A 72,089-nucleotide genomic window follows, 5' to 3' on the forward strand; every position below is an offset into this window, starting at 1 on the left:
GATCCTTATCCATTTTATATGGTTCTAATAATGAAGCGAACTCTCCAATGGCTAATAAGTTGTATTCCTTAATGTACGATTGACTCGAGAACTAGCCAAATCAAATGTCCAGGTCAAGTCTCTCCTAAAGGAGGCCAAAGCCCTTAAGGAGAAAACTGGCCTAAGGGTTTCAACTGAGCAAGTTCAAATTGGAACTTTAACTCAAGCCCAACAACTTGAGAAAGAAAATTTCAATTTGAAAACCTTAAAGGATCATTGGAACGATTCACCTCGGGTTTTAAGTACCTCGATATGATACTTGAAACTCAAAGAAATGTATACAATCGACTAGACTTGGATATAAGGTTAAAGCATGATTCAAATCGTACTTATCATTAGTGAATTAAATCAATAGACAATGAGTCCAAGCATGGGTTCCTAAGTTCAACTTGACTAATCAACTTTGACTGAATCAATATTAGATCCCCAAGGATTAAATCCACTAGCTAATTAGACCTTATAAGGGTCATGATCCAAGGGGAGCCAATAGAAAAATCATCATAGCTAGATAAATTGATTTGCTTTTTTTTCTTTTGCTTTCTAAACTTAGACTAAACCTAGGCCTAATAAGGACAAAGACTTGATTAACACTTGCCCAACCTAGTACTAAGATGGGACGAGATGATAGTACATTAAGAAAACTTAGTTTAGGTAGTCAATTGGATAAGGAGTACCCTACTTAGTCTGCTTAGATAAATGAAACTAATTAAAGTTACCTCGCTACACCCTAGACTAATTAGACTAAAATTTTTTAATAGGTTAACTAAGTATATAATTTCATGAATTAACTTTATCTTAGAAAATAGTCATTGCTCCGATACCAAGAAGACCTCTATGTCTCGCAATGGTTTGGAAGCTAAAATCTAAAATGTATACTTAATTGATCAACGATCAAACTTGAATCTAACTCAAGATCAATCAAGTCTTAGAATTAAAAATTAAATTAATAAAAAAATGATAAACCATCTCACAATTAAATCTTTTTGACTAACATGTTTGATAATTTAGAATTAGGTGAGATGAAACTAGAAGTTATCAAATTAATCCTTCAATCTAAAGTTTGATCAAATAATATCTAATTAATCTCTTAACATTTGTCCCAATTCAATTTAAACCTTACTTAATTAATTTAAAGTAAACTCATATAATCTTAACTTAAATTAATCAAAACTTAACTTAATAAATCCTAATTAATTAATTCAATAAAAATTAATTTAAATAATTAAACCTTAATCAAATAATGCTAAACCTTAAAATTTCACTAAATTTAGTGTAATAATTAATTATAATTAATTCTTACCTTAAATAAGTTTAACTTATATTTTAATTAATCCAAACTAAATAAAATTAATCCAATTAAGTTAATCTAACCTAATACCTAATATTTAATGAAATTAACTAAGATTTAATTAATCTAATTGATCCAATAAAATTAATATAATTAATCCAATTAACTTAATATCAATTAATTAATCCAATCTAACCTAATATCCAATTAATTTAAATAAGATTTAATTAATCTAATTGATCCAATTAATCTAATTAAAATAATATCATTTAATTTTCCAATTATATTAATATAATAAGTCTAGTCAAGTTAATCCAACCTAATATCCAAATAATTTAACTCGATTTTAATAAAAAAAATAAAATTAACAAAATCACACAACCCACCCAAAATTAATTAATAAATAAACCTTAATTAAATAACTCTAATCTTAAACTTAATTATTAATTTAATCCTAATAATTTTAAACTAATTATTAAGTTAATCTTAATTAACTAATTTAACTTAATAATTAAAGATTTTAATTTAAACGTAATTTATTTAACAAGCAAACTTAAATAAAATTTATTAACTACAACTTAATAATTCCAACTTAATAAATTCATAATTACAATATTTAATAATTTAATAATAATCTAAATTCAATTTAAATTAAAACATAACTTAATCAAATTAACTTAATCTAATAATTTAAATTCTATTAAAATCCTAATTAATTAATTTAACTAATTAAACCATAGATAATTAAAACTCTTATGAAATAATTAACATTTAATTTAAACTTAATAAACTTTAAATAATAATAAATGTTAAACACTTAACTTAAATTTAAATTTAATTCAATAAATCTTAAAATTTAATAAACCTTAATTTAAACTTAAATTGATTAATTTAACATAATATATCTATTTAATTTAACTAATCTAATTAACCTAGTTAATTTAAACATTAATCAAACAATTCTAATTCTAACATAACTTTAATAATAATTCACACTTAATTTTTTAAAAATAAATAAATTTAAATTTAAATAAAATTATAATAATTCAAACTCAAATATGACTATCAACAATTTGAATCCAATTAACAAATTCAATATCATCTATCAAACTATAATATCAATTACTTAGTTCTCACTCAAGAAGCTAAAATTATAAGAAAAATGAAATTAGTCTAAAATATAGTCTAACTGTATACTTTAATAATCTGACTCATAAAGGACCTAAACAATTAGGGGAAATTAGACTTGAATGTGAAGAGGGGTCTTCATCTAACATAAATCAAAGTCTTAATCTTGAATGGCCCGACTCTAGATGACAAAGAATCAATTACAACATTAGTCAGAATCCAAAACCCTAAACTCAATCTAACTCTAATACCATCATACATGCTTGGACTCTAGGATTTTTAAAGTTCTTTATTGTCAATATCACTTTAATTTGACTCATTATTGTTTGTTTGTTTTCACACATTCTTAACAAGTGTTGCATTTCAAAAAGTTTCCTTTCAAATCTTTGTGCAAATTTTCTATCTCCCATTTTTGAACCTTAAACACCTATTTCAAACCCTCTCCCTACTAAACTTGCTTATTTTTTATTATGTCAAAGGGGGAGAGTTTAGAATAATTACCAAGTTAAGTTAAGTGTTTTTAAAGTGTTTTTCAAACTACTAAGTTTTCTTACATTAAAACTAAGACTCAGTGTTTTTAAAGTGTTTTTCAAACTACTAAGTTTTCTTACATTAAGACTAAGACTTAGTGTTTTTAATGTCTCCTCCTTTTCTTTCAAAAGTTAAGTGATTTTCAAAAATTAAGATGAAAAGACCACATTAATTTCAAGGGGTGAATATCTAGTTTCAAAAATTAGAAAAATTACCTTTGAAAACTAGATTTTGTAAATTTAGGAACTCATGACATATCTACTTGAAAAAAACATAACAATTCTTTAAGGAGCTCTCGATTTTTTATGTGTGTCAAAGAGGAAGAAAATAAGAAGGTTTAAAGTTAGTGTTTTCAAACACTTGAGGGGGTTCAAATTAAGGTGGAGTGTAAATTCAAAGGGAGATTTAAAATGCCTTCTTTTTTTCAATGTTTAAACTTAACTTTAATCTAGATTGTCAAACATAAAAAAGGAAGAGATTATTAGTATAGGGAACACCAAACTCGAACCTATATTTTGATGTTGGCAAAAGTTAAGGTTAAGTCTTGTTTGTTATCTAATGAGCTTGATAAGGTGTGCAGGTAGCACATCAAGGCAAGTCCTAGCTAGAGGTTAGGCAAGACAAGTCCTAACTGGAGACTAGGCAAAGAAGTCTTGATCAATGGGACCGGGCAAGAAGACCTGGCAGATCGATGACACCAAGTGGAGAGTCTAGGCTAGTCAGTGAATCAGATATCTAACAGGTCGATGGATCAATGAGGATCGGACATCGAAAGACAAGTCTTGGAGTCAAAAGATCGAATGCTGAGCAGGAAGTTCAAACAGGTCTAGAGGACTGAATATTTGACAAACGGGTAAAATCTCCAGAAAGGAGTGGGTGAGAACATATTCCCTTGAAAGAAATAGTAGGCATCGGTCTAACTTAGGATTTCACTAGAAATCTAAAAGTCAAAACTAGACAGTTGTAAAATTGTCTAAAACTTAATTTTCTGCACTATGTTTGTGCTCTTCTAACTCTGTGATATAGGAAATTAAACTTAAAGGAAAACTGACAAAGACCAAAAAAGTGGATTTCGAGCACCCAATTGGATCTGGGACACCCAAATGGTCTGGGTGCCCTTATGGTCTTTAGATGCTAAGACACTGCTTTAGGCCAGCAAAACAGATAAGGTGACAAATCCTGATTGATTAGGACACGTTAGCCTCCAGATATCTAGAATGGTCCAGGTGTCCAAAATGGTCCAAACGCTTGGAGAAGGATAAGACGTAGTGAAACAAAGTCTAATCCTGTAATTGCCACATCAGCATTCCAAGCCTCAGAAGGGATCTAAGCATCCAAAGACAGTTGATTCAGCAATTAGAATGGATCGGATAATACCATAGTGGAGGTGCTTGGAAGGAGACCTAAGCACCCAGATTGGTCCATATAAGCACCCTCTAACAGAAGAGTTAACACAACTTTAACGGTTATTCTACAATTCCTGTTCAATGCTTCACACTCCGAAAACACTATTGCGACGCCAAGACACTACATCGACACCATGCTCAAGTTCTGAATCATTATTGATAAAATTATAATGTTGTTTTTATTGTCTTTGTGCTTCTATACGCTAGGAATGGTAAACCTATTATCTTTCTTTATTTTTGTAAAAGACGAGACTCTTTCTTATTGTGAAAAAAAGTCTACTAGTTGATTCTCTATCGAAAGCAGTCAAGGATTGCGAGCTTTGAAGTAGCAGTCAGAGGTTGTGAACCAAGCAACAATAAACTTGCCCCTTATTTTGAATCCTTGGTCTTACTTTCCACTACATATTTAAAAGATTCAAAATAAGTTTTTGAAAATGAGTGAAAAGTGAAGCGCACTATTCACCCCCCTCTAGCACTCTACACAATCTTACACAATCGGCTTCTTCAACCATCAACCAACTCACTTAGATAATTTACTTGGTCTTTTGATGACTATGTCTTCAATTGACTCCTTTGACCATCCTTGAGTTGCTTGGATAAACCTTTAACTATTTCACCATTGACGCAATTTCAATTGACTACAAGTGCCTTCAGCCCACTCATATCCATGAACTTTATCTTGCATAGGAAAAGTCAAATGACCATTTGGGTCAATTTTAATCCAAACCACACAAATAATTGACTAGTCAATTGGCTCAAGTAATTTCAGTCAATTATTTTTTCATTCAGTCTATTCAAGTAGTAACAAAAATATTCTATTCATGAGTAGCACGTCAACAGTTGATTGCATAATTGACTCGGCTATTTAGTCAACTCATAAATGATTTAGTATACTGAATTTATTTGATGACCTTGAGTTATTCCATTGACTTCAACCTAGAACAATTGGTCTATGGTCAAGTACATGCCTATGTAAAAAACTTCCACCCAAAATGCCCCAAATGGCATTCTCTTGTATCTCTCATCTCACAAGTCTTCATGTTGATTAAGCCCCATCCCTTAAGTCCTCCTCAACAAGCATCAAGCACTTGAATCTCTTCTTTTTGAGTCTTGGTCAATCAGAGATACTTGAGTCATCCATCCAAATACCTTTTTAGAAATGTGAATCACCTTCGACATTCATTGAATCTTGCTAATTAAGAGTTCCTCCTCCTAAACTTCTCACCTATCAAGATCTACTTAGACTTTCACTTACTAGGAATTCACTCTTTCAGAATTTCTCATTTACAAAAAAAACACTTGAACTTTCACCTGTTAAAGTTTATGACTTCAAGATTTCTCATATATTAAGAACCACATGGAATTATGCTTACTTAGAGTTGACTTCTCTTTTGCTAAGAATCATTTGGAATTTTGTTAATTTATTCTGTTAAACTTTTCCTAATCTACCTTAAATTTATTTTTCTAAGACTTTTTTGTCAACACATATTAGTCTTTTCTTTACCTAGCCTCAACTTACATGGACTTTTCCTTAACTACAACCGTAGTTCCCGTCAAGGTCTTGCTTTTACATACTTGATATATCAATAATACTTAAACTTTTTTCATAAATCAATTTGTGAACCATATTACAATCATCTATGACTCAAGTAGTCAAGTATAAATCAGTCTCACCCTTTAACCAAACCTCTTAGGGACTAATCACACCAACAAATTGATGCATACTAAAATTTCCACAAGGTATATATAATATTGCTTTTATTTGAATTGCATTAATTGGCAAATATATGACTATATTATATACTATGGACCGTTGAACAATAGTAAAGAAAGCATGCATTCAAACATGCAAAGGACTAAAAGCTTAATACTTGTTTAAAGAAGGGTAGATCATATAAAGGTGATTGGATAATCAGGTTCATATTTTGTTAGATTAAACAAGAAGGGTAGATATTATATAGGTGATTGGATACTCAGGTTCATACTTTGTTAGATTCCTTGATGACATGAGCTTTACTTCTAGTTTCATCTTTAGGTTAGTTGGATGGCTTTGTTTCTTGGAGAAGTTTAAAGCGAGAACAGACGACTCCTTTCCCAATGCAAATTAAATTGGTGTCATGTTATGAAGCGAACTGTTCAAGCTACATGGCTTAAAATTTGATTTCGTCGTCACTAAGTCCCTGTGGGTCAAACATAATAAGGTTAAATACCTTACCAAACAAAAAGAAAGGGGACATTCTTGTAGACTAATACAGTATTGGCAATATGGAAGATTAATAATTATGTTTATGAATAGGAACTTCTCTATCCTAAATGTAAATGGCCCCTCGTATCTGCAGCTGCATGCACCTTCACCATGGTGTAGATATCGTCGATCAATCATGACATTAACACTGCTGATGGGACCTGTTCTTGTACATAGCCAAATTCACTCTCTTTTTTTAAATATAAATATAAACAAGCGTCAGTCAGCTCCTCATCTTCCTTCTGTGATATATCCAAATCCAATTGAATAAATACAGTAGACGACCACCATGGCCCTCGAGTCATGGCTTACCAAGGTCAAGTCGGCAATCTCCGCCGGCCTCGACTCCACAGCTGTCGTCTCTCGCAGGAAGCAGACACACCTCGTCGGCATCCTCGCCTTCGAGGTTGCCTCCTTCATGTCCAAGCTTCTCCTCCTCTGTCGCTACCTCTCCGACGCCCACCTCTCGCACCTTCGAAACCACACCATCGCCCTGCCCGGTGTCCGCAAGCTCATCTCCGACGACGACTCTTTCCTCCTCTTCCTCGCCCGCGCCGAGCTTACTGACTCTCTCCGGCAAGTCGCCGACTCCGTCGCGGCCCTTGCCCACCGCTGCGCCGACCCTGCCCTCCGCCACTTCGGTCTCAGTTTCCACGAGTTCGCCGATTCCGGCCAAGACTCTAACCGCTGGGTGATGGGGTGGAAGGACATGGAGACCAAGCTGGCCAAGAAGATGGATCGACAAGTGTCGACGACTGCGGCACTCTTTAGGGAAATGGATGAGCTGTCAGAGGCGGAACAATCTTTGAAAAAGTTAGTGCATGGCGGCGGCGGATCGCGGCTGGCCATGGTGGCAGAGTTGCAGCAGAGGATCTTCTGGAAGAAGCAGCAGGTGAAGTACTTGAGGCAAACCTCGCTTTGGAGCTCCACCTTCGACGCTGCCGTCGCGCCCCTGGCGAGAGCCGCGTTCACGGTTCTCGCCCGGATGAAGTACGCCTTTTGCGACGGCGAACCGTGTCCCTGGCCTCGAGCTCTTTCTTCCGGCTTCGCTGCCGTCTTCCCCTCCGACGACACGGCTTCGACACAAAAGCCGAACTGCGGGTTCCTGGAGCTTTGCTCGGAGACCCTGAATCCGGCGCCGTCGACGCTGGGCGCGGCGGCGCTGTCGCTTCACTACGCGAACCTGATCACGGTACTGGAGAAGATGGCGCGGGCGCCGCGGGCGGTGGGGGCGGAGGCGAGGGAGGAGGTGTACGCGATGCTGCCGGCTAGAGTGCGGGCGCAGCTGCGTGCGAGGCTGAGGGGTGTGGGGTGGGAAGCGTGCCGGGACGTACGATTGGCTGCGGAGTGGCGCGCCGCGTTAGGACGGATCGCGGAGTGGCTGGGGCCGGTGGCTCAGGATACGATCCGGTGGCAGGGGGAACGAAGCTTTGAGGGGCGGCGGAGGACCGCATCGACGCCGAGGGCGAACGTGCTTCTATTGCAAACGCTTCATTTTGCGGACCTGGAGAAGGTGGAGGCGGCGGTGACGGAGCTCCTCGTCGGGCTCAACTACCTGTGGCGGTTCCAGAGGGAGATGGCAACGGCGCTTGGCAGTACCGCTGGCCTCCAACAATAAGGTTCGGTTCGGTTTACTTTGATTTGGTTTGTACTCATCATCTCATTTGATCGTAAACATGGAAAAAGCTTTTGTGTAAAAACATATAAATATTCTACTTGTATTTTTGAGTTAATTGACCTTACGAAATTCCAAAAGATGTACTAAATGAGTTAGTGAGTGATGTAGTAAGTCTTGCCCGGTCTGACGTGGTAAGGTAGGTCAACAGATCGTCCAACCTGATCGGTCTTGGGGTCCACGGTCAAGGTGATCTTGCCCGGCCCGACGTGACAAGGTAGGTCAACAGGTCGTCCGACCTGGCCGATCTCGGGGTCCATGGTCAATGTAGCCTTAGGAATTCAGACCTAGTCGTCCGAGAGCGGTCCACCTGGTCCGTTCACATAAACCTTCTTACCCGGCCCATGGGGTCCAGCGCTCCATTCACCCGGCTGAACGTGGCCGAGGCTAAACCTGGGTGGACGGATCAATACAATAGACCCTTGACCAATCAGCCTACCTGGCTTACCCATACTCATCATCTTGCCCGGCCTGCACGGGCCTTTACTCTGCGTACCCGGGATAGCATGACTACAGTCAATCCCGGGTATGTGCCGCACCGCTAGATCATTTCCCGGGCTACCCGTCGCTTAGCCCATCCTGGCTTGATCAGTCTGCTCAGTTTATCTTGGCTGTTCTTCTTACCCGACCATCCCGCTAGGACACGTAGTTTACCCGGCCAGTACTTATCATGGTTGTTCCCGGGAAACCCGCCTAGCCTTGCCGTCAACGATCAGCTCATTCAGACTGCTCAGTCTACCTGGTCTGCTCAACCATCCACTCCGCCCATCTTACCCGGATAAACCCGGCCATCGCTGGTCCCGGGCACCCTTATCCCACTCCGACATCAATCCTTGGCTCAAGTCCTCCTAACATACAATTGTAATACAGACAATCAAGCGTGTGAACTGCCGTGCAGGGGAAAGGCTACCTTCATGTCTCCACGTCTCACCTCGTCATTGCTGCCATTTTCCTACTTACAGCTAAACGACAAAGGTGACGTACAGCACCACGCCGCAGAGCAGTTATAGGCGTATCGCTCCTGTTTCCTAGATGCCACCCTACTGGCACAGGTGTCAGACACGTCCAGGTTCTGTCCCCCCGGATACCACCATAGCCTGCTCCCCTGACAGATGGAATGTTCGCTTCGTAGGTATATCAGTTCCCACGCAGGTATCAGCTCTCTCTCCGAACTCTCGCATTCTCACTACTACTACTACTGCTGCTTTCTCTTCTTCGATCTTGATCTGAAGACTGACTTGAGCGTCGGAGTGGCCTGCCGGGACTTCCCGGCACCAGCTAATCCGTTCGTTCGTGGTGATCTCGCAGGTCCCCCTCCTACCAGGGCCCGCACAGGTTGAGGTGACATCTTCTTGACCGGTGGGTTGACTGTCGTCGATTTTTGGCCGGAACAAATTGGCGTCGTCTGTGGGAAAACTGAGCTGAACGTCACGATGGTCACCACTAGACGCACCATCGACAACCGCGAGCCTGAGGAGGAACAGAACCCTGTGGCTCCTGACCCCGGGGTCCCTCTCACGATGTCACGCGAAGATCTCCGGTTTGTCATCCAAGATCTGTTGGATGTGATGCCGGGACGCGCTCAGCCGCCGCTTCTTCCTGCACCCGTTGCTAACGCCCCCTTTGGGGCTCAAAGGTCTTCCCAGTGGAGGAGGTCTTGCTCCCAATGGGTTCCACTAACCGAGGTGGAGCCTCTATAGAAGCGGATTCGCAGGGATCCCATGCTGGAGGGGATTGACGCGAAGACCGTAAAGGCCAATCCCTCATGGCTTCCCCAGTGACTCCCCCCATGCAGTTGCACAAGAACCCCTTTTCCAAGGAGATCTTGGATCAGAGGATTGCCCCCGCGTTTTAAAACAACGCCAGTGGGGGAATACAATGGGTCTACGGACCCTGAGGACCACCTCTGCCGGTTCGAGAATGCATCCCCTGCTCCATCAGTACCCCGATGGAGTTAAGTGCCACATTTTTCTCAATATCCTCTCCGGATCAATGGTGGCAGTTTTGAGGGCATTTGGTGATAGAGATCGAAAAGGGAAGCCACATCCAAGACATCGAAGAAGCCAAGAGATTTCAAACATCGAAGAACACATGGAGATCTTCTAGAGATATTGATAAATATCTACAATCGAGTTTTCTCTATTCCTAGTCCTTAATTTCCAATTGTAGAATGCTATATTTGATTTCAATGGATTGTATCTTCAACATTATAGAGTAATTTCTTTATTCTAGGATAAGGGAGTAGCCCGATGACATATTGACTATATAGTTTGATTTCCTTCTTTTAATTGATGTTATGTTTGTCTTGATTCAATTTTAGTGTGCTTTATAGTTGCCTGACTCAGAAATTAAGAGATGAACTGAGAGGTGAATCTTATTTTCATAACTATACAATTGAACTTGAGTTTTTGATCACGAAAATAGTTCGAATGCTCTCAAGGATAACATTGATTATCAAAGAGCTTAAAGTGTTTAGTTTGATTCAATTACCATGAGAATAGGAGTTGTGTCAGGGTAAACACATCATTGTATTTTGAGAGGAAACATCGATTATCTAAGAATAATTCATCTTCAAGATTAATTTGACACCTTAAGGTAGGAGTTCATAATAGAATTATTGATACTCATCGTGGTAAAACTGAAATTCTAGAATTTATCTCAAGATTTAATTAGTTCTCAATTAGTTCTCTATTTAGTTTTCTTAGTTCAATTTAGTTTCTCATTACAACTATATATTTCCTCATCTTTGATTTCGTCTAGATAGCTGACTTTGTGCGTAGCTAGTATTCAACAATGTAGTCCAAGAGGATGATATTTTTAATATTTGATGACGATCATACACTTGCGGTTTCACATGAACAACGGACTCATAATTTCATGTAGGAAGCTCGAAACTAGGGTTGTACACCATATTTACCTTCTCTACACTCCCTTCTTCAACTTCATATTTAAGTTTCAGAATTCTCAATCCTTTAGGTCCATCAATGAGTTTTGAGCAAAACTCATTGACTGTCTTAGATAACTCTGATGAGATCCAATCTAAATCTTGTAGGTTTCTACAAAGCTCCTTAAGGCTTTTGTAGTCATGCATAGTTTATTTTCAAAAATTCATACAGGTGGATTTAAAGAAATTAGTACCAAGATGGTGATGATTTTAATAAATCAATACCAGGGGCGGCTCGAGCCTCCAAGAGGCCCTAGGTGATTTATTTTTTAAATAATTGTTATTATTTTAAAAAATTTTCTCTCATCCTTTTTTATTCGGACTTGAGACCGATATTGGTGGGTTTAAAATTTTTTTTAAATAAATTAAATTATTAATTTTAAAAATAAATTTTTTATATAATGATATTTCAAAGTTCGACAAATGACTTGCAAAATTTAAAACTAGAATTATTATATTGATGAAATTTCATCATAATTAAAATATGAGAGTAATTTAGTAAATAAAGATGAAATATTTCGAATAAAAAAAATCTAAAATTTTGAGAATAAAGATGAAATATTCAGAATAAAGATAAAATATTAAGATAAATCACAAGTTTCTAATGTGAACTGACAAGATTATAAGTTTATAATAAGAATTATTGATAATAAAATAAAAATTAACAGAAGCATAAAAAAAGATTTGACAGGGAAATGAGGAAGGCGATAACTTTAGGTCTTAAGATCACCAAAAAATCTATAACAAAGACTTTTTATTCTGATCATTCCTCTCCTTGCATCCCTTGTGATGATCTTGGAAATGTTTTGAGGAGAGAAAACAAGCTATCAAATAAGTAAAATGTTTGAAGTTGAGCAAAATAGGTTGTTAGGTTAATAAGGAAGGAAAGAGAGGAATATAAAGAAACTAGTAAATTAGAGTTTTAAAAATTAAATAATATTAAATATATTAGAATCATACCAAATCTCTACAAAATCCAATGATCATGCAAAATCTTTCCAAAATCCAATAAAGATATTTTAATAATTTTTTATTCTCTTAATATATATATATATATATAATAATTAATATATAAAAAAATGGGCCCTTCTAAATTTGGGGCCCTAGGCATAGGCCTTAATGGCCTATGCCTAAAGCCGGCACTGATCAATACCAAAGGTGATGATGTTTTGACGAAATTAGCACCAAGATATTTTTTATTTTTTATTTTTAATTATTTAATTATTTATCTATCTTTTTAATTTTGTTTTATTTTTCTCTTTTAATTAGTTATTAAAAAAGATAAATAAATTTTTTATTTTTATTTTTTACTTTTATAAAAATTCCATAAAATTTTGAATGTTTTTATAAATCTTCTTTTGTATTTTTAATTTTTTTTCAAAACTCTAAAATTTTAAAAAATATGAATAAAACGTATTTTTAAAAAATGAGTTTTTAGGGTTTTGTATAAAAATTCTTAATAAAATAATTAAATTTTTATTTTTTTTATTTGGTTCCGTCCAATTTGATTCGGATTATATAAATAAAAAAATAGTAATTTAGGGCTAAATGACGAGAATAGTATTTTCAGAATAAAGAATAGACCCTTTAGGAAATAATAAATTATGATGCGTATTTTAAAAATTCCATAACTTTGAATGCATCCTTTTTGATAAAATGCCTAACTTTTTTTATTAAAAAAATGGTAAATTGCCTAAATTTATTTTTTTAAAAAATTGTTAGCTTAACTCACTCTAATTTCATTCCCTTGGAACTCCAGATGACCAACACACGTAGGCAGATGCTACTTAGCCCTCCTTCACTCCCATCCTTTATTATTTTTTTAATCCTGAGATCCCTGCAAGGATGTTTGTGGTTGTCTAGAAAGAACCAATTCTTTTGCCTTGTAATTTTCAACATAGGTCAAGAAATCTTCGATCTAGATACATGTAGATTTGAACTTAAATCAATCATGCATCACCTACATTACGCCTTGCAACTTTCTCCATGTGCATAGCAAGCACAAGAATACATCTATATTGACACCGCCCTTGGCTATCTCATTTCTGATGTAATTTAACAAAATTGATATAACTGAAGGTTTCATGTAATGACATCTCTGTACAAGGATTTATAAATTTTAATTTTTCTGCAATATAAACTGTAGATATTATAGAATTACAATTACTTATACATTGCTCCAATACATATCTTGTATTTTTACATAGGTGTTGATTGAATAGAGCACAGAACTTAGTCAAGTAACATAGCCACCTTATCCCTCAAACTGCTCTTCTTTTTTGTCAGAACTGCATCATTTTTCCATATTTCCTTTCTTGTGGTGGATGGTTTGATAGTTGTATAGCTCAAGGCAATATGGTCTTCTGCAAATGTTGCTGTTTCATGCTCTTCAGATTTAGGTTTCTTCAGGAGAGTACCCAAAAGGAGATCCAACATATCCTGGGCAGGATCTCCTGTTTGGGGGATATTTGCTGCTGAAGTTTCAGATTCAGAATTCTTTGCCTCATACAAATGGCAAGTGGAGTGATTGGAAGTTGGCATTTCAGTGCATCTGGATAGGGCTTTGTTGGATCCAGAAACCAGGTGTGGACTGCATACGCTGGGAACTGAAGAGATTGAAAGATGTGTCTGCAATTGGTGTTCCTTTGAAGTTGAGCGTTCCAGTTGTCTCTGCCTATCAGCATTTACATACTGCAATGGATAGTAACAATAATTCAGTAATAAGCAGAAATGCAGTGGCAAAAGATACTTACAAATGATGTCCTGTTAATTGAAAAAGGGACTCTGAAAGCATTAGCGATAGAAGATAAGAACAGCATAATCTTAGACCCTCGAGATAATGGAAAATCACCCTAAGAAAAACAATGTATAACAGTAGAAAATGCATGTTGCTGTGTCAAAAGGTTGAGCCAGTTGACACTAGTATCACCAATACCACGGAATGTATTATGTTGACACTAGTATCACATAGATTTGTCACAACCTACTTATAATTATACTAGGAATGTATTAAAAAATGCATAGACAGGGGGTGGGGACTCCTTAGGTGTAGTTAACCCTAACAGTTTTCCCTAAATTAACATGGTATTAGAACACCAAGAATCTAGGAGCTAGCTTCTGTTTGTTCATCCTCACATGTCATCTTTCTCGACTATCTCAAGCTTCATGCATGCCCCCTTGAGCTACTGCCAATGCCTCTTCTGCAGTAATCAGAGTGTCCGGATCCACATCTTTGGTTCATCATTCCTCAACCAGTGGTTTTGGAGTCAATGGAGGATCCAAGATCCGAGAGATAAACATACAAGAATTCACTTGAATGATTTAAGTTTTGTAAGTGAAACAATATAATGGAGTATGGATAGTACCTACTCAGAATTCATTGGAAGGGTTTTAGTTAAATACCGATACAAACCAAGATGTGTTTATCAAGCATTACCTTGATTCTAATAACTGACTAAAACATAAACTTAAGTTGATCCACCAAAATTATCAAAACACAACAGCAGTATCCAATTAAAGATTGGAGCTTGGATGATTTTTGGTTGAGTCAGCCTCAGTGTGATTGGATGAGAAAATAGATCGAGCTAGGGGTTCAGCACATCTGCAGTCTGATTGCCTCCTGACCTGCAAAACTTATCATGCCCTTAGCAAGTCCCTTTCCATGGCAGGGAATGACCACATGAATGACAGAATAATCCATAGCACATTTCTTGTGTCGGTCAAAAGTTATGCAGCTGAGGTGTTAGACAACTCCCATAACACAATCGTAAACCATATTCACAAAAAAAGAGCATCACACCAATAAGATGATAGTTTAACTTGAAGAAATATTTACTAAACGTTATTCACGTTTATAAAGTTCTAAATTAATAAAAAGGACATGATAAATATTAAAAGCCTAAATAGGAGTGCAGAACCCAAAAGAAAATTAAATGGGAATCCTGTAAAATATATGATCTCCGGACTCTTTGGTAGCCGAGTCCCCAAATATTGATAACATGCCTAATGAACTGTAAACACCTCATCAATAATGTGAATATGATTTTGCAGAGTTGCGAACACAAATAAACCTGTAAGGATCTTTGGAGTTATTGCTAAGGTAGAGTTCAAAATCTGCCATCACTGAAAAATGGGAGGTTAAGGGATTCCATTATATATTATCTTTAAAAAGTAATCATATTTGCTTTGTTGTTTAAATTGATTTTGATTAAGGATTGATACAGTTCATTTAGACAAGGTGAGAATAAATCTAAACTGAGTGCAAACTGATGGAGCAAACCACTCCCAGCTGGAGCTATATTTCTAAAGATGGAGAAATCAACAGCCTCTTATGGCGTTGACAAATGGAATGCCAATTAGTAGGAGATCATTCTGTTGATGATATTCACAGTCAATGGGGATCCACTAAGGAGCGAGATCTCTCAGCGTATGACACTTTGTTATACAAATGCTATGGGTCATGTCACATTTAAAGTGATCCAAAGCATTACATAAAATGCCCTAGTTGAACAAGAACCGAGGAATATTTTTGTATGACAAAAATCAAAAGGGCACTCCTAATTATCTGAATTGCCAAAAGGTCACCCCTTGCTTTTAAAAAGTCAAAAGGACACTACATCATATTTCTTATATCGAAAGTGCCCTTATTGCAGTGTTATTGTATAAACAAATTCAACTAGGTCAACAAATCTATATATAAAGCACTTTTATATCAAAAATGTCTTTACGAACTTGGTCAAAATTACTTAAGTTATTCAAAATCACTTCAAAATGATCAAAATCATCGTACAATTATTGTAACAACCACTTAAAGCGATTTTAACCTTTTTACGATGAGTTTGACCTTTTTAAAGCAATTTAATCAAGATTAAGCACTACTGACCAAGTTGGTTAAAAGTTTTTTTAATATAAAAGTGCTTTATGTATAGTATTTTTGATCAAATTAAACTAAAAAATGATTTAATTTTACGTGTTGTAACAATTACTCTGCAACTTCTACAACAGTGTATAATAAGGATATTTTCGAAAAAAGAGTGGTGTTTTGACGTTTTAAAAAGGAGAGGGGGACGATTCTGATAACTAAGAATGCCCCTTTGATTTTTTGCCTATTTTTGTATGCATGCCAAAGTTAGGGATGGTATGGCCAACCGCTCGTAGGGGAAGGCATCAAGGCCATATCGTTAGATCCTATAAACAACTAGCTAATTTGTCAGCTTATGATAGCTTCTCCAACACCTATGCCTAATATGTCCTAACTCTACTCAAATTGATTTAAGCATCAAAGAGCCATTCTTGGGCCCTAACTTGCACCGATTTTGTTATAGGTAGAGTCATTATTGGGCCCTAACTTGCACCAATTTTGTTATACCTATTTTTTTAAAAGGGCTTAGTATAATAAAAAAATCTAAGGGGTTTTTTATAATATTTTTGATTAGATCTCTATAACCCTTCTCCCTCTCATCCGTGCTCTATCTCCATGTAGTAGTCGCTCCAAGGCGATTTGGTTGTTGATCCAACTAACCCTTCATATGGATTGGATATCATCGCCTCTCATTCATGTTGCTATCCTCTCTATGCAACACCTAGTCAACCCTCCTAGTGGCAACATTGAAGTCTCCTTAATTGACTCAACCAAATCCGAGGCCAGCGATCTCGTCTCCATGATAAGTGGACAGAGCAACTCAATGTCCTCCTTCTCACCTTAAAACTTGCCCCTTTATATGGTTTTCCAACCCCAACTCCTCCCATAAATGACAACTCCTCCACTCGGCCAACCCTTGTACACCAACCCCTTCAACCGGAGCTATCAACACCTATTGCATCAACAAATCTAATTAGAAAAGGTTGAAGGATTATTTGGCGAACAACAAAAACCTCATCTGCCTTCCCAGTGCTTATCATTGATTCCCTCTCATGCTAGGCACCGACAAAACCAACAAATGAAGGCAGTGAAGCCTTGCCTCTCATGCTAGATCCCCTTCCCATTGCACTTATGCATTTGAGACAAATAAGTGTGGAGCCTCTTAACTTCAACATAAGATTACTGATGATGACACTACAAAATCACAAGGATAAAACTTATCTTTCACAACAGTAATCAAGGATTTAGGTAATTTAAAGTCCTTTTATGATATAGAAGTTGCTAAAGACATTTATATCTCATAAAAAAATGTGCTTAATATTCATAAAGAAGTTTATATGCTAGTCAAATTTGACATTAAATGGGATGCAAAATGGAAAACAAGTTGGACCGGATGATATTCCAATAGAGATATAAAAGTGTCTAGAGAAATAAGATATTGAATGACTTACGAAATTGTTCAACCTAATATTGGAAATGAAAAATTGCTAGATTAGTGGAGGGTAAATACTTTAATCTCCTATATAAAAAGGAAACGTACAAAATTGTACGAATTATAGAGCTATGAAACTAATGAGTCATAGTATAAAACTTTGAAAAAGAGTGATAGAAAAAAGATTAAGAAGAACAAGGTGACTAAAAGTCAATTTGGAATCATGCCCGAAATGTCGACAATAAAAGCTATTGGAAAAGAAGCAAATCTTACACATGATGTTCATTGATCTAAAAAAAACTTATGATAGGGTCCCGAGAAAATTATATAAAAAATTTTAAAAATATATCAACATAGAATATATTAAAATAATTAAGGATATGTATGAGGATGCAATGATATGAGTGAAGACTCCAAACGAATTAACTGAAATATTTCTTATAAAGATAGGATTACATCAAGGATTAACTCTAAGTTCTCCAAGATGCGTTACCAAGTTGTATGTTGTTTGCACATAAGATTACTTTGGTCGATGAGACATATGAAAGTGTAAAAACTAAGTTCGAATCTTAGTAGGAAACGTTAAAAGTAAAATGTTTTAAGTTTAATAGAGTAAAAATAAAATATATAAAATTTAAGTTTAGTAATAGTAGGCGTAGTAAGACAATTATTAAGATAGAAAATGATAATTTACCTATAACCAAGAATTTTAAGTATCTAGGTTTGTTTTTGCAAAAGGATGGAAGAGTTGATAGAAATGTTTTATATAGGATACATACAAGATGGTTGAAATGGAGGAGGATGTCAAGTATTCTTTATGATCATAAGATATTTCTAAAATTTAAAGGAAAGTATTATAACATGACGGTTAGACCTGTTATGTTATATGCAGTTGAATGTTTATCTATGACTTAAGCACATAGTGGAAGATGAGAGTCGTAGAGATAAGAATGTTAAGGTAGATGAACAGACATATGAGGATGGACAAAATAAAAAATGAGAACATTAGAAAGAAAATCGAAATTACGCTTAGTGAGGGAATACTTTAAGAGATGCATTTAAAATAGTCTGATCATGTATTTCCAATAAATACCCCACAGTTAGATGATGTGAGACTATGATAAATATAAATATAAATAATCAAGATAGAGGGGCACTAAAAAAAGACTTAGTTAGCAATGATAAAAGAGGATAAATTTTATTTAAATATAGATGATAATACAATAGGGGATCGAGTCTAATAACATACAAGAATCCATATAGTTGATCCCATCTAGTGAGATAAAAATAGGGTAAAGGCTTGGTACCTACTTGTAATCATGCAATATCGAGGGATGCATATTCTAAATTATAATAATAAGATTATAGAGGACTAACTAGGGATAACCAAATCTAATAATTTTCCATAAATTAACATGCTTACTGAGATTAAATGGTTTAGCAACAACATGACTACTATAAATTGCTTGAAAATAACTTATGCAGGTACTAGGATAGGCATGCACAACCAATCAATACCTACAAGAAACAACATAAAGTCATAAATACCTCTTCAGCAATGCGCACCAAATCATCAACTGTGATTTCTATTTCATTGTCAATCATCGGAGGGCAGGCGACTTCATCACATTTTTGCCTTGTAGATTTTCTAACTTTTGTCTTTGCAACAGTCCCATAAGCCACTTTTGTTAGAGTTCCCATGTCTTCCTCAGTATTTGTTTTAGCCATTCCATGTTTAGACAAGGAATTATTTTTGGCTACGTTTATTTTACTTCTTTTTGTCTTTCTTTGTGCAGCTTTGTTACTTTCAACTGTTTCAGGTTCACTTAAAGTAAGAACGCCATCAGTTGGTCTATTTTTCTGGATTTTGGCAATTGAGTTTCTTTGAAAACCACCATCCAGCATGTCAGGTTTCTTTTCTGATAGTGAACATCCATTCGTTTCACAATAGTTGCTTGTTTCATTCACAGAGTTTGACCTTTCCATCCATGAAGGCAAACGCCTCTTTTTTCCAGGATCAGTGTTGACAACTACTTCAGTCATACTTTATTCTGTACAAATTTTAGTATTGTATCATAATTTATTTTTTTAGTACATAAGAGACAGACAAGCAGAACAAGTATTGCATGAAATCCATAAATAAAAAATACTGACATTTCATAATATTATCAAACTCAACTGGGGATCTGTTGTATAATGTAAGCTTGCAGAAATTTTATATTTTCCCGAACCCATTAAAGCTGAATAGATATGGGAATCAATTACGAAGAACCATGTAGCAAGCCAATCCTTTACAGATGCAAGGGATAAGGCTGAATATATAGAAAATCTTCTTGGGGAAGTTGAGAAATTAGTCTGGATACAATGGAGAATGAGTTACCCTCAGGAGTATGAAGCCATAATTAGTACAAGTGACAGAAGGGACGGAACTCAGAATATATTATCTCAAATAAGGAGGGTTTTCTCTTCGGAAGACCCAGCTCAAGGATCAACGGCTATTCAAAACAAGGCATATAGGGACCTGGAGAAGTTATCCTGCGATAACGTAAAGGATATTATCAGGTACTTAAATGATTTTATGAGATTGGCAACAAAAACTGATCGATTATATGCAGGTCCTGAATTATCGGAGAAACTATGGCTTAAAATGCCTGATGATCTTGGGGAAAGAATTAAAGCAACATATGATGCAAAATATTCCGGTCTCACAGTTGGTGTTCTTCCTAGAATTATTTTTGCTTATGAATTCTTGGAGCAGGAGTGCAGGGAGGCAGCATATAAAAGGAATTTGAAAAATTTATCGTTTTGTAGACAAATCCCTATCCCAGGGTACTACAAAAACACTAGCTTCAAGTCATATGGTGTGCGAAGGTCAAAGACATACAAGGGTAAGCCGCATGAGACTCATGCAAGAATTGAGAAGAGGAAACACCTGATCAGAAACAAAAAGTGTAAGTGTTATTTATGTGGACAAGAGGGACATTTTGCATGAGAATGTCTTAATGAAAGAAGGAATGTTAAAAGGGTAGCAATCTTTGAACAACTTGACATTCCAGAAGACTGTGAAATTTTATCTGTGCAGGAAGGCGAAGACCAGAGTGATGCTATTTTCAGCATTTCGGAAGGGGAAGAAGGAAATGAAGATTTGCAAAGGTCTGTTCAGACCCTTTCCTTTATTAATGAAACCGCCTTTATGCTTGGACAGATGGATGGAGGTTATCGACCCCAAATAAGAATAACAGAAGAACAATTAAAATGTCAACATGACTGGCACCTCAATGAACCAATAACTCCTCCACAATCAAGCATCTGCACCTGTTGTAAAAGGGCGACCCTACAAAGAGCGCGAATCCACTGTCCAAGCTGTTTAATTACAACTTGTAATCTTTGTGGTCCTTATTACTTCCAGCAGCAAGTGCCTGTGGCACCATCAGCCCCTGCTCCATTCCTCTCATATAAACTTCTTAAGGAGCAACAATATTACATCTCTTGGTGTGAAGGAGAGATGGAAAGAGTAAGGAAAGAGGTAAACTTCTATAAACCCAGTATAAATTACTTCTAACCAAGGAATTAGCAGAAGATTTCCAGAGCTTATGTCTTGAAAAGAATAAAGGCATTCTGGAGGAAGAAGACGAAGAATTTGCTAATGCAATACTTGGAGAACAAGTCAGCAATCTTACTGGTGGAGGACCAAGACTTGTAAAGAATATACTCTACAACTTAATGATTGAAATAGACATTCCTGGAATTCCGAAGTTCTCACTAAAGGCTATTCTGGATACGGGGGCCACCACCTGTTGTGTGGATAAAAATTTAATACCGGAAGCTGCGTTGGAAAAGAATACTTTCATGGTCAAATTCAGCGGCATTAATTCCCAACAGACGACCAATATGAAGCTGAAGCAAGGGAAAATGTTTATAGGGGAAAACATTTTCAGAATTCCCTATACTTATAGTTTCCCCATGATTTTGGGTGATGGAATTCAGATGATAATTGGATGCAATTTTATTCGAGCTATGCATGGCGGCGTCCGGATTGAAAGGAATGTGGTAACTTTTTATAAAAATCTCACTGTGATTAATACTTTACCTTCAGTAACATCTGCTGCAGTTATAGAAGAACTTGATCTTGAAGAAGAAGAATACATCCAGCTTCAAGGAATGGTTAATTGCTCAATCGGTCAGTCACAGAAGAAATTTAAAGAACAGTTTGGGCCTCTTCTGAAGGAACTTCAGGAACAAGGTTATATCGGAGAAAATCCTCTCCAGCATTGGGCGAAAAATCAAATTGTGTGCCAGCTGGATATCAAGAATCCTGACTTTATTATAGAAGATAAGCCTCTCAAGCATTTGACACCTCAGCAGAAGCAAGCTTTCACTAAGCATGTTGAAGTATTACTGGAGCTCGGAGTTATTAGACCCAGTAAAAGCAGACACAGAACTACTGCTATTATAGCAAATTCTGGAACTACTATTGACCCAAAGACATGGAAGGAAATCAAAGGCAAGGAACGCATGATATTCAATTACAAACGTCTTAATGATCTTACAAATAAAGATCAGTATAGCCTGCCTGGAATTAAAACCATCTTGCAGAAGGCTAGTAACAGTCAAATTTACTCTAAATTTGATCTTAAAAGTGAATTTCATCAGGTAGCCATGCACCCTGATTCTATTGAATGGACGGTCTTCTGGGTCCCTGACGGATTATATGAATGGTTGGTCATGCCATTTGACCTCAAGAACGCCCTTGCAATATTCCAGAGAAAGATGGATAGCTATTTCATCGTTGCAAGGCACGCAGTGCTTTACACTACAAGCCTTACTTCGATTTGTGTGAAGTCCTTGTGAAGTCTCTTGTTTCTGTAAGTTCCTACTGTTGCAATTAGAATCTTGCCAGTTTATGAGTTTTTCTGTGCATTATTTCTAACTGTGAAGTAGAAGTCCACCGCGCACCTTTGGTATCAGAGCGAAAATGAACATGTCAAGCTAAAACTCCAGGGGCAGGATGCAAGAAGAGAAAGCGGAGGTTAGTTGACTGGGATAAATTCTTGGGATTTGGTAAAACGACAGATCCTAACTTGGCATTTAGGCAAGGATTGTCATTATAAGACCAAGGGCACATCTGTATGAACCAAGTCCCTTGAAGAAATACCAGAATTAACTCAATCTAAGCTTCCAACCTTAAGTATCCCAGCCCTTCTCTTTGAAACCAATTAATACTCATTCTGTTTTATGAGCAATTACAGCTACGTAATAACAAGAAACACAAAGTCCTACAGAGATGCAGTCCAGGCTACTGATCCCATAGAATCACCTGCTGTTGGTTTTGCAAAACCTAATGATTATCAAACCGGGGCTTATAATATTTTGCTAAAGCAAAATAATACTCTAATTCAACTCCTCGTCCAGATTGTTGAAAGTCTGAAAGAAGTACAGGAGGAACTTAAAGCTATCAAGGAGCAACAAAAGGGAGGTACATCTACAACAACTTCTTTGCCTGACTCTTTAATTGAAAAATTACAGAATTTGTCTCTAGGACCTTCTGAGAAACCAAAAGAAGGAAGAGGCAAGTTATTCAAGGACCCTTATAAAATATTAAAAGAAGAGCAGGAGAAGTTAAAAAATTAAGATAGCTGCCAGAACCACTTCTCAAGCTATTCAAGAACAACCATCAACTCCTCTTTATGAAGACCAGATACGAGAGTATAGAAGAAACCAAAGAAGGTTGCATAATGCTCAACAGACCGCCAGAAGAATTAGCAGGAGGCTAACTGGTGGATTAAATACCCCTCACACGTTGGAGCAGCAAATTGACCCTCAAGCTCAACTGAGATTATCTATGCAGGAAAGGGCATCAATTGTTCCTGCAGAAGTTCTGTACCACTCAAGACGAGATGATGCTCATCATCGCGTTTATATGCATCGATCTGAAGAAGCAATTCTTTGTGTTGATGGCAATCAGCAAGATAGAACCTTCATACAAGAAGCTACAATCAATTACAAAGAAGTCGTATGCAGTACATCCATCTGGGAGTATTGCAGGTAAGAATTCAAACCCTTCACCGACAGGAAGAAGGAACTATGGCACTTATTGTCTTTCGAGATAATAGATAGCTCGGTGATCAAGCAATACTGGCAACAATGGAGGTTGATCTCACAAGAGGAAGTCAGCTGGTATATATCATTCCTGATTTAATGTTAACCATCGGGGATTTTTATAGAAATATCCAGATGACAATTCTAACCTGGGGTTATGAACAATGGAGAGATGGAGAAGCTAACCTCTTAATAATAAGAGGTTTAGTTGGGAAACTCTCAAATACCCCTAATATAGGGTTTGCCTACGAGATACAAGGGGTAGTGGATTATTTAACAAGCCACGGTGTTCAAGCCCTTCCGGGACGAAGGTACTCTACCTCTCAATTACAGGGATTAAACTGGATTATAAATCCTACGCAGGTGAATATCCCAATGCAACCAGCAGAGGTTGATAGCCAAAATCTGATGGGCAGAAGAATTTCATTAAGCTTCTGAAATTATGTTGCTAGCAAGGACGGCTGGATAGCAACCTAATTATAACAACAATGATGAGGAAATACAAAGTGATGAGGAAAGGTCATCTCATTTATTTGCTCCTTTTTTATTACATGACCTTGTAGAATCTCTGAAAAAGGAGCATGAAGACGTCCAACGCGAGATGAAAGAAATTATGGAAGTTCCTTATGGAACTCAGGATTTCCCATATATCTTGGTAAGAAGACTAACAACTACAGGGTCATACCAAAAGCAAAGAGCCCTGGAGCTGCAGGGTTTGACTTAGTCGCTGACAAAGATCATTACATTCTTGCTCGAGAAAGAGCCCTAATATCTACGGGTATTTGCATTGAAATACCCTTTGGAACATATGATCGAATCGCAACAAGATCAAGTGCCGCTTAGAGATTAGGCCTTGATGTAGGGGCCGGCGTCATTGACAGTGACTACAGAGGTGAGATATTGATTATGATATTCAATCATTCCAATCACAATATTAAAATCTCACAGGGACAATCTATAGCTCAAATAATCTTTGAGAAGATTATTACACCGGATGTATATGAGTTACCAATGCTTTCTGAAACAGAAAGAGGAACTGGTGGTTTCGGTTCTACCTCTGAGGATCATAATACCCCCAAAGTAATTAATGAGCAAGCTTCATCAGAAAGGGGTAAAGAAGTCATTTCGATTTTTCTGCAAGAATCTGACTCATGTCAGGACAATCCTTTGAATGTTCATGCAAGAACTACAAGCCTAGGGGCCTCTGTACTCCAGTCCATGAATAATTCATTGAAGGAAACTGACACTAAGGAAGATGAGTATTTGGCAACTATCCAATATATGGCTTCTATTACATTTCCAGAACCTGAAGAACTTGTACCTGAAACTGATGATGCACCTATATGAGATCCTGAAGAACTAGAATTAGAAAATATTCCAATATGGAATTCTGAAGAGACTTATAATTATCAGAAACTCGTGTTTAGTCCTGAAAAATTAATGACTCCATTAGGGGAACCTAGTGGCAAGTTTGATTACTATGTGGACTATGTCATTCCACCTATTGTTGATATCCCTATCATTCCAACAGGATGGGATGATGATAATGATGACACCACTAAGGAAGATGACAAATGAAATAATCCATTCGCATCGGAAGGTGGTGGGATAGATTCGCAACAGCCGCAACCACAACAACAGAAAAAGTTTCCTTGCCATGGGTGGATAAGTGAAAGTGAAAGTGAAGATGAACAACAAGAGCAAGAGCAAGTTCACCAAAATACTTCTGGTATTAATTCATCCCAGATCATTGCCGTAAATGCAGAGCTTGATTATCCAATTTTAAGGAGGTTGGCAAGAAATCAAAATCAGCATCTATACTCCTCAACAAGTGCAGTAACATCCCCATATACACCAGCACAAGATGTTGCAATAGGACCTCCAGGATATCCCCCAGCAGACCAACGTCCTCCAAGGCCTCAGCCCATTTATGAACAGCAACCCCCGAAAACAAGATTCAGAGGAAGTAATATCCAAATTTTCAATGATATAAAGTTTGCAAAAGCAACACAATTCACTTGCAGAACATACACTCTTGGTGATCCATAAAATAAAAGTACACTTCTATACAGATGAGCAGTATAAAATATCACTTTAACTGCACCAAATTTAGCTTGTCAATGTAAATTGGTGTCAACTATTGTGCAGATAACTTTGAAGCCTGAAGAGAAAAACAAGTGACTATTATAGGTTCCATCACGATCCACATGAAGCATTGTAAGTGTTGGGATAAATGTGTCGGAGGATGATTTGACTACCCTGTCTCTAACATCTCCAATTGATAATGAAACAGCAAACCAAAACAAAAACCAAGAAGAGCATCAAGGCTAGCACCAGGTAAAAAAGAGGTTTGTCTTTCCACAATTAATTCGCCATCCTAATGCCTTTGGAACTTTTGAGGAATCCCATCTCACAGCGTTTTTTCTTCTTCTTCTCATTTTTTTTTTCGAAAATAAAAAGCGGCACGTATATTTCTTGCTAATGTATGGCAATAATCTCTATTCTATCACCTAATCACAATTCCCTCTGGGAGCAGCCTCCGTTACAACTCACATGTCCATGACAAATAATGCAATTAAACTCAAAAAGAACAATTGGAATAAACAAAAAGGCGACTATTTCATCAATAAAGATGAGAAAAATTAACCTGTAGGTTGCCGTGGGTGCCGTCAGAAGCTGCATAGGTCAGAACAACTCGAGAACGCAAACCCTAATTCCGCAACAATCACAAATCGAATTCTCTCCGCAAGAACCGAAGGCGAATGGCGAGGAACGGGAGAGAACCGAGCAGAGGACGTTAGAATCGATCCAACAGAATCGTGCTTGGGTCGGCCCGATGAAGAAGAGTTATGATAGCCCCCAGCCGAACTTGAGTTGGATAATGGGTTGTTAGTATACGCCTTTACACTAATTTAGTGTAAGAGGGACATCAATTATTTTTCAATTAATATCTTTAATTTTGTATTAAAATGATGCAGTTCACTTGCACAAAATGGTGCAAGTACTGATTTGAAACCCTTTGAATAAATTAATTTAATTTATAAATTTTATATATTATTAATTTATATTAGTTATTAACTTAAATAAGTAATATTTAAAATATTTATTATATTACTAAGATTATAAATATTTTAAAATTTATAATATTGGTAATTTCATCACAAACACACAGTTAAATATTTGAAATTTCAAAATGCATAAATATAAAATACATACCTAGCATACAATTTAAAGATCCGACAAACACTAAAGTAAACGTACATTTAAAATAACTATAATAACATTGTAATATTAAATAAATCATTGTTTAATATTCTGGAAAATCACTTCTCAATAAACCACCGAAATAATCATGAAATTTACCGGAGTCATTCAAAGGATCTTGAGATTCTTGCCCTTCTTCTTGAGAATAATTGAATTTAGATCCTTCTCTTTGATGTGGAATTGATTGAGATTTTTGATTTTTAGTTCTCTTTTGCATAATTCTGACTTGTTCATCGTGAATAAATTCACGCAATATCGGATCGGCGATGGTATTCAAATCTTTGAATAAAATTTTATTCTCTTCCTTGAATATAGCAACATCGGTACTTCGATCCAATACCACAACAAGTTCGTCATTCTATGAAATCATTTTTGTCAGTGGTTGTTCATTCTTTCTCTTCAATTTTGCTTTCTTCACCCCAATAGGTCGTTTAGTTGAAGTATCACCACTGTCCGAATCAGTGATATTAAGATTAAACGAAGAGACACGTGGAGATGAAGATGAATAAATATCTTTCTCGAGATTATAAGATTGAGAATAATCAACTTGAGCAGTTTGTCGTTGCACTCTCATAGATGCAGTTTTGTCGTTGGCTCTGTTGAATTTCTCAATACCTTGAAGAATGCTCCACACATGTCCAAATTTGAACCCCTTTGAATAATTAGGATCTTGCACTAATAACATTTGAGTACGATTCATCTATAAAAAAATAATACAATTATGAAACAGAATTAATAACTAAATTAAATATTGATTATAAAATTGATATACTCTACAAAATAAATAATGATAACAACTTACAATATCTTCCTCTGATGCTCCACTTGGATTCAATTCTTCGATTTGCCGTATGCAACCCTTCAATTTGGAAATAGCAGTAATGATAGTATTCATTCTTTTTTGTAATGATCTTCTAGGTCGCTCTGAATTTTTAAAATTTGGATCTAGATTATACTCCATCTCAACTCTTGCCCAAAATTGATCCTTCTTTTGGTTGATTCCTATGATTGGATTTTGAGAAATATGAAAATAAACATGACATAAATGTTTATCTTCTTCAACTGAGTAGGATGATGAACGAGACGAACCCATTTTTTTCAAGAGTAAAGGTGCATTGTGATGGTCATGTCTAGTATGCCATTATATAGGAAAAACTTATGTGCATTGTATAAGATTTGTGTGTACATTGTGATGTCTCGTCACCAGCAAAAATAACAATGTTGTGTGTGATGTCTCATCTTCTGAAATAATGACAATAGTGTGTGCATTGTGATGTCCTGTCGCTTGTAAAAATAATAATGTTGTGTGTGCATTGTAATGTCCCATCTCCTAAAATAATGATAATGGTGTGTGTATTGTGATGTCCCATCGCTTGTAAAAATAATAATATTGTGTGTACATTGTGATGTCCCGTCTTCTGAAATAATGATAATGGTATTTGCATTGTAATGTCCCGTTGCCTCCAAAATAATAATGTTATGTGTGCATTGTGATGTCCCGTCTTCTGAAACAATGATCATGGTGTGTGCATTGTGATGTCTCGTCGCCTCTAAAATAATAATGTTGTGTGTGCATTGTGATGTCCCGTCTTCTGAAATAATGATAATGGTGTGTGCATTGTGATATCTCGTCGCCTACAAAAAATAATAATGTTGTGTGTGCATTGAGATGTTCTATCTTCTGAAATAATGACAATAGTGTATGCATTGTGATGTCTTGTCGCCTGTAAAAATAATAATGTTGTGTGTGTATTGTAATATCCCATCTCCTAAAATAATGATAATGGTGTGTGCATTGTGATATCTCGTCATCTGCAAAAATAATAATGTTGTGTGCATTAATGTGATGTCTCATCTCCTAAAATAATGATAATAGTATGTGCATTGTAATATCTCATCGCCTGCAAAAATAATAATATTGTGTGTGCATTGTGATGTCCCATCTTTTAAAATAATGATAATGGTGTGTACATTGTGATGTTGTGTGTGCATTGTAACCCAAGGAATAATGAATGGCGGAATTTGAATTATATCAATTAAATTCACCCCACTAAATAATTTAAATGAATTATTTTTTATGAACTCGATAGGTTTAACCATCTAATTTATAATTTAAACATAAAAATTTTAATATTATATATATTTTTATTTTTTAATAGATTCGTAAATTGACTTATCTAATTTACAATCTATTTTAAATTAAATTAAAAAATTTTTAATCCGTCAAAATAATAGATCAATCCATCTCGTCCCATCATATTTTTAATGAATTAATCTACTCTATCATGAGTTAGATTTATTTGACCGTACTAGACTGAATGGGCAAAGGATTAAGATTAATAAGGTAGTCTACACCTAAAACAGCATGGAAGGGAAGCGTCGAGAGATGGGCACGTTTCAATTTATATATTCAGTTCATAAATTTTATGTGTATATAAAATATTGGCTATATATCCTTTTATAACATTTAAATGGCAATAATAAAAATAAATGAAATATTAAATAAAGAAGAAAAAAAGAAAATAACAATTTTAACTAAAATTATCTAAACACCGTTAACTTAATGGAATTTGACCCGATGATATTTTTATGAGATTGTAGATGTAGAATTTCAGATATACAGCATTAAATTTTGTAATGATAAATATAATATTTACATATTTTTAGAAAGATAACAATGAATCTTAACGAGGCATCGTAGATGCCTGTATTTACTTTCGATAGAAAGGCATAGAACATTGAAGCATCTTCTAGAGTTGAACAAATAGAAACTGAAGGTACTGAGTGCACTAAATACATTCCAATAAAGAATAATCTTGAAATTTCGAAACAGTCAATAGAATAATAATCTAAAAACAGGATAAGGTTCATAGGAATCCTACCATTCACAGTTAATACAAGGAAAAATATAAGAAAAGCTGTAATTTTTTCAAGGAAAAATATAAGAAACGCTGTCCACATTGAAGGCACTATCTAGCTAGATGGCGATTAAGTCGACTAGTTGCTTTTTCTGAACTAAATCAATGACTTGAACCAATTAATCCGAGAGTAGATGCTGTTTTATTGCATTAAATTAAACAGCAACAAACGAGCAACACAATGACATCATTATTCCAGCAACACACTATGAATCCTGCAAAATTTAGGTCAACCATAAGTGAGTTAAATTAGAACATAAGTAGCTCATAGCCAAAAAGATTCCAAACTAGCAACATGAAGAGGGGATAGTAGCAAATGAGCTTTTACTTTGATATGCCAAAAAAAATTCAAGTACCAGAATTGAAGCTTGTAGTGTTCGAGTAGCTGTATGCTCTCGTCTGTCTTGATCTTAGATATCTATTGATCTCTATTCAATATTATATCACTGGTACATTTAGATTAATGAAATTACTTTTATTTGACAAACTTATATTTTCTTAGGTTTCTGACTACCATTTACACTTTCAACTCTAATTGTTCAACCCACCTAATTATAAAATTCATGTGTCTGTATCAACTTAACAAACTTTCTCTCATTTAACAGTTTGTATTTTAAAATGAGATTTCATCAAAAATGCTGTAATGGGAATGTGTTTGAGACAAATTTCCAGTGACATGTCTTCTTATTTTGGAGTTGTACAAATATTTGCTAACTGAGGCCATATTCATTTTAGAATACAGCTCAAAGTAGTTACAAGAAAAAGACACTGCAAGCAAACTTAAATAATCCAAATAATGCTGAAATGGGAAACAACTTCTTTTGAAAAAAAAAAAAGTGAAAGCTACAGAAGCAAATGGCCACATAAGAGAACAACAGAGGTATCATAAAATAATAACTTGATATAATTCCTATTATTTGCAGCTGCCATTTCTGTACTAGTTTTTATTTAAAAATTGAGTTGAAGTTCAGGCAAATACCTCATTGAACACCACTCCATCGAGCCCAGTCGACAAATTGCATGCCTCCATAGATGTTGTTGGCGAATCGGACCCCAACAGTGAAAGCCATAGCCACAGGAGGCACACGTTTGGCAACTGGTGATGCCTCAACAACTCGCTCTAGTCCATTAATAATCTGATAACGAGTATTGGAAGATATTGCCAGAAAGACACCTAAATTGCAAAGAATGTCAGGTATAGAATTTTTTTCGCAGACCGCATATCATAACAGCTAAAGAGGTCAATTTGAATATTTAACTGCTATTAACACATTAATTTATTTCAAGATAGAAGAAAGAACTCATACATATAGAATCTATAGATAAATAATGGTCTTATTCACAAATTGAAGATCAATCTAATGGTGTTTTTAGTATGATTATTATAAGGGATAGATAACAAATAGTTTGCATAATAAAAAAAAAAGGTATACAAATAATTTATCTTACTTATTTTACTTGTACAATCTAGTTGACTGATCCATCATACCTAACCGACCTGATTACCATAACCAATCCAATATGTCTGTCTGCCCTAATTGCCTCATTAAAGCTAACTGCTCCAACTAGCCTAATTGCCCCAACTAGCTCCACTAATCCATCCAGGCAAAGTAACATACACCACCCAACCCAACTAAACTAACCTGTCATATTAGACCAGCCCAACTAACCTACCCACCTGATTTGATCACCAGACCTGCCATCCTGACTAATTTCCCAGTTGACTTGTCCAACCCAATCAATTTGCTCGGCCTGAACATCAAATCTGGTCAACAAGATCAAACCTGTTGATGTGTTATTTGGAGGATGAAAGTCAATTTTTGTAACCAAAGATAGAATTGCTTATTTCATAGGAATTCATAGGGAATAAAATAGTTATTCCCGTGAATCAAATGCATCATAAGAGTCCATAAGAATGATACGTAATATATAGTATAGAATATCAATATATACCATGCAGTGTGCAACAGAATCACGATTCAAATAATATAATATCTGATGTATATGAAAAGTCATAAAATATATATATGAAGCAATTGAGAGTGAGGCACATTTGAACATGATCCAAAAATGTCCAGTAGTACCAAGATGCCACTACAGGTCAGCCACATGTATTATACAAACAATGTCAGGTTTGTAACATAAGTTGGCTGACAACAATCAGCAATAACAAGTAATCAAGGTTGTATTTCCTGTCCTTATCTTTGGAACCTTAAAGTCAAAGAAAAATCAATGTAAAACGTCTTCATTGTATCAACTTCAAGAAACAAATATATAAGAGAACTGACAGGGATTAGTAGTTGGTCACGTACCCCAAAGAACTGCACTTTTGACCAGAGGTGGAACTGGTATATCTTCATCTGATTTCTTTACACTCCTGGATATGACAAAATAGAAGTTAACAAAGAAAGATGTAACATTACCCAAGATTCACTGCATCATCATATCGTCAGAGTAAAAAAAACAGTTTTTAGTAAACCATTACACACTATACTGCATAAAAAATTAATTTGGAAGAGCAGAGAAAAAAGCAAACTCTTCAAAATTTTACTTGCTGCATAATATAAAGTAAATAACCCAACACTAGAAAGTAGAAACACATTAAGGAATTTATCACAGAACTCCGCTTGAGAACTCAGGCAACCTTAGAAATCACATAGAAAGTAAAATATATACTTTTCAAGACTATATTAAGCAAACATTAGCTAAATTACATAAACTAAAAAATCATGAAGAAAATCTATAAGATCAGATAATAATTAGGAACATTGTGTAGTAGTTGATAAGGCTGAAGATGGCTCAAGAAAGGTAACACTATCGCTATATGTATAACACACCTCTTTCATTCATTTATAAACTATAAAGGTAGTCTTGTAAACTTACTGTGAAAATTGCACGAATGCAATCCCTAGAATACAATTAACACCTAAACCACATGTCACTATAACTTTACCTCTTTATCAATCATAGAAGATGTTCCATATTTAACCATATAGGAGAATAAGGATAAAATATGGTCTGTTATTCTCCCATGATTGTTGTCTATATCATTCTTGATCAATCTTGGTTGCATGATCTCACTGCCACATGATAGAAGGTTATCGAGTGAGAATATATGCCATTTAAGCAAAAGAAGAAAAAAAGTTCAATCGCACCAAACCTAGTCAAACTGCACCAAACCTAGTCAAACTGAAAAAGGTGCCACAAACATTACTCCTAAAGCAAGAATCTAATCTCCTCACTTAGACTCAACTTAAAGAAAAAAAAGCTCCATTGGTGATGATTGCCCTAGTGATGCAAGAGAAAGCAGTCCCAGACCCCAACTCATTTAGTCATTTTCTCCTGAGATTAAAGAACATCTGAATGATCCAAACTAAACTCCAAAAGAGTCATTCGATAACTTGTCTCAAAAGTGACTCAAGAGTCACATCAGCCTTAATACCTTAGAGATAGTTGTCAGGACCCTACCTCATCTCATAACCCATCTTCAAAATAAAAAAAACTTGGCTCTTCTATAATTTCTCGTTTAAACAAATTTAAGCATCGTTTAACATGCTATAGATCTTATACTAGCACTATAACTTGATGACTTATTCCATTAAGAAATACCAAAATGTTACGGATTCTTAGCTCCAAATCAGTGCGAACTTTATATAAACACACACATACTTAAATACATATATGCAGTATTTAATCTAGGTAGTAGAGAATTATGATGCTGATCTCACTTGGATGGTTGCAAGAACTAAGGTTCATCCCATGCAAGCTACATTCTAGAATTAGAAGACTCTTATGAAAAAGGCTAATCTTACTAGTGCAGTATACTATAAGTGTCTTCTATATTTTTTGTGGTCATTTCTATGAAATTTCAATTCAATTATGAATTGTTAAATTCTTGTTCATTGAAGTAAATGAAACAATTAAGAGAGACTCAAAAGGTAAAACCATGTGAACTGTTCCAATCACATCAATACAACATAACACAACAATGGTACTATTCCAAGTTGTTGAAATTGATACCAATATCATAATTTTACACCTTTGTCTATTTGACCAAAGCTTGTATATACAATGTTTACTACAAAATATAAAGTTGGGAAGATAAGTATTGAGAGAAGATAGAAAGTAGGTAACATAGTTTAAATTGTCTACAAGGAAGAAAAAAAGTTGGAAAGATAATTTCAGACCTCGTATAATTGGAAAAATATTTAAAGAAATTAGATTCTTCAAAATGATTTAAAAGGCCATTTTACCCATAGTGTTAACATGTAAAATCTGGTTTTAAATTTGAACCAAATTCAAACTCTCAAAATTTCATTCAAAATGTAGTTTATTTTTGACAACTACTACAATTAATGGGAAAAAAAGAAATTGGGATTTGATACTCTAGTAGTTCCCTCAATCTTATAGTACAAGATATTGAAGTATTTATAACTGGATCCCTAGTATCTACAATTTGGTCTTTGACACACTTCCTTAAGTTGGATCAAAGGTATTATGAACCATGGTTAGCAAATCTACTAACCATGGTTTTTAAAGAGCCCATATGAGCTGCATAAGTAGCTACTTAGGAGAATTTTGAAGGGACCACATAATGTGACTGCATATGGCATATACAATCTGCATTATGCAGTTGAAAACTAAATTTAGTTGATTTAAACTAAGATAAACTAGATCAAATTGACTTAAAACCCTAAGTTACACGATTTAGTAACTACCTTATAAATGACAACTTATGCAGTGGCTTTGCAAATGATAAATGCTTTAACTATCAATAGAAATATTTTTTAACATTTTAAAATTGACCGCATATGCTATTGCATACAACCTAAACATGATGCAATATGTAGATTGCATACCACCTGCATCCACTTTTTGAAACCTTCTCTTGCTAATTAGTCATTGAAGATGACAAATAATATGACAATTTCATTGGATTACAATTAATCTCCATGTGTTTATCCTCTCGTGGAACACTAGATTAAAATTTGTGGACATGGTAACTTCGGCGTCACAATACACTCTCATTGGCTTGTTAGGAGCATATCCCAACTTGATTATAATCATTTAAACCAAATAAGCTCATCCAGAGCTAGAATTATAAAACTATGCTCCTTTGCATTTGATTTGACCATGACAACATACGTCTTGCTCTTTAAAAAAATTAGATTACCTCACAGGAGGGCATAGTAGCCTGATGTCGATCTTCTATACTACCTAGTCAACATCAACGTAACCCATAATCTAAGGCGGCATTAATCATAATATAAAAGGTATCTCCCTAAAGCATTTAACCGCCATATAACCATCGTAAAGTTTTTTCGGTTATATCTAAGTAATTTAGCTAATTGATCATACTCTAAGTAATCATCGTAAGGATCCTCAAGAAGCTGATTGATTATGCTCACTGCAAAATATTATGTAAAATGTATGTATAGGATTATAACTACAAGGTAATTTAGTTTTCTAACTTGTTTTATGAGTAATCATTTTCACATTTGGATCTATGAGGATATCAATTAGATTAACTTCCAGCACATTAGTCTATTCCAACATATCAAGCACATATTTCGCTAAAAGATACATCTCTGCCTAAGCACCTCTATACCAGCAAAATATTTCAGTTCACCTAAGCAGTCAGATCCCTAGATGAAGTGATGAAGTATTCAACCTTGTGATCCCTACAGTCATCACTAGTTACAATGATATTATGCACATAGATAAGAAGAAGCATACAATTCTCGAAAGGAGAGATAAGACAATCTATTAAGTGATTTTATACACTTCTTGTTATATTTGAGAAATTCCAAAAAACTAAAATATCAGGAAATTAAATTTATATTTAAGGCATATTAGAAAATAGTGAATGAGTTTGGGGATAATTTGAATAAATTAACTAGGAGTTGAGTTGTAATTGAACTCGAGTTAGAGATAAGTGTTGAGCTAGCCTTAAACTAAATTAATTTTAGGATAAATTAGGTTAGAATGTAATCCATTTTCTTCTAATAACAGATGGGCCTTGTGATTAGAATTAATTAGGTTCAAACCGAGGCTTACTTGGATGTGTTATGGTTGAAACAGATAACAATTTAGGTTTTATTGTATGCTCAAGTTCACTTGGTCTAGGGTTTTATATATTATTTACATACATAAGGAGTTTACCTTTCTCTACTATTTTTCTCAATCACCAACATCTGCTAAGATTGAACCCTAAGCGACATCATCTCCTTCCTCGCGTGATCATTGGTGAGCATGAACCCTCAAGTTTTCCTCTCCTGTTCAACCACTGATATCCCTATCAAGTTACCCTTTTGTTTAGTCAAGGCCGAATTTGTCTCCATTCATATGTGGTGTGTTTTCGTTCTTCTTCATCCCCTTTGCTCTTGAGCTTTTCTTCAATCAGTCAATCCTAAGGTTCCTTGTCCATTTGATCACTTTGACATAAATCTGAAGTTGCAATAATAGGCTCTAATGCAGTAGGTAATGCTGCAGCAGTAACAACAAGAACTTTACCATTTCAGGATTTTGGATCTTGTCTTTTGTAGGGACTGTTTTATCCTATGACAATGATAATTGATGGTTAAAGTAAGTTTATGTTAGAAAATATTGTTCACTTCTCATGATTAGAATTAAGAATTGGAACACATCTCTAAATTATGAGTGTGTGGCAGATCGTGTGGGGCCGCTAGGATAGCGGATTCCACCTTTTTGTGAAGAAAAGTGTGTAGCAGATGCATTAAAGGGGTAAACATCAATTTGGAAGTTCTTTAAGGTGAGTAAATCTTTGATTTCTTTCCATGCTCCTTTGTGTATGAATATAAATACAAAATGATCATATATATATATGTGTGTGTGGGCGTTCTTTTATAATTGTTTTCAAAAAAGGAGATTAAAATAATAATTAAAATAGAAAAATTGAGTTTTAAAATGAAGTAAACTATTGGAGGTAAATAATGAAATTCTTTTCATGCTATACAAATATTGAGGGTGTTCATATGGGAATTAACATGGGAAGGATTAATTTTAAAATTAAAATGGATACTCTAATTTACTTCTCAATTGTTATGTATCATTAGATTGCTTGGCCTTTCATGCTACTTGTCGTTGAATTAGATGTTAATTCTTGTGCTTTATATTGTATATCTCGAGAGATTACATGTTAATATACTTGTACTAAAAATTTATTTAAGGTTAGTCGTTTAGACTAACCAATAAGATGTGAATCCAAAACAAAACAAATATGATGTAAAGATTTTAAGTGGAGCAATAATGATTTTAAATAAAAAAATATTAAAAAGTGAACTTTAAATGTTATACAAGAATACCTTACCGCCTATATAAGGTTGTGGTAGCGAGTGGTCACTCACAGTCAATATTCATTTGCGTGAGGACCCTATATTGTTGTATATCATTTGTTAGAACTTTAGCTCATACGATACAATACTATTACACTAATAAATCAACTAACAAGTGAATCACTTAAGCTAACATCCACTAAGTGTAATAATATCATCTGACATATAAACTAAAGTCCTAACTGGTGATATACAATAACATAAGGCCCTCGCGCGAATAAATCCTAGCCGCGATGACCCCTCGCTATTACAACCTCACATGGGTGGTCAAATACTTTGGTAAAAGGTTAGACTAAAAGTTTTCACCTTTTAGTATTTCTTTTCTTAATTTAAAATCATTATGGTACCACTTAAAATCTTTACACCACATTTATTCTATTTTGGATTCACATCTTATAGGTTAGCCTAAACGACTAAACTTAAATAACTTTTAGGATAAGTATATTAACATGTGGTCTCTAGGTATAAGATATACAATATAAAATTAGCATCTAATTCAACAAGTAGCATGAAAGGTCTAATGATATGTAAGAATTGAGGAGTAAATCTAAGATTTAGAATCTCGTACTGTGTTAGGCGATAAGTGCGAAATTTATCATTCCACCAATCGCCCACGCTGGTACACCGACACTGTGGGCCCCCACGATCCCATAACGACCTCTGTCGGATCATGCAAGTGCCGTGGGATCCATGGGGTTGCAGAGGCGCCGCGATCCTGAAACAAGCTGGGGTGCCATAATCTCATAATTTTTTATTTTTACAAAATATATTATTATTTTATTATTTTTAGGTTAAAAATTTTATTTTAAAAAATATTTTTAATTAATATATTTTATATTTTAAAATATCGAAACCATATTAGCATGACACGATACGTACCGAAATCGTATCGTTCCGATTATAAATCAAAACTCCGATACGAGTCAAAATTTTAAACGATGAGTAAATCAATATATCCATTTTAATTTTAAAACTAACCTTTCCCATGTTAATACTCATATGATCAACTACATATGTATTAGAATGTCATTTATTCACTCCTAATAGTCTACTTTATTTTAAATGACATTTTATCAAAGGGCACACACATTTTGAAAATCATTAAAGGGCGCATCACACTTTAATATTTACCAAAGGGTACACTTTTTTTTCAAAATATCCCTTTCATTAAAAAATATAAAAATTTCTCTCCTGTGTCAACCGGAGTCGAGGTCGATCGAGTGGCCATGGAGGCCTTTGGTCACACAGCTAAGGCGAGGTTTGGTCGCACGGCCACAACGGCCTTTAGATGCATGACCATGGCAGCTGCTGACATAGGAGATAATTTTTTTTAATAAAAGAGATATTTTGGGAAAGAAGTGTGCCCTTTGATAAATACTAAAGTGTGATGCACACTTTGATAATTTTTGAATCATGTATGCTCCCTTTGGTAAAATGCCCTATTTTAAAACTTAATTTCACTATTTTAAATATTATTTAAATCTTCTTTTTCTAAAATAGTTATAAAAGTGTGTGTGTGTGTGTGTATAATCATATTATATTTTTATTCATGCACAAAGGAACATATAAGAAGATAAAGGGTAAATTTACCCACCTCAAAGAAGAACTTCCAAATCAATGTTGATCACCCCTTTAATGCATCTACAACACACTCATAATAACATTTTCTAACAGAAACTTACGTCATCAAACATGAGTTCCCATAGGATAAAATAGTCCCTACACAAGGCTCCATCAATCAAAAGACAAGACCCAAGATTCCATAATGGTAAAGCTATTGTTGTTACTAGTGGAGCATCACCTATTGCATTAAGGCCTATTGGTGTTGAAACTTCAGCACTTGATTCATGTCTATGTAATCAAATAGATGAGAAACCTTAGAATTAGTCGATCGAGGGAGAACTTACGAGCAAAGGGGATGAAGAAGAAGGAAAACTCATCAAATCTGAAAGAAGACAAATTCAGTTATATTCTTTAAATTTAAAGGGCCTAGTTATAATTATAACTTTCGGAAAATTTTAGACTTTTTTGTAAAAGTGCAAAAATAAAATGAGATCCCTATTATTTCTCCCCACAGGTTCACCACTTCTCTTTCTTCTCACACTGTCAGCAATCTATGCCACATCGTCATGGCTAGTATAGCAGTCATTCTCATTCTCACCGCCTCGCCGTTGTCGTCACCGCTTCGCCACTGTCATCGCCGTCGTATCATTGCCTATCCTCACAATGTTGTTGCTCAACAATATCCCTATCATGCAACACCGCCATTTTGGAGTTGTTGTTGTCTACTCGCGCCACTATTGTCACCTTGTAATGCTATTGTCGCCTCATGCTACCTTATGTCGAAAGTTTTCAACAAAGGGAGCTTCAACTGAGTGTCCCTCAGCCACTATTGTCGCTAGTTGTTATCAACACTCTCTTCTTCGACAAATCCTAGGTTTTGAATCTTATGAAGCTACTCAATAGATTTCCATCAAATCATCTCAAGTAGGTTTTGTTGCTTGTAACCAAGTAGGAATTAGATTTGTATGAGGGTACTAGTAGGTTAAAATTGATATAAATATTCCATTTCAAGTGGGGAATTTATGACACGTGTTTGGTCTCAATGTCCTAACAGTTGGAGGAGTCTAGAGTTATCTTGGGGTGAGTCGGTGTTATTCGAGTTTTCGATCAGGTGGGTTTTCTTAGTTGTTTCATTTCATTTATCTTGCGCACGATTAAATTTATGGAAGTAGACATAATTATAAAGTTGTTACAAATGATCTCATCTCTACGGTTGTTGCTTGAAAATTCTCTCTGATATTGTTTGACCTTTTATATTCATAGTTGTATACTTATTGTGTTAGTTCCCTTTTAAGAATCATAACAAATTAAATTATAAAATTAATTATGCCAACTAATAAAGTAATAGATAAATTATATCATAGAGTTTAGGTTTTGTGCTCTAAAGGAGCTACATGATTATTTAAACTAAAATTAACAACATAATGGATGTAACACTTATACTATAGAGCTCCGACTCTATGCTTTGAAAGGGGTTGCATTATTTTTTATATTAAATTGATAAGATAATAAATGCAATACTTTATAAAGAGTTTTGGCTTTGCCCTCTAAAAAGTTGCATATTTACTTATGATATAAAATTTCAACTCTCCCGACTGAAAGAATTGTGTGACTACATGTAGTATAGAGCTTTAGCTTTACACTCTAAAGAACTTGTGTGACAACTAATATTGAACTGATAAACAAATGAATTACTTATAATATAGGTTTTGCGCTCAAAAAAGGGCCCTCGAGCCTTTTCGCACATGTATATGTGTTAGTCATTTTTATATAAGATGATTTTGTCACTGGATGGATTTCAAGTTTTTCACCCTTTGTGAGGTGCATATCTAGATAGATTGCCAATTGTTCGCCCTATATATATATATATATATATATATATATATATATATATATATATATATATATATATATATATATATATATATATATATATATATATATATATATATATATATATATATATATATATTTTTTTTTTTTTTTTTTTTTTTTTTGCATAGGGTGGATTATGGATCGTTCGCCCTATGCATATAGGCTATATCTTTACTGTGTGGATTGCAGATTGTTCACTCTATGTATTTATATATGTTTATGATACACTTCGTTCTAAATAAATTGCGAGTCATTCATCCGTATATATGATGCATCTTTCGTAAGACAGATTGTGAGTCGTTTACCCTATGTATATGTTTAATTCCCTGGGAAATTAAAAAGGAAATAGTTGTAAAATATAAAAAGTATAAAAGATGAAACATGAGAAATGATAAAACCGTCTAAGAGAAAAATTTTAAGAGTAATTTGTGCTAAGATATTAACAAGGTTAAAATGGTGGGAAATGATAACCTTGATTATTTGTTATTTGTTGAATTCTTTTATGAAATATTTTACATTATGCATTTCTCTCTTATACCCACTTTGCATTGTTATACTCTTGAAATTTTTAGCTTCTCGTTGATTTGTTGAGATTTGTGCAGAGTATTAATGGAGTTTCTTCAGAGGTATGTATTTAGTTAGTTTAGTTAATTGTTGATACCATGTTGTCAAGCCTTGCACGAGCTAGCCTTGAAAAAACTAACAAAGCATGTGCCAACATAATAAAACCAAGTAAATACATATATACGAAGAAACTCCACCAATACAATGTACAAATCTCAACAAATCAAATGGAGGTCAAAAATACAAAGTGAATATTAGAGAAGTGCATGATAAAATATCTAATAAAAGAATCCAACGAATAACAAATAATCAAGGTTATCAATTTCCACTAATTTAACCTTATTAATCTCTTAGAATAAAATTTCTCTTAAAATTTTCTCTTGGACAATTTTATCATTTCTCACATTTCCTCTTTTATACTCTTACAACTATTTTCTTTGTAATTTCCCAAGGAATCAAACATATATATATATATATATATATATATATATATATATATATATATATATATATATACATTTGCACAACAATCTGTCTAATGAAGGATGCATCGTATATGGGGATAGGGATTGACGACGCACAATCCATCTAGAACAAAGTGCAATATAAACATATATGAATATATAGGGTGAACGACTCATAATCTACCCTGTAAAGTTGTATCATATATATGGGGTGAACGACCCGCAATCCACCTAATATGAAATACATTGTAAATATATATAAAAGGTGAATGATCTGCAATTCATCCAGAAATGCACCTTACAAAAGAAATGGTGAATGAACCGCAATCCACCCAATGAGAAAAACATCTCATATAGAATGACCAATGCTTATACACGAAAAGATTTGAAGGCTCTCTTTTAAGTGTGGAGTCAACGCTCTATGATATAAGTAATTCATTTGTTTTATTAGTTCAATATAAGTTGTCACACAACTCATTTAGAGTGTGAAACTAAAATTCTATACTACATGTAGTTACGAACTCTTTCAAAGGATAGAGTTAAAATTCTATACTACAAGTAACATAATTCTTTTAAAGGGCAGAGCCAAAGCTCTATAATATAAGTATTGCATTTATTATCTCATCAATTTAATATCAATAATAACGTAGGCCCTTTCAGAGTGCAAAACTAGAGCTCTATAGTATAAGTGTTGCATTAGTTATCTTCTCGATTTTAGTTTAAACAATCGCATATCTCCTTAAGAGCACAAACCTAAACTCTATGGTATAATTTAACTATTATTTTATTAGTTAGCATAATTAATTTTGTAATTTAATTTAATGGTTCTCAAAAGGGAACAAGCATAATAGGCATACACAACTATGAATATAAAAGGCAAGTAATATGAGATAGAATTTTCATACAACAAGAGTAAAGATGAGATCATAAATAATTTTGTTTCTAACAACTTTATAATTATATCTACTTCTATAAATTTAATCATGCATAAGATAAATAAAATGAAACCAGCAAGAAAACCCACTTGATCAAAAACTCAAATAGCATTGGCTCGATCTAAGACAACTCTAGGCTCCTCTAACTGGGGAACCTATCAAGACACCGAGAGTAAATATATATCACAAAATCTCCACTCAAAATGACATATTTACATCCATTTCAACTTGCTAGAACCCTCATAGCAATCTAATTCCTACTTGGTTGTAAGCAACAAAACTTACTCGAGAAGATTTGATGCAAATCCATTGAGTAGCTTTCCCAAGATTCAGAATCTAAGATTTGCTAGAGAAGAGTGTTGGCAACAACTAGCGTCAGTGGCGGTTAAGGGGTGATTAAAGCTCCCTTCATTGAAAAATTTCAATGAAAGGTTGATCGAGGCGGTGGCAACATTGTGAGGCGGCGATAGTGGCGAAGTGGTGGTGTTGCAGGGTTGTGGTGTCACTAGGCAGCGACATTGTGAGGTTGCAACGACAATTGAATTGGCATGTAACAACGGTAGCAATGATGCGATTGTGATGGCAGTGACGCAACAACGACAACAGTGAGGCAACAATGATGAAAGCGGCTGCGACACGGGCCATAACAATGTGGTGTGTCTATTGGCGCCATGGGTTGCTAGCAGTGTGAGAAGAAAAGGGAAGTGAAGAATGTGTAGGAGAATAAATAGGGATTATTTTGCATTTTTATTATAAAAAAGTCTAAATTTTTCTAGAAATTACAACTAAGGCCTTTAAAATTTAAAGAATATAACAAATTTGACCTTAGCTGAGTAAGAGAAGATAACTCACTAGAGATTTTAATCAATGTAACTCAAGGGTTCATGCTTATCGATGATCATGTGAGAGAAAGGAAATAATGTTAGTTAGGGTTCAATCTTTAAAAAGGTCGATGGCTAAGAAAAATAATAAATGTAACTCCTTGTGTATATAAATAATCTCTAAACCCCTAAACCAACTAAGTGGTTAAAGCTCCATTCGTTGAAAACTTTCAACGAAAGGCAGCTTGAGGCAGCAGTAGCGTCATAGGGAAGCAATAGTGGTGCGAGGCGACAACAACGGTGCTAAAGTGGCTGCATTATGGGTAGCAGTTGCTAGGCAGCGGTGTCGTAAGGTTGTGGCGGCAATAGTATTGGCATGCAGCAACAGCGGCACCGATATGGTGGCAACAACAATGACACAATGATAACAACAACAAGGCAACAACAACATGGGCCACAATAATGCGACATGGGTGTTGACAATGTGGGTTGCTAGCAGTGTGAGGAAAAGAGAAGTGGAGAACATGTAGGAGAAAAATAGGGACCTTGTTTTATTTTTTGTACTTCTATTAAAAAAAGCACAAAATTCTCTAAAACTTACAACTAGGCCCTTTAAATTTTAGAGAATATAACAAATTCAAACTTGACTAAGTAGGAGAGGCTGAGAGGACAACTCGCTAGAGATTTCAGTGGTTGAACAACATAACTCAAGGGTTCATGTTCACCGATGATCTTGTAAGAAAGGAAACAATGTTAGTTAGGGTTCAATCATAGCAAAGCTCAACGAGTAAGAAAAATGTTAGAGAAAGGTAAACTCCTTGTGTATATAAATAATTGCTAAGCTCTAAATCAAATAACCCCAACTATACAACTAAACCAGACCAACCCTAAATTGTTAACCTAGTTTAGTCATAACTAATCGAAATAGAGTCCAAATTAAGCTTGCTTTAAACCTAATTAATTCTAATCACAAGACCCACCTGTTATTAAAAAAAAATGGATTACATTCTAACCTAATTTGTCCCTAAATTAATTTAGTTAAAGCTAGCTCAACACTTAACTCTAACTCAAGTCCAATTCGAATCCATCTCTTAGCTAATTTATTCAAATTATCCCCAAACTCATTCACTACTTTCTAATATTTTAATTTCTTGGAATTTCTCAGATATGACATTTCTAATCCTGGAAACAGCCTCTTGCCAAAGGCAAGGTAAGGCTGCGTACAATGGATCCTTTCCCCGGACCCCGCATGGCGGGAGCTTCGTGCACCGGGCTGCCCTTTTTCTCAGATATGACACTTCTGATAAGATGAGATCCTAAACAATTTAACACACTTTCAAGTTGATATAGTAATATATTATGTGGGATAGATACATTGTGTAAGATAGAGATATAATGTTGGAATATTTTTCAAGAGTATTATCTCAAGACATTATAAGATGATTCCAAATTATTTGAGTTGGCTTTATGACCATTAAATTGGTTTCGTGCTGTGTGTGATAAAACCTTTATTGAATGACCTTCTATCTTGTTTGCATTTCCTACTGATGTATTCCTGCCATATTATTCTATGGATTGTTACTAATGTATGTTTTCATTTATTGTTCCTCTCACACTGGTATAGTGTTTCAGTTTACGAGTTATGCATGTTCTGGGAGTATAAAATGGATCGACTCTTCGGGAATTTAATAAGAAATTCAAGACTCTGCTTAGAATTTTATTCCCTCCGAAAAGATTTTACAGCGGAATTGAAGACTTAGAAGCAAGCTCTTACTACTCAGAATAGATCACTTGGTATTACTCAAGTGTGTCAAAACTGATTACACTCCATGTCTTATATAGGCTAGAAATGGTTGTAATAAAGATGAAGCGGGTGCGCTTATGGGCCCCATCGTCCTTCATTTTATCATCCATTGTCTGTCACTTAAGACTTTACAGATCACTCGTCCTACTCTATTCTGAGTAGTAAGAGCTTGCTTCTAAGTCTTCAATTCCGCCGTAAAATCTTTTCGGAGGGAATAAAATTCTAAGCAGAGTTTTGAATTTCTTATTCAATTCCCGAAGAGTCGATCCATTTTATTTTGGTATCAGAGCTTGGATTGAGTTCTAAGCTCTATGGCAGGCTAATTTTCTTTATTCAAGGTTGAGGTAAGGGTAATCATAGCAAGTTCTTTTAAGAAATGCTCATTTATCAAATTGGCAAGTATTTTCCCGAAAAACTAAAATTATTCCTGAGGAAAGAATCACAAGGTTAAAAGGTGGAGACCCGACAAGCATCCTTGGTCCGGAGTTCCGCAAGGCTAGTAAGTGCGTAAGGCGGTAAGCCCAAAGACCTTATTTAAAGATATTCCTCAGAATAGCTGATGTTTTCATTTGAAAATCTTGAAGGGGGTATTTTTATTAGAATTTTATTTGATAAAGCAACCGGACAAGTTAACTGATCGCAAAAGGCCGCCGAGCAACGTAAGCCCTCAGGAGGAGGTCGTTAGCCAGTCGGATGAGCGAGAAAGTTTTACAAGTCCCTAAGCTGTAAGGATAAAATTCGTAAGTAAATGTTGCCCCTATGTCTGAAAGATTTGAGCGAACCATAAGAGAATGGTATGAGAAATCCCGAACCAAAAACCTTGAGTATTTAGACCTAGCAGAAACTTTGAAACCGGAGCCTGCAGAATTAGCCAATAATATAGGGGTAATCCACGACAAAGTTTGTCTTCTTTCAAAAGTATCCCTTAAGCATTTTTATTTACTAGAGGAGGAAAATAGAAATCTTCAGAAGGAAGTAGCTCAGCTACGAAGTTCTGTAAGAAATCTTGAAAAAGATTTTGTGTCAAACAAACCACTTACTAAGGTTGAAGTTAGAAAACTGGTTACTGAAATTTCAAAACAGCCAAAATTAGTGGAAGAAAAGGCAGTAAAGTTGATTGAGGAATTAAGGCATAGTGTCAGGAAGGTGGAAAGCATCCTACACAAGGTAAAGGGGCTAATCAGTGGATGACTGATTTTTCGAAGCAATCAGAAAGCACAAATTACTTAAAAGCCTTAAAAGTAACAGACGGAATAGAAACCCCAGCCAAAGGTTTTGCTAAACCAGGGAATTATTCATCAACCTTTGATCTGCTAAAAACAGTAGTTAAGCAGAATAATACTATAATCTCACTGCTTATTGTACAAGGTGAACTGTTACAAGACTTGCAGAATCAGCTAAATCAGTTGAAGAGGCAACAATAACAACCTCAAGAGATGCCTTCTAAAGAACTAGAAGGATCAATAGAAGAACTTACCAAAAGAATTGCTGGTCTTAATTTGGGAAGTGAACCTGTTATTCCCAAAAAGAAAGGCTCAATTTTAATATTTAAAAATCCTTTTGATATTCTTGAAGTAGAAAAACAGAAGTTGAAATGACATCACGAACACCAGCAATAACTACAACAGTCCAGGTACCTTCGGCGGAAGATCAGATACGTGACTACCGTCAGAACCAAAGGCGACTGTACAATTTGCAAAGAAGGATTGTCCCGAGCCAGAGAAGATTTAGAAGAACAATTGGAAGCCAACTAGATCCGGAGGAGCAACTGGAGATTTCCAGATCTAGAAGAGCAACAATGGTACCAGCAGAAATCCTTTATTCTGCAGGGTACAAACCAACACAACACCGAGTATATCAACATTATTCGAAAGAAAACATATTATGCATAGAAGATGGACAAGTGGATCTGCCACTTGTTACCGCACAAAGTCATCGAGCTCTGAGAGAGGTAGGTTTTCACCACATTCATGTGGGCCTCGTGATGATCAGAGTGTATTCCCTTCATCGACGAGACGCCGGGACTATGGCGTTAGTCGTCCTACGAGATACTAGATGGCGAGGAGACCATGCCATTATAGCAACAATGGAAATGGACTTGTCAAGGGGAACCCAAATGACATATGTTATTCCAGATCTTATGTTAAACATAGAAGATTTTTCTAATCATCTTGAATTGTCCATACAGACACATGGATACGCAGACTGGCAAGGAGGCACCAACAACTTGCTGATTACTCGCATGATGTTGAAGGTTAACTAATACTTCCTTTATAAATTTTTCATATAACGTACATCATGTTGCAGATTACTTGGCAAGCAAAGGAGTCATTGCTTTGCCTGGAAACCGTTTTACAACTGTAGAATTGCAACAACAAAGGTGGATATTAAGGCCAACTTTGAGAAGAAATCCAGTAGCCCCAACCAGAGTTCAGTCGAGAGCTCTAATAGACGGAAGTGTGTCCCTACAGTTTGAAGGATACACTGTGATCCCAGAACAACAACCGCATCAAATTAATGATCATGATGATGAAGTCTGCTCACCTGAGCAGAAGATCTTGGCGATCCTTACTATAGAAGCAAGTTAACCCAATTATTGAATATAAGAGATTGAGTCCAAACTCAACTATTCCAACAAGAAGGACGCCAAGGAGCAGCAGGATATGACCTTCATATCCTCGCTAACGTTGAAATAGGTGTTGGTGATCGGGATCTATTATCCACCGGCATAGCCATTGCAATCCCAGAAGGTTATTATGGCAGAATAGCCCCCAGGTCTGGAACGGTCTGGAAGAAAGGAGTTCATGTGGGAGCGGGAGTCATTGATAGTGACTACCGTGGTGAAATCAAGATACTTGTTTTCAACCTAAGTTTTGAAGTCATTTCCTTTCAAAAGAGGCGAGGCAATCGCCCAAATAATTTTCACGAAGATTGCTACACCTGAGTTGATGCAGGTACCCAGGTTATCGGATTCTCTCAGAGGACACAGAGGCTTTGGTTCAACATCAACCAACCTTCAACTAGCCAAGCTCGACCCATGGCTATGCAGTCCTAGAATGGACTACTATTACTCAGACCTTATGTCCACCAGAGCAGCCAGAAGAATTATATCTTTGAACCAGATGAATATGCAGCAGTGACTCCTTGCATGGCTTGGCAAGGAGCATATACTGGCTATTTCTGATGAACCAATTTATGACACGGAAACTGAAGAAGAATGGACTAACCCATTCTCCACGGAAGGTGGTGGGTATGAGTCAGATTCAGAATCATTTTTCTCTGTTGATATTAATTTCCAGCGAACTGGAGGATGAAGAACAGCTAGCTCACCTGGAGCTGGATCTAATGACAGACTACCCGATCCAAATTGAGGCACATGTCCAGAGGGTCTTGGCTTCTACAGCCTTATCTGCTTACAACCCTCCCGAGGATTCCATGATGGGACCTCCACAGTATGCTCCTGCAACAGACAAGCCTTCAACTTCTAATCCATATCAAAGCAGTTCTTATATGGGAGCTAAACTGGGCAAGATCAAAAGTGCCTATAACAATGAGCAGTGGACTCTGCCATCCGCACAGCAGCAAACAGGTGCGATGGTTGTTCTTCCTCCCAATATTGGCTTATATAATGATGTAATATCAAGGTGGGAATCAATTACTACTAATGTAGTTGATTCAAAATTTTGGACTGACAAAAGGACAAAAGTCCAATATATTGAAAATTTGTTGGGAGAAGTAGAAAAGAAGTTGTTCATCCAATGGTAGATGATGTTCCCTGATCAGTATGATAAACTGATCAACTCGGCGGATGAAACTCAAAACGTGTTGTCCCAAATCCGACGAATTTTCACACTGGAAGATCCAGCGTCCGGATCAACAGCAGAACAGAATCAAGCATACCTGGACCTTGAGAGGTTAGTATGCTACAATACTAAAGACCTTGTATCTTATATGAATACATACAAGGAATTGGCAGCAAAAACAGGCAGGGCATTTATGAATGAGGAACTGTCAAGCAAATTTTACAAGAAAATGCTGCCGCTAATTGGTGAGTATTTGGAGAAGAAATTTCAAGAAAAGTTTAAAGGAAATACAATAGGCGTACTCCCTAGAATATACCACGCCTACCAGGAGATGATGGAGATGTGTAAGCAGGCCGCCTTACACAGGAGCGCTAAAGACTTTCAGTTTTGCTCATAGATTCCATTAACAGGTGTAATGTACAACAACCCAAGAAAGAGGTTTGGTCTCAGAAAGGCCCAAACATACAAAGGAAAGCCACATAAGATGCATGTCCGGGTCATCAAAAAGAAATACCAAAATGACAGATCCCGGGTACGTAAATGTAAATGTTTTATTTGTGGTGAAGAAGGGCATTTTGCCCGTGAATGCAGGAACAAAATCGGGAATAAGGAGCGAGTAGCCATGCTTGAAGAGCTGGAGCTTCCTGAAGACTTTGATGTTGTATCTGTAGATCCAGAAGAAAGCGACAGTGATGCTATATGCAGCGTATCTGAAGGAGAGATGGCTACAGAACAATACTGTAATTCAGCCACCAGCATCATTCCAGAAACTATGTTTGTTCTGCTGGGAAAGGAATACGGGTGGCAAGTACAAGTAGAAATACCTGATGAGCAGTTCCAGTGCCCACACATTTGGGAATTTAATACTGAAATATCCACCCAGTACATTAAATGCAAATTCTGTGGTAGAAATACAAGCCAGAGGGCCAGAGGGCATTGTACGGTATGTTTGCTAACAACATGTACACTCTGTGCAGATTACTATCTGGAACTGGAAATCAAGGTGGAAGCACCTCCACCACAGAGGTTTGATAATACTGCTTTAGTTCCTGAACTGCTTAACTACATAGCTTATTTGCAGTATGAAGTTCAGAGACTCCAGACGGAGCTAGAAGTTTTAAGAAGATCTCATGAAAAGAGCCTGGCAGAAGACTTGGCGGAAGACCTGCAGCAGTTAACTCTGCATGATATGCAAAAGAAAAGGGGAAGGAACAGGTGGTTTACTTGGAGGAATTAACCGTCTCAAAAATTACTGATGGACAGTACCACCAGAGAAGGGTTGCTAATAGACTATACAATATGAAGGTAACCTTTGAAATTCCTGAAATAAAGTCATTTTCAGTAAATGCTATTCTGGATACAGGGGCTACGACTTGCTGCATAGATAAAAGGTCAATTCCAGAAGAAGCCCTAGAAAAGAGTGCAAACACTGTGTTGATTAGCGGAGTAAATTCAAAGCAGTCTACTAATTTGAAATTAAAAGGAGGGTACATGCGGATAGCTGAAAGTAAGTTCAGAATACCCTTTACATATTCATTTGATATGATTCTTGGAGAAGGTATTCAAATGGTTCTAGGCTGTAATTTCATCAGAAGTGTACGAGGAGGGGTCCGCATTGAAGGTAATAATGTTACTTTTTATAATAACATTACTTCAATAGTGACCAATCAAATGACAGCCTTTGCAATGGAAGAGTTACAGATGGATGAAATTGAGTACATAGAGGTAAAAGAGCAACTTTATTTTGCCTCTAACCCTTATAATTCAAAAGTCCTGCAGAGACATGGAGGGTTGATTGAACGGCTGAGAAAGCAGGGATTTATAGGGGAGGACCCACTACTGCACTGGTCCAGAAACAAAGTGGTGTGCAAAATTGATCTGATAAACCCAGATATTACAATACAAGATAAGCCTCTTTCTCATGTGACCCCAGCTTTAAAATCAATTTTTGAAAAGCATATTAACCAGCTGTTGAAATTGAAAGTTATTAGACCAAGCAAAAGCAGGCACCGGACAATGGCAATGATAGTTCAGTCCGGAACATCAATGGATCCCACAACTGGCAAGGAAATTAAGGGTAAAGAACGTATGGTATTCAACTACCGCACCCTTAATGATAACACATTTAAAGATCAGTACAGCTTGCCTGGGATAAACACCATCATAAAGAAGGTTAGTAACTCCAAAATTTATTCAAAGTTTGATTTAAAATCAGGGTTCCATCAAATTGCAATGGACCCAGAGTCCGTGGAATGGACATCTTTTATCTGTCCACAAGGACAATATGAGTGGCTGGTTATGCCCTTTGGGCTCAAGAACGCACCAGCAATTTTTCAAAGGAAGATGGATCATGTCTTTAAAGGTACAGATGATTTCATTGCTGTTTACATAGATGACGTATTAGTATTTTCTCAATCTGAAGCTGAACACATGAAGCATCTTGAAATTATGCTTAATTTATGTGAAGAACATGGACTAGTATTGTCACCCACTAAGTGTAAACTAGCTGTACCAAGAATAGAATTTTTGGGAGCTGAAATAGGAGAAGGAAAACTCAGACTCCAGCCTCACATAATAAAGAAAATAACTGAGGTTCAAGACACCAGCTCCGAGAAAAGAAGGGACTTAGGTCTTGGTTAGGCATACTGAATTATGCTCGTACATATATACCAAACCTTATTTCAAAATTGGGGCCCTTATATGAAAAGACATCTATTCATGGGGACAAATGTATGAAAGCATCTGATTGGAAAATAGTAAACCAGATTAAAGAACAGGTTAAATCTTTGCCAAATTTAGATATACCACCAGAAGGGGCTTACATAATTTTAGAAACAGATGACTCAATGACTGAATGGGGTGGGGTCTGTAAATGGAAGAAGAGTAAATACAACCCTAGAAATACTGAGAAAATTTGTGTATACGCACATGGTAAATTTCCCACAGTAAAGTCAACAATAGATGCTGAAATTTTTGCCGCTATGGAAACAATGACAACATTGAAAATTCATTTTCTGGATAAAGATGAGATTACCCTCAAAACAGACTGTCAAGCAATAATCTCTTTCCATAACAAGACAGCAAGGAATAAGCCCTCATGTGTCAGATGGCTGGCCTTTATAGATTTTATTATCGGAACAGGTATCAAGGTAAACTTTGAGCATATAGACGGTAAGCTAAATCTATTTGCTGACACTTTATCCAGGCTAATCATGGAGCCCGAGAAAGTTGCAGTCCTCATTGAGGAGGAGTCTACAGTTACAGATCAGCAAGAGGAAGCCTCAGCCTCCACTAAGTATCCTTTACTGATGAGATATGAGGATCTTATCTGTGAGACCTCAAAAAGAATATTATTCAAAGAAGAACACAACAAGCGAAACGAGATGGCTAGCATTGAAGAGCAGGCTTTAAGTAATGTCCTTTCCAACGTGCATGAGCTGGAAATGATTCTCCAGATGAAGGAGGTAGATTTTGGGCACAGAGCAAATACAGCAGGCGGGAGACGGGATCTGTCCCTCATAGAACCAATAATGATAGTGGAGATCAGAATTATTGGAAGAAGCACTTGTTAGCGATAAAGCAAAATCGACGTGACCTGTGGAACATCGTCGAGCGGATGAAAAGGGTGAGCACTGAGATAAAAATAGTCCACCCATGAAGCATGGTGAGCCCAAAGTAAAAGGTATGTAAATTATTAACTTTAATAATTGCGAAGGATTGAGCCCTGGGGAGCCGTCCTTTGCGAATATTGTGAGCTGTAAAATAGAACGAGTGATCTGTAAAGTCTTAAGTGGCAGATAATGGATGATAAAATGAAGGACAATGGGGCTCATAAGCGCACCCGCTTCATCTTTATTACAACCATTTCTAGCCTATATAAGACATGGAGTGTAATCAGTTTAGACACACTTGAGCAATACCAAGTGATCTATTCTGAGTAATAAGAGCTTGCTTCTAAGTCTTCAATTCCACTGTAAAATCTTTTCGGAGAGAATAAAATTCTAAGCAGAGTCTTGAATTTCTTATTCAATTCCCGAAGAGTCGATCCATTTTATTTTGGTATCATTTATCAGCAGATAGATTGCACCTGATAAGGCCTAGTAGGTAATATAACTTAAAACCAAGAGTTGGATAAGATAAGAAAGTTGGAATGAAATTTTCATTTTTAAAAAGATGGGGGAAAAGCTTTTTAAGACTTACATCATATATTTGCACAGGGTTTTGAAGCATTAAGCAAGAACTGAGGACAATTGTGTAGGCTACTTAGCAAGCTATCTACATGCAATAACCATGCTAATCAAATTAACAATTCAAGATAAATCTCAATAAATATTTTTTAACTAAGTTGTGTGAAACAATGTGTTAAACCTAAGAGATAGAGCTCAATCCAACCCAAATGCTAAAGCACTTAGGTGGCGGATCTCTTAGTACTCAACTAAAAAGGGCAGCCCCAGTGCACGAAGCTCCCGCCATGCGGGGTCCGGGGGAAGGATCCATTGTACGCAGCCTTACCTTCCCTTTGGCAAGAGGCTGTTTCCAGGATTTGAACCCGTGAAAACAGCCTCTTGCCAAAGGGAAGGTAAGGCTGCGTACAATGGATCCTTCCCCCGGACCCCGCATGGCGGGAGCTTCGTGCACTGGGGCTGCCCTTTTTAGTTGAGTACTAAGAGATCCGCCACCTAAGTGCTTTAGCATTTGGGTTGGATTGAGCTCTATCTCTTAGGTTTAACACATTGTTTCACACAACTTAGTTAAAAAAAAAAAAAAATATTTATTGAGATTTATCTTGAATTGTGGGACTAAACTATATTTCACAAATCCTCTTTTTCAGATGTGGGACTAAAGGATGAGTTTTATTCCCCTTTGATCCAATATCATTTTTATAGAAGTGAGAGTTTGACTCTGAGATCATGTTAAAATCCAAGAAAGAGCTCAATCCAATCTAAAAGGCCAAACCACTCAGGTGGGAGATCTCTTATTAAAGAATATTTTAGGAACCCTTTTTTTGAGATGTGAGACTAAAAGTGGAGTTTTATCTTCTCCTCTCACACCCTATTCCTTTTAACAGCAAGGAACTATTCGTTTTTCTAGAAAGGCTACTATCAAGAATCATTGTACAGATTACCTAAAAAGAAGCTAATCACATAAAACCATAACAAAAAATAAGATGACTACATTTCAAGCCATAAAGGCATAAAGCTTGGAAGCATATACTTGGAAAGATATAAAAGATATAATTTTACCTCTTAGCGGTCATTATTAAGTTGGCAATACCTTGGCCTATAATACCACAAACAAATCCAACTGATCCATACAGAACTCCCTGGAGAGAGCATGTAAAATGAGCATATGTGTTAATCTTGTTGATACTATGAGGATATGCACCCTAACTGAAATGCAAGCAGATTATGTAAAAAATAAGTTGGCTAATTGCAAACGGTTATTACAGGACATCATACCTTATAAAAATATGTCCCAATGCGTTGTTGAATTGTAAATTTGCAACCTGGCCTTTCAGCCTCAAAAACACTGTCAGTGGTAAAAAGATTAGGGGAAAGCTAGGTAAGCATCTATCCAGAAAAATAGTACAGAGTCCAAAGAACAAGATATTATCCACATCTGCAGAATGACAACAATTCCGTACAAATTACTGAGTCCTAGATCCATAGGTCAAAGTCTATGCTACGGCGACTACAAGAAATATTTCAACAAAACTTGTTTCAGCTTGAGTTTCCATAGCCTGAGACATATAACCTCTGACATTGCACCAGTAAAGATACTTAAATTATGGAACATGGATCTCAAAATTGGATAACAATGATAAAGATTTTTTGAGTTAGATCAGTATCAGCCTTAGCAAATCCGGTCTTCCTTGAAAAATTAAGCATCTCACAAAGATTAGCAGAGTTGAAAATAAGGATATGAAGAAATTAGCTTAAAATGAATTAGCTTTCACAAGATAATGGATAGAAACTGTTGGATTTAAATCAAATCAAGCATAAAAATCATGAAGTAAGTTGAAATGAAACTTGGTTGATCTAGTCGACTTCTCACCAATCCAACTTGAATCCTAATGAAAAATGTTCCATCGCATGGTTGAATCGTGTAGTTTCAATGCAGCTAGAAATTTACCATGAACTTGTGTTGATCAACAAGAGCCTAAAAACTTGCCTTCATTAATAGTAAACAAATAAACTCTGATTCAGATAGGATAAAATATTAAGAATGCGCACACATATGCACCCACACATACACACCCCTAAATATTTATGTATGTATATTTAAGAATATTCTAATAGATGTTGCACACAAACACACATGCAAATAAAGTTGTATGTATGTGTGTGTGTGTGTGTATATATGCTCATGTTAATTAACATTACAATATGGCATTATTTATTCAGAATATTCTAAGAGAGATATTGTACATACATATAAAGATTTTTTTATATGAGTATGTCCTAATTAACATTACAACGTGGAATTATTTAGTAAGAATATTATATTAGATATTGCATGCACACATATATATGAAGATGTACACATATATGTGTCTTTGTTAATTGTTATAACATAGTGTTCAATTTTTTATATTAAAATTTGGAATTTATCTTTTCATAATATGCATCATTTTAAGATCTTTGGACGTCTTTTATATTCTCACATAAATAATTCTAAGTTATTTTCTTTCTTTTATTACCCATCCATCCGAATTTCACCATTCCAACCGATTCAATACAACTGCTACATAGATTTTTAATCATCCAATCTTGATAATGATGATTTTATACCAATTTTGACAACCATGCTATAGAAGACTCAAGTTATAAGTTACCATGACTATTGCATAATAGGAAACGTGTAAATAGGATTTATCCAAATTATCAATAGTTACAGATTGAGCAACTGGTGTAGTTCTTGAATGACTAGGGAAGGTAGCAATAAATTAAACAATATTATAGTGTAATAAACAAATTCCACTCTTTTTCTGTCGATTGCATTGACCTCTATCACATTGTCTCAATCAATATTCAGAGAAAAAACAGAGAAGCAATGCGCATAAGTCAAACTGATGTCATTTAACAAGTGAAAGCCGTGACATTGATGTGGCATGTGGAGAGCGGAAAGGTTAGCATGAAGTAGGGAAAATATAAATTCAAGAATCTGGAGAAACAAAAGGAGTGTAACAGATGGAAAGAATGAAATATGAGCAGACAATTGGATACTTACCTGCTAGGCAATGCTTCAGAGGCACGCATAAGGTTTCCCCAAAAACCTACTGATGCTGCCACAGATGGCCGTCCAATCCTTACATAGGGTGCCAATAATCCCACTAGAGCAATGTCAACGACTATCCCAACCAAGAGGTCCGCAGCATACAACTCAAACTCGGCCCAAAAATCTTTCCCCCTCTTTTGAACTTCCGCAAAAGTTGCACAACAAGAATCAATAATTACCTGCAGTGATTCAGTGATACATTCTAAAAGAAAACTTCTCCAACTGATCCTCCATTCTAACATAGAAAAGGTCAAAATTATAGAACTCAACAGACCTCGGTTGCCACTTTAAAAAGAAATGATGGGTCAGCAAGCATCCGATTACGAAGCAAGGAGCAACTCCTAATGGCAGCACCAAGCGGCCACCACGCCGCCTTCATTAACAAAAGAAAGAAGCAAAGATGAGAACTTTGATCCGAAGCAACTATCTTTAGCGGAAAGCCACACTAGAATACCTCCAATTCAAAGTATCTGAAGAGAAGAACCCTCCGTATTCCAGTAAGTTTCGCCGCCTCCAACATATCAGGAGGTAGGCTCGAGCCACGAGCCTCCGTTTCTCTAATCACCTCATCAAACTTCATAATTGGTCCAAATTCCTTCTCTTCACTATCATCCGCGTCCCCTTCTTCACCACCACCTCCTCCGCTAGTTCGTCGTCCATCGTCGCCGCCAGCTCCATTACCATGATCAAGGGCCGAAAAGAAACTCCACTCCCTCATCTGATGGAAAACACTATGTCCAGGAGCTATGAAAGGGGGCACAAAGAGGGATTTTGGGATGGAAGAACTAAGACCGAGTGGACTGGGATTGTTGTTGGATTGGATCCTCAGACCCTTGATCTCGAACGAACCGGAACGGACCGCATTGAGGGAAGAAGATTCATGGTAGAAGGCTCTCGAGCAGGCGAAGGAGGAGGAGAACGCCATTGCCAGCTCCTTCCAGCCGCTCTTGCCTATGCCAAGTTAACACGAAGTAAAACCCTTACGGAGGCGAGCGGTTTAGTCGTAACGTCTCTCACGTGCGACGCATGGTACTCATGAAACGCAATTACTATAATATCCCTCAGAAGTTAATTCTCTTCTTCCATCCTAAATGATTGTATTTCTTTTTTTAAATATCCAATATTATGTTGCTATATTTAGAGTTTCTTTTAAATGATTATTTTAGAAAAAAATTTCCTTTTTAAAAGTACATCAATTACCTATATTCATATAAATCATTCTTTTCTATTTTTTAATAATTATATGAAACTCTCTATTTCTAAATTAATTATATAAACTCTTCTCCCTATTTTAAAATGATTTATTAACTTTTTATTATTAATATCTAATATTATTGCTATATTTAATAGAGCTATCAATTTGAATTAAGTATGTCAGGTTGATTTGTCTCGTCAAACAATTTAAGTGTATTAAATTGAAATTTTATCAATCCATTTTAAAATGGATTTGGTAGAGTTGACTTGTCTAAGCCCTACTATCCGCATGAGTCGGCCCGCGACTCACATAGGTTGGTCCACGGGTTGAAAAAATTTATATTTTTTTTAAAATTTAAAATTAAAAAGAGAAAATTCAATGAATTAATAGGCTTGATCCATCTAAATCACAATCTAAATTTAAAATTTTAATTTGACCTATTTAAAATATAATCCAAACTTAAAATTTTTAATATTTTTTATTTTTTGATATGCCTATCTTAAGTTGGGTTGGATTAAAAACTTTTCAATCCACTAAATTGGTAGGCCGGTCTATTCCACCTCATCATATCATAAATTTACGATGAATTCACCCACCTCCCGTTGGGATACTTTGATCTTTTTATGAATTTTTTTTTAGGTACGTCAATTACCTATATTGAAATTTCATAATTTATTTTTTATAGAAAAGGTTATTGTAATTACCTACATTGAAATTTCATAATTTGTTTTTTATAAAAAAGGTTATTGTAATATATTTCAATTTGTTGACTATTTTAAGAAAAAAATTCGTTTTTTTAATACATCAATTACTTATATTGAAATTTTATAATTTATTTTCATAAAAATATTATAATTTATTATATTCATATAAATCATTCATTTATATTTTTTTAAATAATCACATAAAATTGTTATTTAATATTGTGTTTGTTATATTAATTGTTTTATTTTCTTTATTCATCCTCTTTGCCGTCCCCTTCGTTATTTCTGTCAGACGCTATTTACTTCGAGGTAAAGATCAAGGAAAGAAAAGAATCCAAAATGGAATAAAATACTTAGGAAAAAGAAAAAGAATCGTGTTTATTTACTTCAATTGATGAAGATGAATTAAATCAATCCATTATATTATTTATTTAAAACAAAGAAAATTAAATTAAATAATATATTATTCAAAATATTCTTTTTTAATTTTGTTCATTTTTACACCAAAAATTTAATATTCTTTATTGAATTAAAAAATATTTATAATATTTATAATTGTGTTTTTCAAATCCAATGTCTTTATTTTATATATATTTGTAAGAGCATTCACATGATTGAAGAATTTCCATAAAAGAAATGAGAAAACACTGTATTACACCCTATGCTGTCTGAAAACTTAGTGACGAGAAACGGAAAACGCGGAAACGGAGAAACGGCAATAATGAAATTTTCAGATTTTGGGAACGTACAAGAAACCCCCTTGGGCCTCGTCCAGGACCGTCTGGGACCGTGTAGAGGAGCTCTAGCGCTACCAAGAAACCAACGCATACGCTAAAGAGGAAGGAGGCAACCAAAGCCAGAACGGAACTTTATCCTTGGGCCTCGCCCACGGCGGAACACTTCTTGGTGGATCATTCTCCGGCACATACACAGGCTCCATCGGCTTCCACTCCGATGGCTCTGTCCATCTCGACGGTACGATTACGATCCCAAGATCGAGTCTTTCCTCATCGCTTACTAGATTTATATTTCAAAAAGGGGGAGATTTTGCAAGAAAGAAGCTAATTTTCTACTGTCCGACACCCCGATGGCGTACTCCAGAGAAAGTTCCGTCCGGCACCCCGATGGCGTACTCCTGCCTCCTCCCTGTCATCTTTTCTACTACTCCGGCTAGCACTGGCACTATCACAGGGTGGCTCCGCACCTCCGCGGCGCCATCGGGGACTGTACAAAGGAGCTCTGCGATCGCGCCGCCTGGCTCCAACGCCGCTACGACCTCCATTGTCCGTTTCTTGTAAGTTTCCATGGATGGAAACATTTCCCCCGTTTTGGAAACGGGGACGGCAATCTAAATGTCATTTCTAGAAAGCGTAGATTACACCTCCTTGCTTGTTCACAGTAATTTAAAATATAAAAGTATATATATATTTTTTTTCAAAGTGAATACTTTGCTATGTTATATGTTACTGTACAATACATTTAATCTTTTTTTTTTTCCTTAAAGCATTGCTTCTCCACGGTAACCCAAAATAGAAAAGTATTTATTTGTGAACTTAGGAATATAGCTGTCAAACGGATCAATTTAAGTTTGTAACGAAGCAACTAATTAAAAATTTATCATATAGTGAAATAGAATGGGTCAGCTTGTCAATTTAACGGATTAAAAAATCACAAGTTAAGTAAGTCAATCTACAAATCTGTTAAAAAATAAAAATATATATAAAATTTTAAAAATTTTAAATTTATATTATAGTTTAAACGGATCCAATTAAAATTTTTAAATTTGAATTATTATCAAGTTCATTGAATTTTTTATTTTAATTTTAAATTTTAAAGAATGACCAATCAAGTTTGCCATGGGCCTATCCATACGGGTCATAGACTTAGACGGATCAACTCAAATGGATTAATAAAATTTTAATTCAATTTATCTTAATTGTTTGATGAGGCAAATCAATTTGGCAATCCATTTCAAATGGACGACTCTAAATATACTTATACCCAGTCTCTTTTCAATAATAAAGTTAGATGTGAAGAATGGGATTGAGAATGCTGTCCTATATTAAAATCAAAATCATTATCATATATTAAAATAAAAAATTATCAACACTAAATAATGCTTAGAAATAATCCATAATTATTACAAAATTATTTCTAACTAAAAAATTAAACGGACTTTCATATACTAATAAACCTATAATCCTATAATTGTGATTATTCACGCACACAATTCAAAATTGGAAAGAAAATAATTTCTTTAAAGGAGCAAGTCCTTTCTTCTTCGGTGTACATCTCATAACTAATATCATCTTCTTCATATTCTCTCTTAGTCATAGGTACACATCAAATATATTTATATCTGAGACACCAATAAAAATTAAATCTTTGTAGAATTTTTCATTTACCTTTGGTTGATGAAATGACCACTAAACTTAAACAGTCAATTGCAACAACAACCTCCTTAATATTTAAGTTGATGACTAAACTTTTTTTTACAGTCATATATATCAATAGATGTAAATTTTTTCTTCTTTAATCCCTCAACCAATGGTGAACTATCAAAGTCCACTTCAAAACTCACATGTGCATCATCCCTTTGCTTTTCCTCATGAATAATTTCAACATTTTTTTTTAGTGGCAGTTGAAGCTTTTTGACCATTTGCTCTGTCATGAGTGAGCAACTCAAATAACTTCTCATAATGAGGTACAGGGGTATATCTTGGATGGATTAACATAGATAAAAATAAAATTAATCATAAATATATTAATTATATAAATGATAAAATATAAATTAATATTTACTATTAATACTTACATCAATAACTTACTTCCAAACTTCTTCCTCATCTTCAAATCTCCAACTCTCAACATGTCACTGAACTCCACTTGCATTCTTAAACAAATCATAACACGAATTAAAGTTACTTTTCAATATTTTCATTGTATTTTTCAAATGATCCTTAGGTTTTCCATCCCCTTTAAGTTGTTGATCAAGTAAATAATAGAAAACTTTCCGTAGTTTTCCCTTATTTTACTTTCCCCATCTCCAAGTAAACAGAGCATTAAGAATATCCTCACTGCAACCCTTTCTCCCCAAAGCATCCAAACTGTTCTTCCCTAACACAAGCCTTTCAGAGCCATACAGTTGAAATCCTATAGTCTTCAAGGTTTTGTGCATCAAAGCCCTTTCAACCCTTTCTACCCTCTCATAAATCCCTTTCTCATGTAAACATCACTAGATGCACCTGATACACACAAGATAAATTTGTGCTCCTCAGCTGACAAAATGGCATAGTATCCAAAAAGAGAGAAGAATAAGAGTCGAGAATTTTACTATTGCTCGAGTGATTTGAACAACAAAGGGTATCCTTTTTAAGCTTCAACATATCATGATCTCGTTGAGACTTAAACTAAATATTTTAAAAATAGAAAATAGAAAGAAAAAAAATGTATTTTTGACCCTAAATTGAATTATTTTAAAATGATATATTCTATTTTCATCAGTCTTCACAAGCTAGGGATGGTCCATGCGCATGATCACTCCAATTTCTGGTCCATGCGCATGATCCCTCCTCCACTTTCTCCCTGATTCTCCATCTCATAAATAAAGCTGATGCAGAAACTACAGTCGATATCTGGTTAGTTTTATGCTGCCAAACATGATCTCTCATTCAATCATCGAAAAACAAAATATCATACCATCCTCTATTTCATTTTCAGCTATATCATTTCTAACACTCAGTATAGTTACCACTGATCAGGATTTCACCACTTGGATTATAAAATCCTAGAAACAATTATAAAACCCCAATTTTCCAAGCCAGAACTATTCCACCACAGTACACTATAGAGGGAACACACTAATGAGAAGCTAATAGACTCATATCAGATTGCTATACTGCTCCATGAATTGACTTATCAAACAAAAGCAAACTTCTCAGCTAAACTTGGAAGGTTTCTTAAAGATCATCGTCGCGGTATTGGTGGGTTGACTAGCATAAAAGCATCAATATTTCAAGTTCATTACCGACGACATTAACGAGTCGCAACGAGCATGTCTGGTATACAAATAAATACATGCATCATAAAACATACCTTCGTAAAGTGCAAACCCTAATTTTCCTCGTACCCTTCCTTGGCGGCGGAGACTGAATCAGTGGCCGGGATCTTGACGTAACCTGCCTTCTTAGGGTTCTCGTCCACATCGTCCTCGTCGTTGTACGCGTCCGAGCCGCAGATCTCGTGCCGGTGGGCAACGAGTGACCAGACCAGGTACATGGTGGCCGCGGTGAGGGCGCCGCAGCCGACTCCAAAGATGAGCCCGATGACGACCACGAGGATGTCCTTGGCCCGCTCTCGGAGGGAACTGAACCCGATGGCCGCGGGTTCGGCAGGGGCGACCTCGCGATGCGGAAGGAGGAACCCCGCCCTCGGGATCATCGTGGGGCGGGGATCGGCGACGGAGGTGCGGGCGGAGGTGATGATGCGGTAAATGGAGAGGGATCCGGAGACGCGATGGTCGCCAGGGAGGGCGGCGTCGGTGGCGGAGAACGTGTAGGTGATGAAGAGAGTGTTGCAGGGGTGGAAGGGAACTCCGGGGCGAGCTGCGGCGGAGGCGGCCAGGAGGCAGATCAGGGTGAGGAGGAGAGATGTGGAGCTGCCGGAAACCAAGGAAGAAGAAGCCATCACGGACGGAGGAATGAGGAGAACAAACGCCGGCGTGGGGAAGAAGAAGGATTTTCTAGTTGCCGAAAAGCAACGCCTTCTGACTTTTTGGTACGTTTCTTGCTACTAGGAGAGGATTAAATTGGGCCGGCCAACTGTATTAAATGGGCCGAACAATTAGTACTTCGTACTTCACGTTTTCTAATCTCAATTCCAAAGTGTAATTGAAATTTACTTATTTTCTATCCAAAGATTAAATAATTGTTGATAAACAGTAAAATAAAATAAGAAAATTCAATATATATATATATAATAAATTGATTATATTTAAGTGACTACACCTTAAGTTTGATACAATATTAATTTATCATTTCATAAATAATTAACCATACTTTTCACGATATAATACATATACTTCATAAAATAAATTTTTAGTTTAAATCATTGATTACCTATATCATTTAATTGCATATTTTGTAATATTTAAAAATAATTTAACAAAATCTTAAAATTACAAGTATATAAAACATTTTAAGAAAAAACATAATATTTTTAAAATTTATTTTTCATTCAACAATAATTTCAAATATCTCGGAGCCATTTTAAAAATTCTTAACACTACTTCGCTAATATTGCTTTACTGAATGATAAAATAGGTGTGATGTTGGAGGGTAGACAGTTAAACACTTCACTAATATTACTTACTTTTTGTCATGTAGTTAAGTATAATCATAATCTTTTGATAGTTTGACAATAAAATTTAAGTTAAATATTTATATTTGATGAATTTAAATAAGTGTACAGGTAAATTAGAGTTTGATGTGATCAAGCTTAGATGATGGATTTTACAAATCAAATGTGGAGTCATAAGAATGTTTGAGTTTATGGATATCAATCAAGGTTAGAGCTAAGAATTGAGGACCTATGTTTAATATATTAATTGTTCTAATTGTAGGTTTATTTCGGTTAGAATTGATTCTAATAATGTGATTTAGCTTTAAGATTGGAAATCATGATTAAAGAACTTATTTAGATGTCTTGTGATAGATTTTGAGCTCTAGTACTAATAGTCAAAGTTTGGGTTACCATTGAGTTCGCCAAACATCCTTATTTGGTCCGTCAAAGAAGTTCAATCCGGGCTACTGATTGGCCTTTATATGCTGTCAATTTGGATTGGGTTTATTGGATTGACTCGCTCCGTTAAGAAATTTAGGCGAATTGGATTAAAATTTTATCAATCTATTTTAAGATAGGTTCAGATGGATTGACCCGCCTAGGCCTGTGACCCGCATGGATTGGCCTGCGATGGACTTGGGTTGGCCTGCGGATTGAGAAAATTTATTTATTTATTTTAAATTTTAAAATTAAAAAAAAAACTCAATGGATTAATGAGTTTGATCCGTCTAAATCATAAATCAAACTTAAAATTTCAACTTGACCAATTTAAACTATAATATAAATTTAAAATTTTTAATATTTTTTAATTTTTTTTGATAGGCATGTGGATTGGCCCGCCTAACTCCTAACCCATAATCCGCTTTGGATTTGGTTGGGTTAGAAATTTTTTAGCCCGTCGAGTTGGTGGGTCGACCCGTCCTGCCCCACCATATGACGAGTTTTTAATTAATTATCCGCCTGATCTTGAATTGACCCGTTTGACAGCTCTAATTATAAACATTGCCTAATCAATTGTAATAAAGTTTTAGGCTTCATAAGCTTCTATCTGAGCTCTCATGGTTGGTAATAGAAATTTGAGTTCTGGTAGAAAGGGAAGAGGGGTGAATAGATGATGCAAAGAAAATGAAATCGCTAGTAGCATGAGTATACACGTATTGTAGGATCGAGTTAGAGAGGGATGAATAGCGTTTCATCATTTTTTTCATTTGTATGAAAAATTTTATATAAATCAGAGTACGGAAATAATAAGTACAGCGGAAATAAGAGAAAGGAATATTTGATCCACAACCACAGATTGTTATTCCGAGACCTACGATCTTTGATTATTTTTAATGGACAATCTACTATTAAACTCCCCTTTATGAGAAGGAATTTTCGCTTTACAAAATAGGTTAGGAATGGTAAACCTTTACCGTCCTAATGATTTAAGTGCAAAAGCGAAATAATAATGTTACCAACTAGGAAAATGAAAGTGAGGCGAACGGTAGATTTGGTTCGAATCTCGATGAAGTCGAATAATATCATCCTCGTCGTGACCAATTACAGTTTCTTGATTTACCTCCTCGCAGATGGTCGTGGGGCTGGCCGTGTGAGGCCGCTGGGGTGGTGGACTTTTTGCATAAGAAAGTGACTAGAATAGTGCAGTTTCTTGCATTACGACGATGTACTGGATGGGTTGTTTGCGTGCAGGAAGTCGTCGTAATAGTGTATGAATTATTTTTTAGGGTTTCCCTTGCAGTTGTATATAAAGGCTAATCCGAACGCCTGAAAGTCCATCCGGACGCCTCCACGTCATTCGTCCATCTGCTTTTAATACTGACTCGGCATCTTCTGGCGTCTATATTCCTTCCGGGCGCCTAGATATGACGTGGAAGTTATCGGATCAATTTTGACTCTGCAACGTCTTATCCTGATCCGGGCACCTGAAGCCTTTCCGGGCACCTGAAACTTTTCCGGACGCCTTGAGGTGTCCCGACCAATGAAAACTCACCACCTCATCTGCTTTGCTGGCCTGCTCGGTTGATGTCGAGTGCCTGAATTGTCCAACCGTTTGGATCCAGATAAGAGCGTGAAACTTAAAATTTGACTGCATCACAAGTTAGTCTAGACAACAAATAAACAAGAAATTGATAGTTTCGTAAACTATCTGATCTTGATTTTAAATTTTCAATAAAATCTTATATCAGATCGACGCCTACTGTTTTCTTTTTCAGAAACATATTCTCATCCATTCCACTCGGGAGATCAACAAAAGATCCGGCCATCTCATTTTGACAAAAGAATCTATCATGAACAGACATTTTCTTTATTTCACAACATTTACCCCATCTCATTTTGACAAAAGATTCTATTGTGAACAGACATTTTCTTTATATGCGGCGTTTGCCAAAATGCTAGAACTGAGAGTTTTCATACAACATTTCCATTTTATGTTCAGGATTCAGACATTTTAAAATATGCACATCGAGATAAAGCACTGCTAGCAACACAGCAGCTATTGCTTTGGCTGGGAGAGGAAGCAATGTAAACAAGGAGAAAAACAAAATAGTAATATGACATCATGCCATAATCACAATTAGGACGACTTTATCCCATCAGCGATCGAGGAGTGATTTAAGACAGCGACGAAATGAAAGTATCAACCTGGTCGTTCATCTTCCTGGAAAGAAACTTCATGCAGATTGGTGGCTTTACTTGAGCGAGTGCAAGAAATGCTTGTGGCAGAGTCCATATCCCATCACCACATATCAAACCAGATGCCACTGCCGGAGCAAAGGATTCTGCCTTGGCCTTGTTGATCTTTTCCCAGATGAATAATATGACACTTCCGACAAACATATCGATGGCGAAGTATGATCCGAGGTAGAAAGGAATAGCCATTGCCATTGGGATTGGTATAAACCGAGCAATCTTCGGGCCAACGAGATCTCTTATCAGGTTGATCACGATCGCGAGAGCAAAGAAAATGTAGCAGAGAGTGAGGCAGTGTTTTGGTAGTGAGCCGAAGCCGTCGACACCAAGAATTGCCATGTTTCGGTAGATGATGCCATAGGGTGCAGGGTACTGACTTCCTGCTTCGCCAAGGTCTTTGAAGGCCTTGAAGAAAAGCCAGAAAACACTCGGAGCAATCACACAACCCATCGCGGTCCCAATGATTTGGCTCACAAACATAGACCGGGGAGATGCCAGCGTCAGGTAACCAGTCTTGAAGTCCTGCATAAGATCTGAGGCAGTCGAGACAATGTTCATCATAACACCACAGGCTGCAAGGCCAGCGAGAACACCACCGTGCGCGGCACCAGCCCAAGCTCCAATTACAAAGATAGCAAGCTTCCCGTAGGTGGAAGCCAAAGACCAATCTGTAAGACCGCACCCGTAGGCATTGCAGAATGCTAAAACTGGGGCGAAAATATAAGCAACCAAGATGAAGTACCACTTGAGTGGAGGGAAGATATGAGGAAGAGTAATGATGGAGATTATAGCGACCGCCACATAGCCCCCATATGCTACCCATTGTGGAATTTGATCTTTAAGGAACATCTGAGTTCTCTTTTCATCGTCATAAGAGACAATAGCAGGTGCAGGGCTGTCATCATCTGTAACAGGAAGAGTGCTGGGACCTTTGCGTGCTGCAGCGATGAAGGTGGCGATCGTTCGATGTAGGACCTTGACAAAGTTATAAAGGCCATCACCAAGAATCATGGCAATGCCTATGAAGACCTGTACAATGCGTGGATACAGAATGAGTAGAATAGGAGAGAAAAGTGAACACAACTACTAAGAAGTGAGAATATCTGTGATGTAATTCTAACAAAAGCAAGTTAAAAACTAGCGATAATCTAAATGGTCAGAGGTTTACCCTATAGCCATTCAAACCATGTAGGCTACTCTGTGGTGTATCAGCTGGATACCAATGACCCTTTTGGTTATTTATAAGAGGCCACATGATTCCCCACGAAAGGATGCCTCCCAGGAGAACAGATACATTCACCAAATATGGGCAGATCATTCCAACTCCAACATATGTTGCAGAGAAGTCAAAGTAGAACCTGTAAAAGAAAAGGTTAGGCCACAAGTTCATACATATTTGATCATGCTTATCAACTAGTTGGGGTCGGGTAAATAATCTTATTTATAGGGCAGCCCGGTGCATGAAACACCCGCCAATATGGGATCCCGGGAAATAGTCTATTGTATGCAGTCTTATCTTGCTTTGCAAAAGACTATTTCTAAAACTCGAACTCATGACCTCTAAGTCAGCTAAATGAATCTTATTTTATATTGAATAATATTTTCTTTGCCTCAATACCCATTAACTTTTCACTTTTACAAATTCTAATAACAAGATATATTGATCGACCTTCAACTGATTATTTTCAACACATACAATTAAATAGAACAACTTCAGGCAATCCAAACTACCTGTTCTCATAGGCTTTAAGACCAAGGGTAGGGAATGCTACAAAGCCACAATTATCAGCAGCAGTATAAAACCACTGAAAGAATCCCCATAAGAAGCTACCAATAAAGCACTTGCCTAGCATCCATACTTGCTTCCTACAAACCAAAAAAAAAATAAAAAAAATCAAAGTTTCACATAAATTGTGCTGGATATTCCAAGATGAAGGAGAAATGAAAATTCAAATGTTTATTACTTGGCCAGCTTTTCACCGTTGAATGTATGGAAGCCGTTGATAAGGTATGCAGTAGCAGTACCACTTGGATAGATCAGCTTGTAGTCGATGATCATTATCTATAACAAGTTTAAGTAAGCATCCTGACAGCTATAGTCAAGTTCAATCTTCAAGAGCATGAAAATTGGACAAACCTTTCTGAGCGGCACGAGAGAGAATAAACCAAGAAAGCTAACAACAAACATAAATGCAATCATCCATCCTAAACTTGGGTCCTTTATATTCTGAGCAGTATCTTCTTCAGTTGTTTGAGCAGCAATTTTTGAGCTCATACCAAGAAGATAACTTCCAAAACCACCTGTCAATAAAAACAAAAAAATTTGGTATGATGTTAAAATTGTTAAGATATATATTTCAAATACGGTACGCAACCAACATCACAGTAATGAAATTAACTTTCTCCAAAAGAATGGAAGTCAACTTTAAGTGCGATGGTCATTCATCAGGAATGAAATTAACTACAAATGCCCACAAAGACAGTAATAGATAATTGTAGTCTAAAATATTTTTTTAGTTTTGAGAGTTGAAGTTTGAAACAATTGCCATCAGTGGACCAAAATGGTTCCCAGAGAAACTGTTTTCCATCTCATACATGAAGGTCCCAAATGATACCTCTAATCTTAGAAGTCTTTCTAGAAAGCCATATAGTCAACTATCAATCTTACTTAAAACATGGATAAACTATGGGCTTACAAGTTGATATTTGACTATTTCTGTTTGTTCAACGTATATAGTCAAGTTTTACAGGAATGGACCTCGAAATGCTTTTGTGGTGATCTCTATCTAAAAGTCGGACCCACACTGTTTCAAGATAATGACCCACACTGTCTATAGATAATTTCATGAACTCCAAGCCTGGTCCACTCTATTTGCATTACTAATTTAAATTCAAAATTTTATATTAAAGATATCAAATGGTAAAACAAAAATGACTCCCCATGTTACACGCTGTCGCATGTGACAAACACAAGAAAAGAAAACAAAGCTTAATTTCTTAGGAATTGGCAATACCAAAGTTGATATTATAGTGCATAGTTTGTTTCCTTCTGATATCCATAAGATCTTGTTTTCCTTTTTAACTCTACCTGAACTCATTCTCTTTGAAGAGAAAAAAACAGAAGCAGAAATTTCCTAAAAACAGATACTATGTTTTCAGAACAATTAAAAGAGTAATCAAAGTAACAAACAAAATGCTCTATATCCGTTTTTAGATGATTAAATTCACTATCCTATATCAAATGAAGACTACAAAATGCACATGATCCCTCAACCCTCTAAAGTTCTATGACTGCCCACAACACCCACCCACCAACCGTCTTTGTAAGGATTAGCATGCAAGTCCGTGGTAGGTGGAAAATAGCATTCAAAATCATATCTTTTATTTTTCCAAACGCAATAATTGAAAGAAAGCTAAAGTTCCACGCTCCATAATTATTTTCACTAGAGGATTTCAAAAACCATTTCAATTTCAAGAGCATCTTCTCAAACATAACACTCAAAGACTAAAATAAGCATAGATTACTCTTGAAGGATGACAAAGACATTTCAAAATCACACTTTTGAAGCAGATCAAGATCAAAAAGAAGAAATCAGAAATTTTTAGGAACTAAAGCGCCATCAGAGCTCAATAATGTCAATCTTAAAACTAAGTAAAATGATCTTTTCTCCAAAAAAAAAAAACAAAATTCAGAGATTAAGAAACCCAAAATATGGGCTTCTGCGTTACCGAAATCCTTAGAAGAGGAAATATCAGATTTCGAAATGGCAACTTTGAAAAACGTCGACAAGGAAAGAGGGCAGAAGGCAAATAATTTTAGGGTTTCGGAATCACGTACCGCTGAAAGCGAGGCCGTAGGCGGCGACGACGCAGGTCTGGATGACGGTGTTCTCCTGTCGCGTGAAGGGAGTCCGAAGCAGTCCGGTCTGCTCGAGCGCCTTCGTCCACAGCTTGACGAAGAAGAACCCCAGGAGTCCGGCAGCGACGTTGAGCGAGGGGATGATCCCCGTCGTCAGGTTCAGCTTCATCACGATGACGCTAAACATCACCGAGAGGAAGAAACTGACCACCAGCGCGCGGGCCGTGAGCTGCTCCCGCCACGGCGGCACGCGCTGCCCCTCGAACGCCCGCTCCACCGAGATCTCCTCCTCTCGCTCCTCCTCCTCCTCTTCCGCCTTGTCCTTCCGCCTCCGCCGCAGCTTCTCCTCCTTGACCATGCTCTGCATCTCAACCTCTTCGGACGCCATGTGAGGGAGGAAGGGTGACGATTACGCCGTCGAGAAAGGGTGATGAGGAGGTGAGGGGAGAGAGAGAGGTTATTTATAGAGTGAGGGAGGAAGGGATCGAGGGAGGAAGAACCAAGAAGGGAGGGATTGAAGGAATCGGTTAGCTGGCCAATGGCTGTTCTTAATTATGCAAACAAATTGACTTGCGTAATGTGAATCTTGGAGGCGTTCACATCGTTAGGCCGCTCCGGTGGGCAACGGATTCTGACTATATTTGGAATCCGGAATCCTCCAGCCATAGTTAGATCGCAGGACGGCGTGATGACTGGTGGAAGAACGGAAGAAAACTCTGCAATAATAGTTCGATTTTCGCACATGAGGGACAGTATCTGATGTCACGTCCGTGCTATTTTTTTAACTTCTCATATCTAAAATTTATCAAATGGGATCGGGCCGTCCATTTTCTGATTAATCATAAATCTTGGATGCTTAATGAAAAAACATAAATCTTATGCAAAATCAATTTGGAGTCAAGATTGAATCTAGATTGGATGGCAGAATTGGACAATCCTATTAAAACCTTTGAAATTTTATAATAAATAATTAATAATTAAATAATATAGTTATAAAGATCCTTTATATATAAATAAATTAATAATTTTATATATACATACAATATAATAATTAAATACTCAATATCACAAATAAAATTATTATCTATATAAATTTAAATTAATAATACTTAATAATATTTATATTTTCATATATTATAACATAAAAAAATTATAAAATTTCTATTAATAAATTTGAAATTTAAACTTGTATTTTGAGTTCAAGCATGACATTTATATAATATATAAAAAATACTTAGACAAAAAAATATTAGCCTTAGTCATATATCTAATTTATTATTACTAGCTGACTATCAGAAGATAGAAGTTTTCACAAGTTAGTCAAGTTAAGTGTATTTTTTTAGTTAGTCTCTTACTATGAAGGAATATTTAATCTGATCCATGTTTGTATTTGTTTTTAACCCAGATTTATTGATATAAGTATCGAAAACTCAAACTTTTACTCTATGTATCTCACACCGTTTTAGGTTTCACGATATACAACCAAGTTATATCTACTATGTTTTGTGAGATGCGGTTAGCCTAAATCTATAAGTGTATGATTTCTACTGAAATTGCCTAGGTTAAATCCACATTTTCCTTTAATTTTGAAATAAAAATTTTGAAAATATATTTTTGATTTCAAAAATGATAAGTAAATAATTTTAAATTTTTTTTAAAATATAATTAATAATAATTTTTTTTTAAAAATCATGAGTTTTAAAAATATTTGTAGTGTAAAAAAATAAAAATTAAAACTTAGTCTACCAAGAACATTCCTAATTTAGTAAAAAAAAATAATAAATAGGAATTAGGTCAAATCATAAGATCAATCAAAAAAATATAATAGAAAGGAACTAAGTCAGAGTCAACACAATGTTAGCTGAAGTTAAAATACAACTCAAAATAAAAAACTAATGGGGTCTACTAGAGAGGTGGAGGTGGGTGGCCCATGCCTCAAGATCTGAGCATGTCCATCATCTCAGAATGCCTAGACTGACTCTGCTTCTCCAAGCTCTCATAATGA

At 35.8% G+C, this 72,089-nt stretch overlaps 5 protein-coding genes and 1 pseudogene across 6 annotated transcripts; 2 read left to right on the forward strand and 4 right to left on the reverse strand.

Moving 5' to 3' along the window:
- The first annotated feature begins 6,889 nt into the window (after positions 1–6,889).
- Positions 6,890–8,347, forward strand: LOC141812650 (protein PSK SIMULATOR 1). The gene has a single exon (XM_074700664.1). It carries the CDS (start codon positions 6,927–6,929, stop codon positions 8,253–8,255), a length of 1,329 nt encoding a protein of 442 aa, XP_074556765.1. The 5' UTR covers positions 6,890–6,926; the 3' UTR covers positions 8,256–8,347.
- Positions 8,348–13,358: 5,011 nt separating this feature from the next.
- LOC141812644 (uncharacterized) lies at positions 13,359–26,500 on the reverse strand. The gene is made up of 3 exons (XM_074700656.1): positions 26,296–26,500; positions 19,098–19,600; positions 13,359–13,947 (listed from the first exon to the last, which is right to left on the reverse strand). Exons 2-3 carry the CDS (start codon positions 19,590–19,592, stop codon positions 13,489–13,491), a joined length of 954 nt encoding a protein of 317 aa, XP_074556757.1. The 5' UTR covers positions 19,593–19,600; positions 26,296–26,500; the 3' UTR covers positions 13,359–13,488.
- LOC141812753 (uncharacterized) lies at positions 23,392–24,995 on the forward strand (annotated as a pseudogene).
- Positions 26,501–30,031: 3,531 nt separating the features above from the next.
- On the reverse strand, positions 30,032–57,233 carry LOC141812592 (protein RETICULATA-RELATED 1, chloroplastic-like). Of its 2 annotated transcripts, XM_074700601.1 has the most exons (8): positions 56,747–57,233; positions 56,567–56,665; positions 56,245–56,471; positions 54,474–54,543; positions 54,258–54,337; positions 32,143–32,207; positions 30,810–31,004; positions 30,032–30,045 (listed from the first exon to the last, which is right to left on the reverse strand). In XM_074700601.1, the coding sequence occupies exons 1-7, from the start codon at positions 57,215–57,217 to the stop codon at positions 30,811–30,813; spliced, it is 1,206 nt and encodes a 401-aa protein (XP_074556702.1). In that variant the 5' UTR covers positions 57,218–57,233; the 3' UTR covers positions 30,032–30,045; position 30,810. The 2 variants fall into 2 exon arrangements, with proteins under 2 accessions (XP_074556702.1, XP_074556703.1); XM_074700602.1 differs by lacking the exon at positions 30,032–30,045 and having other exon boundaries at positions 30,949–31,004; positions 32,119–32,207.
- A 4,951-nt stretch (positions 57,234–62,184) lies between these two features.
- LOC141812580 (uncharacterized) lies at positions 62,185–62,964 on the reverse strand. Its single transcript, XM_074700590.1, has one exon. It carries the CDS (start codon positions 62,875–62,877, stop codon positions 62,305–62,307), a length of 573 nt encoding a protein of 190 aa, XP_074556691.1. The 5' UTR covers positions 62,878–62,964; the 3' UTR covers positions 62,185–62,304.
- Positions 62,965–65,915: 2,951 nt separating this feature from the next.
- LOC141812508 (putative metal-nicotianamine transporter YSL12) lies at positions 65,916–70,568 on the reverse strand. The gene is made up of 6 exons (XM_074700498.1): positions 70,064–70,568; positions 68,363–68,526; positions 68,190–68,287; positions 67,957–68,091; positions 67,394–67,583; positions 65,916–67,254 (listed from the first exon to the last, which is right to left on the reverse strand). The coding sequence occupies exons 1-6, from the start codon at positions 70,470–70,472 to the stop codon at positions 66,148–66,150; spliced, it is 2,103 nt and encodes a 700-aa protein (XP_074556599.1). The 5' UTR covers positions 70,473–70,568; the 3' UTR covers positions 65,916–66,147.
- Between the last annotated feature and the right edge of the window lie 1,521 nt (positions 70,569–72,089).

This window comes from Curcuma longa, chromosome 19 (assembly GCF_044706935.1).
Source record: "Curcuma longa cultivar G26 ecotype Majalengka, Jawa Barat chromosome 19, ITB_CL_G26_1.1, whole genome shotgun sequence".
NCBI classification, from domain to species: Eukaryota; Viridiplantae; Streptophyta; class Magnoliopsida; order Zingiberales; family Zingiberaceae; genus Curcuma; species Curcuma longa.

Bases quoted from the DNA above. Each gene is read 5' to 3' on its own strand.
- LOC141812508 (XM_074700498.1), bottom strand. From the start codon at position 70,472: ATGGCGTCCGAAGAGGTTGAGATGCAGAGCATGGTCAAGGAGGAGAAG. The intron at 68,288-68,362 runs GTTTGTCCAATT...AACTTGTTATAG, and splicing joins CTCTCGTGCCGCTCAGAAAG to ATAATGATCATCGACTACAA. The intron at 68,092-68,189 runs GTAATAAACATT...TTTGGTTTGTAG, and splicing joins AACGGTGAAAAGCTGGCCAA to GAAGCAAGTATGGATGCTAG.
- LOC141812644 (XM_074700656.1), bottom strand. From the start codon at position 19,592: ATGACTGAAGTAGTTGTCAACACTGATCCTGGAAAAAAGAGGCGTTTG. The intron at 13,948-19,097 runs GTATTTATGACT...TATCCATTGCAG, and splicing joins TGGTGCGCATTGCTGAAGAG to TATGTAAATGCTGATAGGCA.
- LOC141812580 (XM_074700590.1), bottom strand. From the start codon at position 62,877: ATGGCTTCTTCTTCCTTGGTTTCCGGCAGCTCCACATCTCTCCTCCTC.
- LOC141812650 (XM_074700664.1), top strand. From the start codon at position 6,927: ATGGCCCTCGAGTCATGGCTTACCAAGGTCAAGTCGGCAATCTCCGCC.
- LOC141812592 (XM_074700601.1), bottom strand. From the start codon at position 57,217: ATGGCGTTCTCCTCCTCCTTCGCCTGCTCGAGAGCCTTCTACCATGAA. The intron at 54,544-56,244 runs GTAAGTATCCAA...TACCACTGACAG, and splicing joins TCTGAAGCATTGCCTAGCAG to TGTTTTTGAGGCTGAAAGGC. The intron at 32,208-54,257 runs GTAAAATTATAT...TGTCATATCCAG, and splicing joins TTAATAATGACCGCTAAGAG to GAGTGTAAAGAAATCAGATG.